Source organism: Pristiophorus japonicus, unplaced genomic scaffold (assembly GCF_044704955.1).
Source record: "Pristiophorus japonicus isolate sPriJap1 unplaced genomic scaffold, sPriJap1.hap1 HAP1_SCAFFOLD_30, whole genome shotgun sequence".
NCBI classification, from domain to species: domain Eukaryota; kingdom Metazoa; phylum Chordata; class Chondrichthyes; family Pristiophoridae; genus Pristiophorus; species Pristiophorus japonicus.
Window position 1 is genome coordinate 12,068,034 of NW_027252779.1, and position 72,089 is coordinate 12,140,122.

The window sequence follows — 72,089 nt, forward strand, 5'->3', positions numbered from 1 at the left end:
ACTATTTCCATGGCTACCTCTATTAGTACTCTGGGATGCAGATCATCAGGTCCTGGGGATTTATCTACCTTCAGTCCCATTAGTTTCTCCAGCACTATTTTCTTACTAATAATCATTTCCTTTAATTCCTCTTGCGCACTGGACCCTTGGTTCCCTCGCATTTCTGGGACATTATTTGTGTCCTCTTGTGTGAAGACAGAACCAAAGTATTGATTTAATTGTTCTGCCATTTCCTTGTTCCCCATTACAAATTCTCCCGTTTCTACTGTAAATGACTGGTTTCTCTCCCTCGCCTCCTCTGAAGGTGCAGTCTATGTCAGATCTGGTCCTGTGTAATGAGACAGAATTAATAAACAATCTGCTAATAAAGGATCCCCTTGGAATTAGTGATCATAGCATGGTTGAATTTCAAATTCAGATAGAGGGTGAGAAAATTGCATCTCAAACCAGCGTACTGAGCTTAAATAAAGGAGACTACAAAGGTATGACGGCAGAGTTGGTTAAAGTGGACTGGGAAAATAGATTGAAGTGTAAGACGTTTGATGAACTGTGGCGTATATTTTGGAGATAGTTCATAACTCTCAAGTCAAATATTTCCAGTGAGGAGGAAAGGGTGTAAAAAAAAGATAGCCATCTGTGTTGAACTAAAGAAATAAAGGATGGTATCCAATTAAAAACAAGGACATACAAAGTGGTCAAAACTACTGGAGGGACAGAAGATTGGGAAGCTTTTAAAAGCTAGCAAAGAATGTCGGTGGATAGTCAAGGGATTATGGAGCGGCGGAGGAACTTACCACAATCACAACGGAGGTGCGACTCAGTAAGATAATGGGACTAAAGGCGAATAAATCCTCTGGACCTCGTGGCTTGGATCCTAGGGTCTTAAGAGAAGTAGCGGCAGGGATAGTGGATGCATTGGTTGTAATTTACCAAAATTCCCTAGATTCTGGGAATGTTCCAGCAGATTGGAAAACTGCAAATGTAACGCCTCTATTTTAAAAAAGGAAGCAGCCAAAAAGCAGGAAACTATAGACCAGTTAGCCTAACATCTGTGGTTGGAAAAATGTTGGAGTCCATTATTAAAGAAACAGTAGGAGGGCATTTGGAAAAGCATAATTCAGTCAGGCAGAGTCAATATGGATTTGTGAAGGGGAAGCCATGTTTTACAAATTTTCTGGAGTTCTTTAAGAATGTGCTGAACAGGGTGGATAAAGGGGAACCAGTGGATGTGGTATATTTGGACTTTCAGAAGGCATTTGACAAGGTGCCACATAAAAGATTACCTCACAAGATACAAGTTCACGGGGTTGGGGGTAATATATTTGCATGAATAGAATATTGGCTAACTAACAGAAAACAGAGAGTTGGGATAAATGGTTCATTCTCTGGTTGGAAACCAGTAACTAGTGGGGTGCCGCAGGAATCAGTGCTGGGACCCCAACTATTTACAATCTATATTAACGACTTGGATGAAGGGACCAAGTGTAAGTAGCCAAGTTTGCTGATGATACAAAGATGGGAGGGAAAGCAACGTGTGAGATGGAAACAAAAAACCTGCAAAAGCTCAAACAGGCTAAGTGAGTAGGGAAAATTTAGGAGATGGAGTATAATGTTGGAAAGTGAGGTTATGCACTTCGATTGAAACAAAAAAATCGAGGAGCAAGTTATTATTTAAATGGAGAAAGAATGCAACGTGCTGCAGTACAGCGGGACCTCGGGGTTCCTGGTCCATTAAACACAAACGGTTAATATACAGGCACAGCAGGTGATCAGGAAGACCAATGAGATATTGGCCTTTATTGCAAAGGGGATGGAGTATAAAAGCAGGGAAGTCTAACTACAGTTATACAGGGTATTAGCGAGGCATCACCTGGAATACTGCGTGCAGTTTTGGTTTCCATATTTAAGAAAATATGTATTTGCTTTGGAGGCAGTTCAGAGAAGGTTCACTTCTTGACAAGGTGGATGCAGAGAGGATGTTTCCACTGATGGGGGAGACTAGAACTAGGGGGCATACTCTTAGAATAAAGAGCCGCCTATTTAAAACTGAGATGAGGAGGAATTTCTTCTCTGAGGGTTGTAAATCTGTGGAATTCGCTGCCTCAGAGAGCTGTGGAAGCTGGGACATTGAATAAATTTAAGACAGAAATAGACAGTTTTTTAACCAATAAGGCAGTAGGGGATTATAGTGAGCAGGCAGGGAAGTGGACCTGAGTCCATCAATCGATCAGCCATGATCTTATTGAATGGTGGAGCAGGCTCGAGGGGCCATACGGCCTACTCCTGCTCCAAGTTCTTCTGCTGACTCTGGCTGGGTTCAGTTCCACATTCACTGGTTCCCCTTCCCTGAAGGTACTGACTCTGTCTGGGTTCAGTTCTGCACTCACTGGTTCCACTATCCTGAAGGTGCTGACTCTGGCTGGGTTCAGTTCCACACACTGACATCATTCACTTTGTTCCTGCACCAAGATGGCCGCGCATGCGCTGTACGATTCACTGAATCAAAATGGCGGACCGTTGAACCTGCCTTCCTGCACGAAGATGGCCGCCGTTTACCTGTGCCTGAAAGAACATAAGAAAATAAGAATTAGGAAAAGGAGTAGGCCATGTAGCCCCTCGAGCCTGCTCCGCCATTCAATAAGATGATGGCTGATCTGGTCGTGGACTCAGCTCCACTTACCCATCCTCTCCCCGTAACCCTTAATTCCCTTATTGGTTAAAAATCTATCTATCTTTGACTTGAAAACATTCAATGAGCTAGCCTTAACTGCTTCCTTAGGCAGAGAATTCCACAGATTCACAACCCTCTGGGAGAATACATTTTTTCACAACTCGGTTTTAAATTGTCTCCTCCGTATTTTGAGGCTGTGCCCCCTAGTTCCAGTCTCCCGCACCAATGGAAACAACCACTCTGCCTTTATCTTGTCTATCCCTTTCATGATTTTAAATGTTTCTATAAGATCATCCCTCATGCTTCTGAACTCCAAGGAGTAAAGACCCAGTCTACTCAATCTATCATCATAAGGTAACCCCCTCATTTCTGGAATCAATCTAGTGAATCGTATCTGTACGCCTTCCAAAGCTAGTATATCCTTCCTTAAGTAAGGGGACCAAAACTGCACGCAGTACTCCAGGTGCGGCCTTACCAATACCCTATAGAGTTGCAGCAACACCTCCCTGCTTTTGTACTCCATCCCTTTCGCAATGAAGGCCAACATTCCATTCACCTTCCTGATTACCTGCTGCACCTGAAAACTAACCTTTTGGGATTCATTCACAAATGGTGGAGCAGTGGAGGCGTGTCCTGCTCAGTTGGCTGAGTGAAAAGTGAGAGAAGGAGCTATCAACTTTTGCTCCTGCCTTGGAAGGCCTTGAGAGCCCTGAGAAAAGCCCAGAAAGAGGAGGAAAGTGCTAGCTTGCTACCAATACAACATCCGGAGGGAGAGGTGGAGAGCTGAACAATTATCATTTATTACAACTACAGAGAGTTGGAGAGAGGGGGAAAGAACAACCTGAGGAAACACCATCCAGTGTGGAAGGAGGGAGAGTCATTTCTACATCTTCGACAGGTGGGTGTGTTTTGGTGCATTCCCCAATAGACTTTGTTGTATCGGTGGGGGGAGGAAAGAAGACCACTGAGGGCCGGAACATCGCTGGGAGTGTGTGTGTGTGGAAGTGTGTGTGGGGGTCTTGCCTACAGCTAGGCCCCACACACAATTGAAACACCCCTCCCCCATTGCCTAGACTGGGATAGCTGGAGCTACCTGGCTGAAGAAGCTTTAATCACCCTATTGAACATCGTTGGAGTGTGTGCCTGGGTGGCTCCAGCTACCCGAGGTGAAGACATATTCTCCCCTCACCCGAAGACCACCCCAAAGACTGTGCTTTGTTTTTTTGCCATCTGGGGAGTGCACCCACCCATTGCTGTGAGGGGAGACCTGCCCTCGCAGCCTCCCTCTTTCCCACTTCCCCTTCCTCTATCTCTCTCTCTCTGTCTCTCCCCTCTCTCTCTGAGAGCCCTTCCTCCTAATTTAAAAAAAACAAAACAATGAAGACACTGAGCAGAGGGAACAAGGCCCCTCCCCAATCGTTAACTAGAGGAGAGGTGTGCCTCTTTCAGAGCTCCCTCTGCTCAAAACACAAACGAGGCCAATAAAGACCATTAAGGCCTGTGACATTGGGGTGGGTGTGGCCCTTAAAGGGACCCCGTGATGGCGACCCCAACCACGCCGGTGGCAGGGCCAGCAACGTCATATGTGCAGGCGGTGTCCACATCCATGGCACCTACTGCGCCACCTGCTACCCTGCCACCATTCAGACTCATAACTAAGAAACACGGGGTCAAGAGCTACACTCACCCCACAATGAGCATTGAGGAGTGCGAGTGGGCGATGGCTGGTGTAGTCGGCCATTGTCGCGGCCTCCACGATGTCTGAGAAGGCCGTGTTCTTCCTGGGGTCCCTGGCCCTCGAAAAGCGGCTCACGGTGGGCGGGACGTTCCTGCCGGTGGACCCTCTCGAGGCCACCGCGCAGAGGGCCAACGTTTCGAACGTCCCGCCCTTTGTTCCCGCTGAGCTCCTCCTCCCTCACCTACACCAACTGGGGGAGGTAAGGTCGGGGATCAACCCCATACCGCTTGGCCTCAGGGAGAACAGCCTGCGCCACATGTTCTCCTTCTGCCACCAGCTCTTTGTCCAGCTGGCGCGGGAGGAGACGACGGAGGGGAATTTTAATGTGGTGCACGAGGGGACTGCCTACCACGTCTTCTGGACGTCGGACGGCGTGCGGTGCCATGCCTGTAGGGAGGTGCAGCACGTTCGGAAGAACTGCCCCACCTCCAAGGCCGCCAAACCACCGAAGGTGGCCAAGGCTGGCACCACCGCCATCCCTCCCCCTAGTAGCGTCCGCGTGCCGGGAGCCGTAGGTGCGCGGGCATCGTCGGGGGCCTTAGTTTTCACGGTTTATGGCGGGTGTGGGAGAGAGTCCGATCGGAAAGAAGGCGCGGGAGAGGGCGAAACATCTCGAGGCTGGTCCCCTCAGTGCGCCAGACAGCTTAAACATCGCACTCAACCCAACCCAGTCACCGGCGAGCGCGGGGTGCCCTGAGCCCGTGCCCGAGCCCTTGACCAATACTGCAGAGGACGGGGTCCGCGTACTGGCACTTTAACAACCGGCTGCTGGAGGACGTGCGGTTCCAGGACTCATTCCGTCGATTCTGGTCCGACTGGAGAAGGAAGCAGGGGGGCTTCCCATCCTTGAGGCTATAGTGGGACGTGGGCAAGGCTCACATCTACGTCTTATGTCAAGAGTACGCGAGGGGGTCGACCAAGAGGCGGGCGGCAAGGGTCGGGCGCCTAGAAAAAGAGGTGCTCGACCTGGAATCCCGTCTCGTCAAGTCGTCGAGGACCCGGCTCTGCAGACGGTGTACGAAGCGAAGAAGGCTGCGCTGAAGGACCTGCAGCTCGTCGGGTCCCGAGGCGCGTTCGTGAGGTTGCGGATCTGGTTCCTGCGGGATCTGGACCGCGGCTCCCCCTTCTTCTACTCGCTGGAAAAAAGGCAGAGTGTCCGTAAGCAGCTCTTGACGCTGCTGGCCGACGACGGCTCTCTCGTCTCGGATCCGGAGGGCGTCAACAACAGGGCCCGTGAATATTACGGGGCTCTGTTCTCTCTGGATCCGTCCAGCGAGGAAGCGCGTAGGCTTTTGTGGGAGGACCTGCCGAAGGTCAGCCCGGAGGGCGCCGAAAATCTGGAAGCTCCGCTAAGCCTGGCGGAGCTGACCGGTGCCATCGACTGGCTCTCGAGGGGAAAATCCCCGGGGCTGGACGGGCTGACCGTGGAGTTCCACAGGGCGTTCTGGGACGTCCTGGGGGCCCACTACACACGGGTCCTGGGGGAAAGTCTGGCGACCGGGGAGATGCCCCTCTCTTGGCGCAGGGCAGTCATCGTCCTGCTGCCTAAGAAGGGCGATCTCCGCCTCCTTAAGAACTGGCGCCCGGTCTCCCTCCTCAGCACGGACTACAAAATCTTCGCCAGGGCGATGTCTGCTCGCCTTGGTGCCGTGCTGGACCACATGATCCACCCCGACCAGTCCTACACGGTCCCGGGCCGGACAATCCACGACAACATCCATCTGGTCCGGGACCTCATCCATCATTCCCAGGAGGCTGGTCTGTCGGTCGCCTTCCTAACTCTCGACCAAGAGAAGGCGTTCGACAGGGTGGATCACGACTATCTGCTCGGAACTCTGTGCGCTTTCGGGTTCGGGACGCATTTCGTCGCCCGGATCCGACTTTTGTACGCCGCCGCGGAGTGTCTGATTAAGGTTAACGGGTCATTGACGGCGCCCCGTCGCTTTAGGAGAGGGGTGCGCCAGGGATGCCCCATGTCCGGCCAGTTATACGCCGTCTGCGTGGAGCCTTTCCTGCGCCTCCTGTGGATGAGGTTGACGGGACTGGCTCTGCAAGGGCCGGGCGTGGAGGTCGTCCTCTCGGCTTACGCCGATGACGTGCTCCTCGTGGTAAAGGATCCCGCTGACCTGCAGAGAATGCGTGAGTGCCAGGAGATTTACACGGCCACATCCTCCGACAGGATCAACTGGGAGAAATGTTCCGGACTCCTGGTGGGTCAGTGGCGGGTGGACTCCCTGCCGGAGGAGCTCAGGCCTTTTGTCTGGAGCACGACCCATCTCCTCTATCTGGAAGTCTACCTTAGCCCCGACGAGGAAACCTGGCCATAGAACTGGCAGGAGCTGGAGGCCAAGGTCGCCGCTCGCCTAGGGCGCTGGACAGGACTGCTCCGAGTGCTGTCCTACAGGCGTCGAGCGCTAGCCATAAATCAACTGGTGGCCGCAATGTTGTGGTACCGGCTGGTAACTTTGACCCCTCCCCCTGCGTTTGTCGCCAAGATACAGAAGAAGCTGGTGGACTTCTTCTGGAACAACAGGAAGCATTGGGCCTCTGCCGTGGTCTTGAGTCTCCCGCTTGAGGAGGGCGGTCAGTCGTTGGTGTGCATCAGCGCCAAGCTCGGGACTTTCCGTCTTCAGACCCTGCAGAGATACCTTTACATCGAGCTCCATCCTAGGTGGTGTGCTCTGGCGACGTATTTCTTCCGCCAGCAGTGCGACCTCAATTACGACACGCAGCTCCTGTTTGTGAACTTGGGGGGTGTCAGGACCGCCCTCCGGGAGCTGCCTGTCTTTTACAAGGAACTCGTCAGGGTCTGGAATAAAATCTCCACCAAGCGCAGCTCTCCCCCGGCTGGAGTGTCGGCTGTCCTGCAGGAGCCGCTGCTCGGGAATCCGTACCTCCACGACCGAGGTTTTTTTGGCGGTCGGAAGAGAGGGCTGTGTCTGGTGAGGTGACCAGGGTCAGGGACCTGCTCGATGGCGGAGGAGCGGGCTGGATGGCGCCAGGCACGCTGGCGCGGCGCCTAAATTCAGCCGACGTCCGCCGCGCGGCCGAAGCCATCGAGTCGCTAAACAGAGCCCTGGGCCCCGACTCCATTAGGTGCATCGAGGAGGCTCAAGCACGTGGGGAGATCCCGTCCGAACTGACCCCCGTCCGGAAGGAATTCCTCATTGGCGCCAAACCATGGAACCTCCCTCGTGGGCCGGCGCCTCACAACTTGAGCCGCCTCAAGGAAATCCCCTCCGTGCCTTTCAGTTCCGCGCGGATGGGTTTCGTGTACGGGCTGCTCCTGCACACTCTCAACATTGCCATCCTCGCCGGCCGTCCGGACACGCCATGGCGTACCATCTTGCCGTCCGGAGGAGGCGGGGGTCCCCGATGGAGGGCACTCCACGCAGGGGTCCTCCCACTATTTGTCGGGGACTTGGCCTGGAGGGTGGTGCATGGAGCATTGCCGTGCAACAAATTTTTAAGCTGGTTCACGGACTCCCAGGCCGCCTGCAATTTCTGCGGTCTGGAGGAGTCCGTGTTCCATGTTTTTATTGAGTGCACGAGGTTGCAGCCCCTGTTCCATTATTTGAAGGGGCTGCTCCTGAAATTCTGGCTGCACTTCAGTCCCACTCTCCTGATCTTTTGGCACCCTTTGCGGAGGAGAGCGGGTAGGTCCGAGGGCCTCCTCGTAGGACTGCTCCTGGGCACGGCCAACGGTGCCATAAGCCGGTCCAGGCAGCAGGCGGTCGAGGGGGTCATTCAACCTGACTGCCTGCCTCTCTTCCGCTCTTACAGCCGGTCCAGGGTGTCCTTGGAGATGGAGCACGCGGTGTCCACCGGTACGCTCGCGGCCTTCCGCGAGAGGTGGGCACCGGAGGGACTGGAGTGCATCATCACGCCCGGCAACCAAATTTCATTTGATTTTACGTTTTAAAGTTTAATTTGTTTTAATTGACGGTGCTTTTAGTGTCCCCCTCCCCTTTTATAGGGGACACTGGAAAAAAAAAGTGATTTAATGATAAAAAATAAACAAAAAAAAGAAAAAAAAAGAGGGCCTTGTAAATGTGTGGTGTGTCATCCAGGTCTGGCACGGTTTAATGTTTTTTGTTTTACAGATAAACTCCAAAAATAATTTCATGCGCAAGGACCCCCAGGTCCCTCTGCACCGCAGCATGTTGTAATGTCTCCCCATTCAAATAATATTCACTTTTACTGTTTTTTTTCCCAAGGTTGATGACCTCACACTTTCCGACATTGTATTCCATCTGCCAAACCTTAGCCCATTCGCTTAGCCTATCCAAATCTCCTTGCAGCCTCTCTGTGTCCTCTACACAACCCGCTTTCCCACTAATCTTAGTGTCATCTGCAAATTTTGTTGCACTACACTCTGTCCCCTCTTCTAGGTCATCTATGTATATTGTAAACAGTTGTGGTCCCAGCACTGATCCCTGTGGCACACCACTAACCACCGATTTCCAACCGCAAAAGGACCCATTTATCCCAACTCTCTGCTTTCTGTTCGCCAGCCAATTCTCTATTCATGCTAATATCTTTCCTATGACTCCGCGTACCTTTATCTTCTGCAGTAACTTTTTGTGTGGTACCTTATCGAAAGCCTTTTGGAAATCTAAATACACCACATCCATCGATACACCTCTCTCCACCATGCTCGTTATATCCTCAAAGAATTCCAGTAAGTTAGTTAAACATGATTTCCCCATCATGAATCCATGCTGCGTCTGCTTGATTGCACTATTCCTATCCAGATACCCCGAAATTTCATCCTTAATGATAGTTTCAAGCATTTTCCCCACTACAGATGTTAAACTAACCGGCCTATAGTTACCTGCCTTTTGCCTGCCCTCTTTTTTAAACAGAGGCGTTACTTTAGCTGCTCTCCAATCCGCTGATACCTCCCCAGAGTCCAGAGAATTTTGGTAGATTTAACGAATGTATCTGCTATAACTTCAGCCATCTCTTTTAATACCCTGGGATGCATTTCATCAGGACCAGGGGACTTGTCTACCTTGAGTCCCATTAGCCTGTCCAGCACGACCCCCTCAGTGATAGTGATTGTCTCAAGGTCCTCCCTTCCCGCATTCCTGTGGCCTGCAAATTTTGGCATTGTTTTTGTGTCTTCCACTGTGAAGACGGAAGCAAAATAATTGTTTAAGGTCTCAGCCATTTCCACATTTCCCATTATTAAATCCCCCTTTTCATCTTCTAAGTGACCAACATTTACTTTAGTCACTCATTTCCTATTTTATATATCTGTAAAAGCTTTTACTATCTGTTTTTATGTTTTGCACAAGTTTACCTTCGTAATCTATCTTTCCTTTCTTTATTGCTTTATTAGTCATTGTTTGCTGTTGTTTAAAATTTTCCCAATCCTCTATTTTCCCACTAACCTTGGCCACCTTATACGCATTGGTCTTTGATTTGATACTCTCCTTCATTTCCTTGGTTATCCATAGCTGGTTATGCCTTCTCTTGCCGCCCTTCTTTTTCACTGGAATATATTTTTGTTGTGCACGATGAAAGAGCTCCTTAAAAGTCCTCTGTGACCGGGAGAAGCTGCAACCGCTGATATTCCGGTTATTATTCCGGGCTTGCGGCAGCACCGGTTGTTTATGAATCCTCCCCGGCTCCCCGCTGGTCCATTACTTCGCTCCGTCCCGCTGAAAATGACACTTCTGTGGTGCCTCTCAAACCGCCATTACACACGCCGCGAATGCTCCAAACACAGCCAGGACCCGCGCCTGCGCACTGAGCTCCTACAGTCTGGGTGCGGCGCATTCTCCACCGCGGGGCATGCTGGCTACATAAGACCATGAGAAATAGGAGCAGCAGTGGGCCATATGATCCCGCAAGCCTTCTCCCCGTTCAATAAGATTTGATGGGACAGTCTAGGGGCAGGTTTACTCTTGCTAACCCGTGCTGTACTTGTTCTGCAGTGTTTGATGGGACAGTGTGCAGGGAGATTAAGTCTGTATCTAACCAATGCAGTACCTAACCTGGGAGTGTTTGGGACAGGCTGGAGGGAGATTTAATCTTTATGTAACCCATGCTGTACCTGCCCTGGTAATGTCTGGTGAGACAGCGAAGAGAGACTTTTACTCTGCATCTAATCTGTGTTGCACCTTCCCTCGGAATAGTTGATGGGACAGTGCATATGGAGCTTTACTCTGCATCTAACCTGTGTTGCACCTTCCCTGGGAATAGTTGATGGGACAGTGCAGAGGGAGCTTTACTCTGTATCTAACCTGTGCTGTACCTGCCCTGGGAGCGTTTGATGGAACAGTGTAGAGGGAGAAATGAATCTGCATTTATCCCGTGCTGTTCCTGCCCTGGAGTGTTTGGGGGAGATAGACTCCATGTCCAATCTGTACTGTACCGACCCTGGCAGTGATTGATGGGTCAATGTTGAGGGGGCTTTACTCTATATCTAACCTGTGCTGTGCATGCGCTTGGAATGTCTCGTGGGACAGTGCAGAGGGATCCTTGCTGTGTTTTTAATATATGCTGTCCTGCCCTTGGACTGTTTAATGGGACAGTGTAGAAAGACATTTACTCTGTGTTTAAACCGTGCTGTACTTCACGCGAGAGTGATGCAGCAGAGTGGATGGACCTTTACTCTGTATCTATCCTGTGCTGTATCTGCCCTGGAAGTGTTTGATGTGACAGTGCAGAGTGAGCTTTACTTATTATCTAACCCCGTGCAGTACTTGCCCTGGCAGTGTTTGATGGGACAGTGCAGAGGGTGCTTTATTCTGTATCTAACCAATGCAGTATCTACTCTGGAATGCTTGGGACAGTGTAGATGGCGATATTCTCTGTATCTAACCTGTGTTGTATCTGCCCTTGGACTGTCTATTGGGACAGTATTGAGGAAGCTTTACTTTGCATCTAAGTAAGGCAAGTATATCCTTCCTTAGATAAGGAGAACAAAACTGTGTACAATACTCCAGGTGTAGCCTCACCAAGGCACTGTACAATTGTAGAGCGAGGTTTGATAGGGTTACCCTTTATCTAAATTCTGCTGTACCTGCCTTAATATGTTTATTTGGAAAGTGTAGAGGGTGCTTTACTTAGTACCTAACCAATGCAGTACCTGCCCTGGAAGTGTTTTTTGGGACAGTGTAGAGTGAGCTTTACTCTGTATCTAATTCCTGCTGTACCTGCGCTGGGAATATTTGATGGGATAATGTAGAAAGAGCTTTATGCAGTACACAACCCGTGCTGTACTTGTCCTCGGAGTATTTGATGGGGCAGTGTAGAGGGAGCATTACTCTGTATCTAACCAGTGCTGTTCCTGCCCTGCGAGTGTTTGATGAGACAGTGTCGAGGGAGCTTTACTCTGTATCTAACCCCCTATACCTGCCCTGGGAGTGTTTGATGGGACAGTGTAGAGTGAGTTTTACTCTGTACCTGACCCGTGCTGTACCTTCCCTGGGAGAGTTTGATGGGACAGTGTAGAGGGAGCTTTACTCTGTATCTAACCCCCTGTACCTGCCCTGGGAGTGTTTGGGGTATTGTCGACAGATTTACTCTGCATCAACCCTGGTACTGTTTGGGACAGGATGGAATGAGTCTTGCTCTGTACCTAACCATGCAGTACTGGTAGTCCTGACATCAGTAGTAGGGAAAACGCTAGAATCTCTCATTAAGCACATGATAACAGTACACTTCGGAAGTAATAACAGGATTGGGCAGAATCAACACGGATTTATGAAAGGGAAATTGTACTTGACAAAACAGGTAGTGTTTTTTGAGGTTGTAACTAGCATGATAGATAAGGTGGAAGCACTGGATGTGGTGTGTTTAAACTTACAGAAGGCATTCGATGAGGTGCCATACAAGACTTTATTAAACAAAATTAGGGCTCATGGGATAGGATGTAACATACTAGCAAGGATTAAGGATTGGTTAACGGACAGAAAACAGAGAGTAGGAATAAACGGGTCATTCTGGGTTGGTAGGCTGTCACTGGTGGGGTGCTGCAAGCATGCTAAGCTAGTTGGGAATGTAATTTGTGAGGAGGATAAAAAGATGTTTCAAGGGGATATATTCAGGCTCAGTGAGTGGGTAAGAATATGGCAAATGGAATATCATGTGAAGAAATGTTAAGTTATACACTGATAGTAAAAATAGAAAGGCAAAATATTTTTTTTAAATGGTGAGAGATCGGGAAATGTTTGTGTTCAGAGGGACCTGGGACACAAATTGCTAAAAGTTAATATGCAGGTAAAGCAAGCAATTAAGAAAACAAATGGTATATTGGACTTTATTACAAGAGCATTTAAGTATGAGAGTAAAGATGTCTTGCTGCAATTATACAGGGCCCTGGTGAGATCACACCTGGAGTATTGTGCACAGTTTTGGTCTCCTTAACTAAGGAAAGATAAACTTGCTATAGAGGGAGTGCAACGAAGGTTCACCAGACTGATTGCTGGGATGGGGGGATTGTCCTATGAGAGATTGAGTAGACTAGGCCTATATTCTCTTGCATTTAATGAGAGGCAATGCCCACATCCCATGAACTAATTTTAAAAAGAGATGAGTGAAGTGTTTAAATTTGATCAAGGACACCAGCCAAATTATTAGAGACACTCCCTGTCCTCAGGACCTGTGTCCAAGGGAGAAGCTGATGGGTTTATATGATCATCTTTGGGCTAAATGTTGTGCTCATCGAGTTGAGCACCTTATGCCTAGCATCAAACACGCTTCAATCGGGCACAGTACGGGTTAGATATGGAGTGAACCCATCGGTCGCTCCCTGACACAGGTACTGAGGGACAGGGAGTGTCCGGGACAATGACATTTCTCACTCAATAAGATATAAATTGATCCTTTACCTCTTCCCATTAATCCTGGGATCCACACGGGTCGAATCCTGCTCCTGTTTCCCTTCCTGTAACAGCAATGAGCTCAACCCAGCCCATAATGAGCAGGGCTAAGGGAGGATGGTTGTTATGCACTGCAGTGATGTCATAAAGCAGGGCCATTCCATGCCCCTTTAAAGGTGGAGAGCTGGGAGATCCTGTCTCAACACACATCCCCCTGTTCTTACCGAGAATTCCTGGGGAAGGCCCAAGGCCCAGAGTGTGGAACACAACCCACGGGGGAAGGGGAGGTAAATCAAGGAGTCGGGACTGAGGGCCACGACGTTTCAGTTTTGGAGCCTGTAGATTGCAGGAGGGGAAGAGTGAGTTCTGTAGTTTCAGGATCCAGGGAGAGAACAAGGAGCAGATGGGGAGACTGGTGTGGATTCCAGCACAGTGAGGATGTAGGGGGAGGGAGATTATGTCGGACCGTGTATTAGGGGTGTAGGAGGGACAAGAGAGGAAAGGTCAGAGGAGAATTACTGCAGCAGTGTCCATCAATAGTGAGAGAGAGGTGAGGTCAGAGTGGGCCCTGGACAGGCCGGTAAACTGTTTGTTTGTTGTGACCAGCTTTCCTTCTGTCACAGATAGCCTCCTGTATCCCAGTGACACAAACAGCCCATTAAACGCGACCAATGTCCTTTGGTCTGGTGAGGTCTCCCTTTGTGAAACATCGGCTGCTGTTGAAGCTTCTCATTCTGACTCGCTCACAGTGAGACAGTATCCACTGTCCCTTTAATTCCATGGCTTCATCTTTGCTGGTATTGGTAACAAGCCCGGGATCACTGAACACAAAACCCAGTCTGTTAATTACTTCCAGCTACTGGACTTAGCGTGTACCCCACAGCCTCTCTCTCTCCTTCAATGTGTGAATAGAGCATCACACCTGCAAAGCTGGTTTAAGTTTATATCCAGGCAGCAAATCTATTTAAGAAAAGCCTGTAGGCCAATGAGGCACTGTTCAGGTGCCAGTGTGCAGCTGATTTGCCCGGTATTTTGCCTGTAATGGAACATAACTGAACATTACTCCCAGTGTAACATTTGCTGTAATGAAATGTGTCTTTTAATAAGCCTCACGTTCTTGCTCATGTCTGCTGCAATTGTGTAGAAAGGGGATGTGTGAAGTAATGGTTTTTGTATGGAGATGTGAAGCAAGGAAACGCTATCTGTGTATGACAGTGACACAGCCTTGTGGTCGCAGGCAGAACCATGCACCGATATCCTTGTGGTTCTGGTTTGAGCAAAGTCAGTTCATGAATGCTCAAGGCAAGAGGTGCCAGGGATGGGGAGCAGCGGCAGTAAATAAAAGCTAAATGTAAATTCTGATGTAGTTTATCTTCATTTATTCCTATATTAATAGATTTTGCTGAATGTGGTCCATGCCAAGTGCCAGGATATTGGATAAGGCCCACCATAGAAAATGAGTTTGACACCCTGAGGTAGACAATGTCAACTGGATTCCCCATCCACCAACCAACGACTTCTTTACAAACTGAAACTAGTTTGTAAGACATGACCATGTTTACCAGAATCCGTGTTCAGTACCTCTAATGGCCCCTTCCCTTTCCCCATGATCGAAAACGGCATCTCTCAGGCTCCCTTCAAGCACCTTCCCATAATCGAGGTCACGTTGATGGGCCTTTAGTTCACGAGTTCTGACTTGTGCCCAATTTGGAAAATGGGAACTACACGTGCTGCCTTCCAATCTCAGAACAATCCCTGACTCTACTGAGCTGTTGGAGATATGGGCAAGGGGCTGACAGAGCACCTTTCCCATCTCTTTAAACACCCTTGTGTGGCTATCATCCGCATCTTACACGCATCAAGATTAACCCGCACGGCGACTTTGCTGTCAGTGAAGAGAGATGAGAAAGACCAAAGTGCCATTTGCCCCTCTCAGTGTGACCCTGAAGGACTGCGTCCAGGCTCCCCCCATACGATCCTCCCCACAGATTGTCCTCTCTGAGCTTCAGCCAGCTAATGCTAAACACTCCGGTGGGAAAGACAAAAATCCACAGCAATGTGTTGAAAGTAACACTAATTTATTTGTATATATCCCAAATATGAAACTCCAGTCCAGTTACAGGAGTTATTAACATCAGCAGAAACAAACCCCAACTGTCAGAATGAACACGATTCAGTCGGGATGTGATTAACAGCAGCAATAAGAGCAGATTCCAAACCCTGCAATCACTCGTGAACTCGCTGGTGTGTCAGCAGGTTGGATGATCGAGTGAATCCCTTCCCACACTCCGAGCAGGTGAACGGCCTCTCTCCAGTGTGAATTTGCTGGTGTCTCAGCAGGTGGGATAAATGATTGAATCCCTTCCCACAATCAGAGCAGGTGAACGGCCTCACCTCAGTGTGAACTCGCTGGTGTGTCAGCAGGTTGGATGACTGAGTGAATCCTTCCCCACACTCGGAGCAGGTGAACGGCCTCTCCCTTGTGTGAATTTGCTGGTGTCTCAGCAGGTGGGAAGACTGATTGAATCCCTTCCCACAATCAGAGCAGGTGAATGGCTTCTCCCCAGTGTGAACTCGCTGGTGTGTCAGCAGGTTGGATGATCGAGTGAATCCCTTCCCACAGTCGGAGCAGGTGAACGGCCTCTCCCCAGTGTGAATTTGCTGGTGTCTCAGCAGGTGGGATGATTGATTGAATCCCTTCCCACAATCAGAGCAGGTGAACGGTCTCTCCTCAGTGTGAATTTGCTGGTGTCTCAGCAGGTGGGAAGACTGACTGAATCCCTTCCCACACTCAGAGCAGGTGAACGGCCTCTCCCCAGTGTGAATTTGCTGGTGTCTCAGCAGGTCGGCTGACCAAGTGAATCTCTTCCCACAATCGGAGCAGGTGAACGGCCTCTCCCCAGTGTGAACTCGCTGGTGTGTTTCCAGCTGGGACGGGTAGTTGAAACGTTTACACAGTTTTTTCCCAGTGTGACTGCACTTGTGTCTCTCCAGGTTGGATGATCGGCAGAAGCCTTGTCCACACACAGAGCACGTGTGCAGTTTCTCACCGCTGTGAACAGTGCTTTTTGCTTCCATGGTCAAAGACCGGTGATATTCAGGTCCCGATGAATTGAATGACTCAGTCAGATGTTTGGTTTGAGCCACTGGTCAACAAATCCTCTCCGTTTAATACCCTGTAAAGTGAATTTCAAATAGGAAAAAGGTTGGATGAGAGAGAACCCACAAAAACACAAAGGCAGGTTGTGAAATTGAGGTGAATGAACCTGGCTATTTGTGCAGCCGTCAGCAGAAAAAAAGTGAGCATGAAAGCTGACGGATTGTGGTAATAACCCAACTGGTCACTAATGTCCTTCAGGGATGGGAACCCACCACCTGGCCTGGGCCTACACAAGACTCTGGCCTCTATGGGAGGAGGGAGAGGTGGGCGGGGCGAAGGTGAGGGACTTTATACATCTGCAGGTCAACCAGAACTTTGACAGAATCTCCCAAACCCACAACCTCTCCCACCTAGATGGACCAGGGCACAGGTGCATGGGAAATCCATCACCTCCAAGTTCCCCTCCAAGTCTCACACCATCCTGACTTGGGCATATATCACCATTCCTACATCGTCACTGGGTGAAAATCCTGGAACTCCTCACCTAACAGCATTGTGGGAGGACCTTTACCACACGGACTTCAGCGGTTCGAGAAGGCTCACCATCACCTTGTCAAGGGGCAAATGGAAATTGGAAATATATTCTGGCCTTACCAGCGACACCCACATCCCAAGAATGGGTTAAAACAAATCTGTACATTGAACGCCTCTACAGAAATACTTGATCCTAACACAATACTCTTCTACATTGTGCAGGCAGTGTGTGTTTCACAACCTAATCTCCCCTAGAATCCACCGCCGTTGACAGTCTCTCATCGGAAATTGTTGGGCCCGACTGGGCTCAGAGGTACTGGGGGTTAAACCCAGCAGCTTCTCCCCCCCTCTCCACTCCAGCTCAAACTGATGCAACAAACAGACCCACACAGGAGGCCAGGCAGCAACTTCCGCATCCAATGCCCACACTGATACAGAGCGACTCTGGACTGGTCGCTCTGTTTCCAGTATCGATGCACTTCAGATCAGTATATGAGGGAGAAGGAAATAGAGGCTTATGCTGGTAGTTAGAACCACAGAATCAGAGAATGGTTACAGCGCGGAAGACCATTCGGCCCATCGAGCGCATGTCAGTTCTCTGCAAGAGCACCTCAGCTAGTCCCACTACCCCGCCCTTACCCCACAGCCCTGCAAATGTTTTTCTTTGAGGAACTTATCCAACTCCCTTTTGAAAGCTGTGATTGAGTCTGCCTCCACCACCCTTTCAGACCGTGCATTCTAGATATTAACCATTCACTACGCAAAAGGCTTTATACTTGTGTTGCCTTTGGTTCTTTTGCCAATCTCCTTAATCTGTGTCCTCTGGTTCTTGACCCTTCTGCCAATGGGAACAGTATCTCTCTATCTACTCTGGCAAGACCCCTCTTAATTTTGAACACCTCTATCAAATCTCCTCTCAATCTTCCCTGCTCTAAGGAGAACATACGAACATAAGAAATAAGAGCGGGAGTAGACAATTTAGCCCCTCGAGCCTGCTCCATCATTCAATAAGATTATGGCTGATCTGATCATGGACTCAGCTCCACTTCCCTCCCATTCCCCATAAATCTTTACTCCCATATTGCTCAAAAATCTGCCTATCTCCACCTTCCAGCAGGAAGAGCAGTGCAAGGAAGGGAGTGCAGGGGTCCCCTGCGGTCATCCCCCTGCAAAACAGATGCACCGTTTTGAGTACTGTTGAGGGGAATGACTCATCAGGGGAGGGCAGCAGCAGCCAAGTTCATGGAACCATGGCTGGCTCTGCTGCACAGGAGGGCAGGAAAAAGAGTGGGAGAGCGATAGTGATAGGGGATTCAATTGTAAGGGGAACAGATAGGCGTTTCTGCGGCAGCAACCGAGACTCCAGGATGGTATGTTGCCTCCCTGGTGCAAGGGTCAAGGATGTCTCGGAGCGGGTGCAGGACATTCTGAAAAGGGAGGGTGAACAGCCAGTTGTCGTGGTGCACATTGGTACCAAAGACATCGGTAAAAAACAGGGATGAGGTCCTACAAGACGAATTTAAGGAGCTAGGAGCTGAGTTAAAATATAGGACCTAAAAAGTAGTAATCTCGGGACTGCTACCAGTGCCACGTGCTAGTCAGAGTAGGAATCGCAGGATAGCTCAGATAAATACGTGGCTTGAGCAGTGGTGCAGCAGGAAGGGATTCAAATTCCTGGGGCACTAGAACCGGTTCTGGGGGACGTGGGACCAGTACAAACCGGACGGTCTGCACCTGGGCAGGACCGGAACCAATGTCCTAGGGGGAGTGTTTGCGAGTGCTGTTGGGGAGGAGTTAAACTAATATGGCAGGGGGATGGGAACCAATGCAGGGAGACAGAGGAAAACAAAAAGGAGACAAAAGCAAAAGACAGAAAGGAGATGAGTAAAAGTGGAGGGCAGAGAAACCCAATGCAAAAAACAAAAAGGGCCACTGTACAGCAAAATTCTAAAGGATCTAAGTGTAATAAAAAGGCAAGCATGAAAGCTCGGTGCCTCAATGCAAGGAGTATTTGGAACACAGGAGAGGGCTCTGAGCTAGTTCAAATGGGTGAGAGCGCAGATGAACAGGATCCCAAGAAAGAATGCAAAAGGCAGGAAGCAACAGAGCAGAGTAGCACTGGGATAAGTGTAAACCACAAGATGATAGGAAGGGACAATATGTATGAATATAAAGGGGCTGCAGGAGGGATCAAAACTAAAAATCATGGTTTAAAAACTAGTATTAAAACACTCTAGCTAAACGCACACAGCATTCGAAATAAAGTAAATGAGTTGATTGCACAAATCATGACAAATGGGTATGATCTGGTGGTCATTACAGAAACGTGGTTGCAGGGTGGCGAAGACTGGGAATTAAACATACAGGGGTATCTGACGATTCGGAAAGATAGACAAGAAGGGAAAGGAGCTGGGCTAGCTCTGTTAACAAAGGAAGATGTCAGGGCAGTTGTGAGAGATGATATTAGCTCTAATGAACAAAATGTTGAATCATTGTGGGTCGAGATTAGAGATAGTAAGGGGAAAAAGTCACTGGTGGGCGTAGGTTATAGGACCCCAAATAATAACTTCTCGGTGGGGCGGGCAATAATCAAGGGAATAATGGAGGCATGTGAAAAAGGAACGGTAGTAATCATGCGGGATTTTAACCTACATATCGATTGGTCAAATCAAATCGCACGGGGTAGCGTTGAGGAGGAATTCATAAAATGCATACGGGATTGTTTCTTAGAACAGTATGTTACAGAACCTACAAGGGAGCAAGCTATCTTAGATCTGGTCCTGTGTAGTGAGACAAAAATAATAAACGATCTCCTAGTAAAAGATCCTCTCGGAATGAGTGATCACAGTATGGTTGAATTTGTAATACAGATTGAGGGTGAGGAAGTAGTATCTCAAATGAAAGTACTATGCTTAAACAAAGGGGACTACAGTGGGATGAGGGCAGAGTTGGCTAAAGTAGATTGGGAACACAGACTAAACGGTGGCACAATTGAGGAACAGTGGAGGACTTTTAAGGAGCCCTTTCAAAGTGCTCAACGAAAATATATTCCAGTGAAAAAGGGCGGTAAGAGAAGGGATAACCAGCCGTGGATAACCAAGGAAATAAAGGAGAGTATCAAATTAAAAAACAATGCGTATAAGGTGGCCAAGGTTAGTGGGAAACTAGAAGATTGGGAAAATTTTAAACGACACCGTTTAGTCTGTGTTTCCAGTCTACTTCAGCCAACTCTGCCCTCAGCCCACTGTAGTCCCCTTTGTTTAAGCATAGTATGCTCGCTTGAGACACTACTTCCTCACCTCAATCAAGAATGACTAAGAAAGCAATAAAGAAAGGAAAGATAGATTACGAAAGTAAAACATAAAAATAGATAGTAAAAGCTTTGAGAGATACATAAAACGGAAAAGAATGACTAAAGTAAATGTTGGTCCCTTAGAAGATGAGAAGGGGGATTTAATAATGGGAAATGTAGAAATGGCTGAGGCCTTAAACAATTATTTTGCTTCGGTCTTCACAGTGGAAGACACAAAAACCATGCCAAAAATTGCTGGTCACAGGAATGTGGGAAGGGAGGACCTTGAGACAATCACTATCACTAGGGGGGTAATGCTGGACAGGCTAATGGGACTCAAGGTAGACAAGTCCCCTGGTCCTGATGAAATGCATCCCACGGTATTAAAAGAGATGGCGGAAGTTATAGCAGAGGCATTCGTTATAATCTACCAAAATTCTCTGGACTCTGGGCAGGTATCAGTGGATTGGAAAGCAGCGAATGTAATGCCTCTGTTTAAAAAGGGGGGCAGACAAAAGGCAGGTAACTATAGGCCGGTTAGTTTAACATCTGTAGTGGGGAATATTCTTGAAACTATTATAAAGTAAGAAATAGCGGGACATCTAGATAGGAATAGTGCAATCAAGCAGACGCAGCATGGATTCATGAAGGGGAAATCATGTTTAACTAATTTACTGGAATTCTTTGAGGATATAACGAGCATGGTGGATAGAGGTGTACCGATGGATGTGGAGTATTTAGATTTCCAAAAGGCATTCGATAAGGTTCCACACAAAAGGTTACTGCAGAAGATAAAGATACGCGGAGTGAGAGGAAATGTATTAGCATGGATAGAGAATTGGCTGGCAAACAGAAAGCAGAGTCGGGATAAATGGGTCCTTTTCGGGTTGGAAATCGGTGGTTAGTAGTGTGCCACAGGGATCGGTGCTGGGACCACAACTGTTTACAATATACATAGATGACCTGGAAGAGGGGGCAGTGTGTAGTGTAACAAAATTTGCATATGACACAAAGATTAGTGGGAAAGCGGATTATGTAGACGGGTTGTGTAGAGGACACAGAGAGGCTGCAAAGAGATTTAGATAGGTGAAGCGCTTCGGCTAAGGTTTGGCAGATGGAATACAATGTCGGAAAGTGTGAGGTCATCCGCCTTGGAAAAAAAACAGTAAAAGGAAATATTAGTTGAATGGGGAGAAATTGCAACATGCTGCGGTGCAGAGGGACCTGGGGGTTCTTGTGCATGAAACCCTTTTTGGAGTTTATCTGCAAAACTAAAACATTAATCGGTGCCACCCGCCCTGGATGACACACCAGACATTTACAAGGCCCTCTTTTTTTTTTTTCGGGTTTTTTTTTGGGCACTAAATCACTTTTTTTCCTCCAGTGCCCCCTATAAAAGGGGAGGGGGACACTAAAAGCACCGGCAATTAAAACGTAAAATCAAATTAAAGTTTGGTTGCCGGGGGTGACGATGCACTCCAGTCCCTCCGGTGCCCACCTCTCGCGGAAGGCCGCGAGCGTACCAGTGGACACCGCGTGCTCCATCTCCAAGGACACCCTGGACCGGATGTAAGAGCGGAAGAGAGGCAGGCAGTCAGGTTGAACGACCCCCTTGACCGCCCGCTGCCTGGACCGGCTGATGGCACCCTTGGCCGTGCCCAGGAGCAGTCCTACGAGGAGGCCCTCGGACCTACACGCTCCCCTCCACATAGGGTGCCCAAAGATCAGGAGAGTGGGACTGAAGTGCAGCCAGAATTTCAGGAGCAGCCCCTTTAGCTAATGAAACAGGGGCTGCAACCTTGTGCACTCAATAAAAACATGGAACACGGACTCCTCCAGACCGCAGAAATTGCAGGCTTCCTGGGAGTCCGTGAAACGGCTTAAAAATTTGTTGCACGGCACTGCTCCATGCATCACCCTCCAGGCCAAGTCCCCAATGAATAGTGGGAGGACTCCCGCATAGAGTGCCCTTCATCGGGGACCCCCACCAGATCCGGACAGCAAGATGTTACGCCATGGCGTGTCCGGACGGCCGGCGAGGATGGCAAAGTTGAGAGTGTGCAGGAGCAGCCCGTACAGGAAACCCCTCCACGCGGAACTGAAAGGCACGGAGGGGATTTCCTTGAGGCGGCTCAAGTTGTAAGGCGCCGGCCCACGAGGGAGGTTCCATGGTTTGGCGCCAATGAGGAATTCCGTCCGGACGGGGGTCAGTTCGGACGGGATCTCCCCACGTGCTTGAGCCTCCTCGATGCACCTAATGGAGTCGGGGCCCAGAGCTCTTTTTAGCGACTCGATGGCTTCGGCCGCGCGGCGGACGTCGGCTGAATTTAGGCGCCGCGCCAGCGTGCCTGGCGCCATCCAGCCCGCTCCTCCGCCATCGAGCAGGTCCCTGACCCTGGTCACCTCACCAGCCACAGCCCTCTCTTCCGACCGCCACCTGAAACCTCGGTCGTGGAGGTACAGATTCCTGAGCAGCAGCTCCTGCAGGACAGCCGCCACTCCAGCCGGCGGAGAGCTGCGCTTGGTGGAGACTTTGTTCCAGACCCTGATGAGTTCCTTGTAAAAGACAGGCAGCTCCCGGAGGGCGGTTCTGACAACCCCCAAGTTCACAGACAGGAGCTGCATGTCGTAATTGAGGTCGTGCTGCTGGCGGAAGAAATACGTCGCCAGAGCACACCACCTAGGAGGGGGCTCGACGTAAAGGTATCTCTGCAGGGTCTGAAGACGGAAAGTCGCGAGCTGGGCGCTGATGCACAAAAACGACTGACCGCCCTCCTCAAGCGGGAGATTCAAGACCGCGGCAGAGACCCAGTGCTTCCTGTTGTCCCAGAAGAAGTCCACCAGCTTCTTCTGTATCTTGGCGACAAACGCAGGGTGAGGGGTCAAAGTGACCAGCCGGTACCACAACATTGCGGCCACCAACTTGTTTATGACTAGCGCTCGACCCCTGTAGGACAGCACTCGGAGCAGTCCTGTCCAGCGCCCAAGGTGAGCGGCGACCTTGGCCTCCAGCTCCTGCCAGTTCGCCGGCCAGGCTTCCTCGTCGGGGCTAAGGTAGACTCCCAGATAGAGGAGATGGGTCGTGCTCCAGGCAAAAGGCCTGAGCTCCTCCGGCAGGGAGTCCACCCGCCACTGACCTACCAGGAGACCGGAACATTTGTCCCAGTTGATCCTGGTGGAGGACGCGGCCGAGTAAATTTCCTGGCACTCACACATCCTCCGCAGGTCAGCGGGATCCTCTACCGCGAGGAGCACGTCATCGGCGTAAGCCGAGAGGACGACCTCCACGCCCGGCCCTTGCAGAGCCAGTCCCGTCAACCTCGTCCGCAAGAGGCGCAGGAAAGGCTCCACGCAAACGGCATATAACTGGCCGGACATGGGGCATCCCTGGCGCACCCCTCTCCTAAAGCGAAGGGGCGCCGCCAAGGACCCGTTAATCTTAATCAGACACTCCGCGGCGGCGTACAAAAGTCGGATCCAGGCGACAAAATATGTCCCGAACCCGAAAGCGCGCAGAGTTCCGAGCAGATAGTCATGATCCACCCTGTTGAACACCTTCTCTTGGTCGACGGATAGGAAGGCGACCGACAGACCAGCCTCCTGGGAACAATGGATGAGGTCCCGGACCAGATGGATTATCGTGGATTGTTCGGCCCGGGACCGTGTAGGACTGGTCGGGGTGGATCATGTGGTCCAGCACGGTGCCAAGGCGAGCAGACATCGCCCTGGCGAAGATTTTGTAGTCCGTGCTGAGGAGGGAGACCGGGCACCAGTACTTGAGGCGGAGATCGCCCTTCTTAGGCAGCAGGACGATGACTGCCCTGCGCCAAGAGAGGGGCATCTCCCCGGTCGCCAGACTTTCCCCCAGGACCCGCGCGTAGTCGCACCCCAGGACGTCCCAGAAAGCCCTGTGGAACTCCACGGTCAGCCGTCCAGCCCCGGGGCTTTTCCCCTCGATAGCCGGTCGATGGCGCCGGTCAGCTCCGCCAGGCTTTGCGGAGCTTCCAGATTTTCGGCGCCCTCCGGGCTGACCTTCGGCAGGTCCTCCCACAAAACTCTACGCGCTTCCTCGCTGGACGACTCCAGAGAGAACAGAGCCCCGTAATATTCACGGGCCCTGTTGTTGACGCCCTCCGGATCCGAGACGAGAGAGCCGTCGTCGGCCAGCAGCGTCAAGAGCTGCTTACGGACACCCTGTCTTTTTTCCAGCGAGTAGAAGGGGGAGCCGTGGTCCAGATCTCGCAGGATCCGGATCCGCGACCTCACGAACGCGCCTCAGGACCCGACGAGCTGCAGGTCCTTCAGTGCGGCCTTCTTCGCTTTGAACACTGTCCGCAGGGCCGGGTCCCCGACGACTTGACCAAGACGGGACTCCAGGTCGAGCACCTCTTTTTCTAGGCGCCCGACCCTGGCCGCCCGCCTCTTGGTCGACCCCCTCGCGTACTCTTGACAGAAGACGCGGATGTGAGCCTTGCCCACGTCCCACTATAGCCTCAAGAAGGGGAAGCCCCACTGCTTCCTTCTCCAGTCGGACCAGAATCGACGGAATGAGTCCTGGAACCACACGTCCTCCAGCAGCCAGTTGGTAAAGTGCCAGTACGCGGACCACGTCCTCGCGCGGAGCGAAGCGAGCTCCGCCCACACCAGGTGGTGGTCCGAACACGGCACTGGCCGCATGGAGGCCGCCGGGATGCAGGAAACGTACGCCCGAGACAAGTCAAGGCGGTCGACTCTGGACCATCCTACTCCAGGCCTCACCCAAGTAAAGGTGCTGGAGTCGGGATGGAGATTTCGCCAGACGTCCACCAATTCGAAGGGCCCGACCAGGTCCCTCAACTTCTCCATCGCCGTCATGCTCTGTGGGACACCGGAGCGGTCCCTCGCCTCGAGGGTGCAGTTAAAATCCCCCCCCCGAGGCCAATACAGTCGCCGACGTCGACGGAGCCAAGAAGAGCGGACACCTCTTCGAAGAAGCGCGTTTGCTGTGGGCCGGTCTGAGGGGCGTACACGTTCACGAGATGGAGCGGCACGTCCCCCAGGCGAACCGTTACGTGCAGCAAGTGGCCTGGCACGTGCTCCTCGACCCCCAAGATCAAGGCTGAAAATGCGGGGCCAGCAAGATGGCCACCCCACTAGAAGTGGCGGTGAGTTGGCTCATGCGGACCTCTCCTTGCCATTCCAGGAGCCACGTGGCTTCGTCTCCCGGAACGGTGTGGGTTTCTCGCAGGAAGCACACAGCATATTTCCCCTCCCGCAGGAGCGAAAAACTGTTAAATCTACGGTGTGCCTCTCTGCTGCCGTTGATGTTGAGGCTGGCTATGGTTATCTTCATGACAAGAGCATAGTGCAACCTCTACCTAAGTTATTGTGGGGGGGAATGTGGAGTCGTTTGTTGCCCTCCACTCCTTCAGCAGCCCAGCGAGGAACTTTTTGAGCCGGCGCATCTCAAGGCCTTGAGCCTTTGATAAGGGCCCGCCCGCGGCCATGGTTTTAGTGGCGGCGCGGACGGACGCACGCGATGAGCAGCCCCGGCTCGGACCATCTTTCCAGGGCCAGACGGGCTCGGTCGCGGCGACCCCAGCACTGGACCAAAAAGTCCCAGATTTCCTCTATGGGAATGGGGAGGGTCTCAGCGGCGGACGCGAGCAGATCCACCGCCTCACTGGCGATGGACTCGAGATCTTCTCCCGCGTCCTCCACCAAGTCCCCGTCCCCCTCCGGGAGGTCGCCGCTAGCAGCCGGCCCGTTGACCGCACGAGGTACGGCAAACGGCCCGGCCGCTCCATCCGGCCCTGGCTCTGCCCCGATCCCATCCCCAGGATCGTCAGCAGAGGAGTCCCCACTGGGCTCTTTTAAAATCAGTGCTGGGTCAGGAAGCGACAGCGGAAGGGGTTCCTCCTCCGCCCCAGGAACCGGGGAACACGGAGAGACCCGGCCAAAGTAATGTTCCAGGTCCTCCAATTCCCCCAGCTCCACAGTAGGGGGCGAGGGTTGTTGTTCTTCTCCCTCCCCGCCGCCACCCCCCGGCCCAGCGTGTAGATGTTCTGTGGAATTAATCATGTTTTCAGTTTCTGCCGAGTCGAGCAAATCCCGGGGGAAGTTGGGTATTGTCTGGGCGGGCTCAGGTTCGGCCTTTTCGGCCCCGCCCGCTTCAGTCCCCGGGACGCTCGACCCGGCGGCTACGCATTCTTCCGCTGGCCCCACGCCCCCCACGACAGGCAGATCTTCCACGCCATCCCCGGGAGGCAGTGGCTGGGCAGCCTCGACTGTCTCACCCTCCCCGGGGACAGATTCCTCCCGTCTACGGCGCTGCTTGGGGGCGCTGGTGGGCGACGCGGGACACGCGACGGGCACCGACTCCTCTGCAGAGGGATGTTGTTCCCCCTTCGCTTCATTGGAGCGGTGTCTCCTTTTGTTCCTGGGGGTGCGCGGAGGCAGGGAGACCTCCATGTCTGCCGAGGCCTCCCGCTCCGCCACCCCCTTTTACTTGTCTTGCCCGCGCCCGAGCCCCTCTGTGATATTGGTCAAGGGCTCAGGCACGGGCTCAGGGCACCCCGCGCTCGCCGGTGGCAGGGTTGGGCTGAGCGCGGTGGTCAAACTTTCTGGCGCCCTGAGGGGACCAGCCTCGAGATGTTTCGCCTTCCTCCGCGCCTTCTTTCTGATCGGACGCTCTCCCTCCCCCCCCGTCGGAGGTCGTGAAAACAAAGGCCCCCGACGATGCCCGCACACCGACAGCTCCCGGTACGCGGACGCCACTCGGGGGAGGGGTGGCTGCGGCGCCAGCCTTGGCCGCCGTCGGTGGTTTGGCGGCTTTGGAGGCGGGGCAGTTCTTGCGAATGTGCCCCACCTCCCTACAGGCATGGCACCGCACGCCGTCCGACGTCCAGAAGACGCGGTAGGCAGTCCCCTCGTGCACCACATTAAAATGCCCTCCGTCGTCTCCTCCCGCGCCAGCCGGACAAAGAGCTGGCGGCGGAAGGAGAACACGTGGCGCAGGCTGCTCTCCCTGAGGCCGAGCGGTATGGGGTTGATCCCCGACCTTACCTCCCCCAGTTGTTGTAGGTGAGGGAGGAGGAGCTCAGCGGGAACAAAGGGCGGGACGTTCGACATGATGACCCTCTACGCGGTGGCCTCGAGAGGGTCCACCGGCAGGAACGTCCCGCCCACCGTGAGCCCCTTTTCGAGGGCCAGGGACACCGCCGGCTCCGACCCCAGGAAGAACACGGCCTTCCCAGACATCTTGGAGGCTGCGACAATGGCCGAGAGGCCGACTACCCCAGCCGTCGCCTGCACGCACTCCTCGATGCTCATTGTGGGCTGAGTGTAGCTCTTGACCCCGTTTTTCTTAGTAATTAGTCTGAATGGTGGCAGGGCAGCAGGAGGCACCGTGGATGTGGACGCCACCTGCGCATATGTCCGAGCTGGGCCTGCCACCGGCATGGATGGAGTCGCCATCACGTGGTCCCTTTAAGGGCCACACCCACCCCAAAGTCACAGGCCTTAATGGTCTTTAATTGGCCTCGTTTGAATTTATGAGCAGAGGAAGCTCTCAATAGGGCACACCTCTCCCCTAGTTAACGAATGGGGAGGGGCCTTGCTCCCTCTGCTCAGTTGTCTTAATTAACTTTAATTTAAGGAGGAAAGGGGCTTTCAGAGAGAGAGGGGAGAGACAGAGCGAATGACAGAGAGAAGGAGGGTGGGGTGGGAAAGAGGGAAGCTGCGAGGGCAGGTCTCCCCTCACAGTGATGTGTGGACGTTTTTCTGCGGTGCACTCCCCAGATAATGGAAAAAAAAACAAGACACAGTCCTTGGAGATGGTCTTCGGGTGGGGGGAGATGTCGTCTTCACTTGGGGCAGCTGGACCCACCTGGGCACACACTCCCAACGATGTTTAATGGGGTGATTAGTAATACTTCAGCCAGGTAGTTCCAGCTATCCCAGGCTACGCATGGGGGAGGGGTGCTTCAGTGGTGTGTGGGGGTCCAGCTGTAAGCAAGACCTCCACACACACTTCCACACACACACACACCCCCCGCGATGTTCCAGCCCTCGAGATGGTCTTATTTCCTCCCCCCACCGATACAACAAAGTCTTTCGGGGAATGCACCAAAACACACCCACCTGTCGAAGATTGTAGAAATGGCTCTCCCTCCTTCCACACTGGATGGTGTTTTCTCAGGTTATTCTTTTCCCCCTCTCTCCAACTCTTTGTAAAAGTAATAACGATGTTGAAATTTCTGCTCTCCTCCTCTCCCTCTGGATGAATTGGAATTGTAGTAAGCCCCTTCCTCCTCTCCCTGGGCTGTTTCACAGGGCTCATTCCAGGTCTTCCAGGCAGGAGCAACAGCAGGGAGATCCTTCTCTCACTGCGCCAGGCTCCAAATGATCAGGCCACGCCTCCAAAGCTCCACCATTAGTCCACAGATCCCTGAAAGTAGCAGGCCGGGTGCATAAGGTGGTTAAGAAGACAGACTGAATACTTGCCTTTATTGACCAAAGCACAGAATACAAGAGCAGGGAGGTTATGCTTCAATTGTATAATACTCTGGTTAGACCACAGCTGGAGTTCTGGTTGTGTATTATAGGAAGGATGTGATTGTACCAGAGAGGGTGCAGAGATTTACTAGGATGCTGCCTGGAATGCAGCATCTTAGCTGTGAGAACAGATTGGATAGGCTGGGTTTGCTCTCATTGGAACAGTGGAGGCTGAGAGGAGACCTTATTGAGGTGACAACATTTTGAGAGGCCTGGATATAGTGGATAGCAAGGGTCTATTTCCCTTGGTGGAGGGGTCAATTACGAGGGGGGCACAGTTTTAAGGTGGTTGGTGGATGGCTCAGAGGGGATGCTTCTTCACGCAGAGGGTTGTGTGGGTCTGGAACTCACTGCCTGGAAGGGTGGTGGATGCAGAAACGCTCACCACATTTAAAAGGTGCTTGGATGGGCACTTGAAGTGCCGTAATCTGCAGGGTTACGGCCCTCGAGCTGGTAATTGGGATTAGACTGGATAACCTCCTGTTGGCTGGCGCAGATACGATGGTAAGTACTGCAGCAAATCGAATATGGCCAGGGTGATCTCCTGGACTAGTTTGGATCGCCTGGATGGGTCAGAGAGGAATTTTCCCAGATTTTTTTTCCCCCAATTGGCCTGAGTTTTTATCTGGTTTTTGCCACTCCCAGGAGATCACATGGCTCCAGTTGGGGTGGAGTGTGGAATGTTCCAGTGTAAGGGGTGTCGCAGTTGTGTGAGGCGGACTGGTTGGCCCGGGTGCTCTTCACCTTTCCGCCATTGTTCATTGCTCATAGGTTTATATGTAACCTTCAGGGCTGCTGACCGAGGGCCGTGCGGCTCTTTATCGGTCGCCGTGGACACGATGGCCGAAATGGCCTCCTGCGCTATAAATTTCTACGTTTCTACCAATTACTTTATATCTATGCCCCATTTATTGACCCCTCTGCTAAGGGGAATAGGTCCCTCCTATCCACTCCATCTAGGCTCCACATCATTTTCTAAACCTCAATAAGGTCTCCCCTCAGCCTCCTCTGTTCCAAAGAAAACAACCCCAGCCTATCCAATCTTTCGTCATTCCTAAAATTCTCCAGTCCAGGCAACATCCTGGTAAATCTCTTCTATACCCTCTCTTTTCTGTAATGTGATGAGGAAAAGACAGTTGGAATTTCTCTAATCTGTGATTTACAAGGACACTTTCCCTGGTTCCCAGATGTTACTTTTCTTCAGTAATTTTCTCATTATCCATAAACTCCCATGCTTCCTGTTAATTCTTATAGTTTCACAATTGTAGGTATAAACATCTCACATTATAATCTAATCTATTCTATTACTCACACTGGTTTAAGCTTGGAAGAAGCACTGAGGGTAGCAAGGGCACAGAATGTACTCTGGGTGGGGAACTTCAATGTCCATCACCAAGAGTGACTCGGGAGTACCACTACTGACTGAGTCCTGAAGGACATATCTGCCAGACTGGGCCTGCAGCAGATGGTGAGGGAACCAACACGAGGAAAAAACCTACTTGACCTGGTCCTCACCAATCTACCTGTCACAGATACGAACAATGACGGACAGGCAAAGACCAGCGGGTACATCGAGCCTGTCCCACATGGAGCTGCCTCTGTCTATGACAGCATTGGTAGCAGTGACCACCGCACACAGTCATTGTGGAGACAAAGTCACACCGAACACACTCTCAAATGTGTTGTGTGGCACCATCACCGTGCTAAACGGGATAGATGCAGAACAGATCTAGCAGCTGAAAACGGGGCATCCTCAGGGTACTGTGGGCCATCAGCAGCAGCAGCATTGTATTCCACCACAATCTGTAACCTCATGATCCGGCATATCCCTCACTCTAACATTACCATCAAGCCTGGTTCAATTAGGAGTGCAGAAGAGCATGTCAGGAGCAGTACCAGGCGTACCGAGAAAGGAGGTACCAGCCTGAGGAAGCTGCAACACAGGACTACATGCATACTAAGCAGCGGGAGCAGCATGATATAAACAGGGCTAAGCAATCCCACAATCAATGAATCAGATCAAAGCTCTGCAGTCCTGCCACATCCAGTCGCGAATCAACACAAGAACATACATAAAAACTAGGAGCAGGAGTCGGTCATTCGGCAACTCGAGCCTGCTCCGCCATTCAATAAGATCACGGTTGATTTTCTACCACAACTCCACTTTCCTCCACTATCCTCATATCCCTTTATTCCCTTAATATTCTATGCTGGGTTCAGTTCTACATTCACTGGTTCCTCTCCCCTGAAGCTGCTGGGTTCAGTTCGACACTCACTGGTTCCCCTCCCCTGAAGGTACTGACTCTGGCTGGGTTCAGTTCTATACTCACTGGTTCCCCTCCCCTGAAGGTACTGACTCTGTCTGGGTTCAGTTCTACACTCACTGGTTCCCCTCACCTTAAGTTACTGACTCTGTCTGGGTTCAGTTCTACACTCACTGGTTCCCATCCCCTGAAGGTACTGACTCTGGCTGGATTCAGTTCTACACTCACTGGTTCCCCTCCCCTGAAGGTGTTCACTCTGTCTGGGTTCAGTTCTACACTCACTGGTTCCCCTCCTCTGAAGTTACTGATTCTGGCTGGGTTCAGTTCTACACTCACTGGTTCCTCTCCCCTGAAGGTGCTGACTCTGGCTGGGTTCAGTTCTACACTCACTGGTTCCCCTCCCCTGAAAGTACTGACTCTGGCTGGGTTCAGTTCTACACTCACTGGTTCCCGTCCCCTGAAGGTACTGACTCTGGCTGTGTTCAGTTCTACACTCACTGGTCCCCCTCCCCTGAAGGTACTGACTCAGGCTGGGTTCAGTTCTACACTCACTGGTTCCCGTCCCCTGAAGGTACTGACTCTGGCTGTGTTCAGTTGTACACTCACTGGTTCCCCTCCCCTGAAGGTACTGACTCTGGCTGGGTTCAGTTCTACACTCACTGGTTCCCCTCCCCTGAAGGTACTGACTCTGGCTGGGTTCAGTTCTGCACTCATTGGTTGCCCTCCCCTGAAGGTACTGACTCTGGCTGGGTTCAGTTCTACACTCACTGGTTCCCCTCCCCTGAAGGTACTGACTCTGGCTGGGTTCAGTTCGACACTCACTGGTTCCCCTCCCCTTAAGTAACTGACTCTGGCTGGGTTCAGTTCTACACTCACAGATTCCCTTCCCCTGAAGTTACTGACTCTGGCTGGGTTCAGTTCTACACTCACAGGTTCCCCTCCCCTGAAGGTACTGACTCTGGCTGGGTTCAGTTCTACACTCACTGGTTCCCCTCCCCTGAAGGTACTGACTCTGGCTGGGTTCAGTTCTACACTCACTGGTTCCCCTCCCCTGAAGGTACTGACTCTGGCTGGGTTCAGTTCTACACTCACTGGTTCCCCTCCCCTGAAGGTACTGACTCTGGCTGGGTTCAGTTCGACACTCACTGGTTCCCCTCCCCTGAAGGTACTGACTCTGGCTGGGTCCAGTTCTACATTCACTGGTTCCCCTCCCCTGAAGGTACTGACTCTGGCTGGGTTCAGTTCTACACTCACTGGTTCCCCTCCCCTGAAAGTACTGACTCTGGCTGGGTTCAGTTCTACACTCACTGGTTCCCCTCCCCTGAAAGTACTGACTCTGGCTGGGTTCAGTTCGACACTCACCAGTTTCTCTCCAATATGTGACCCATGTGCCCAAACTCCATGTGTGAACCTCGACAGTGAGTGTCGACTGGCTATTCCACTGTCCTCACCTGAGGCCTCACACGTGCATTTTCCAGCAGGGCCACCGGACCCTCCTCCCAATGGTTCAGTGGATAAAGGCATGTAGTATCTGTTCCCCACCCCGCTTCACCCCAACTGTAAAATGGACTGTCGAATGGAATATAAAAGCTACAGACAGTGGGAGGGGTGAATAAAAAACAAACCTCAGTACAAACACCCAGAGGGTGGGCTATACAGTAAGGGGTTCATTCAAACATTGCAGCAAAACGATGAATCATTGAGAGACCGGAAGGACATCCTCAGAGACAATGATACAGGATACCTGCCATCGATCTAATCAACACAGGCAATAGCACCAGACGCCGGCCATGCATACCTTCAATGGGCCCTGGTCCCTGTCAAGAAGGAAGAGGGACATTCACACATTCCTCAACTGTGGAGCCAGACCTGTTCCTAAGGAAGGTTTGCATTGTACTACACAGCAGGAGAGCTGATCGTGTCCCTGTCTGGGCCAGGGAGTGGAATACACTGATGATCAGGAGATTATTGACCATCGGAAGAGTCGACAGGGGAATAGCAGGAAATATGTTTGATGCTGTGATTATGAAGCCCCATAAAAAGAGGACCACTTCGGGGCGAGGGCAGTGCAGTGAAGGAGGATGCAGGGTGTCACCTGGTCCTGGCCTACAATCCACACCACAACCACCAGCTGTGTGTGTGATTATAAGTTTCAGTCAAACCGTCGGGGAATTTGTCCGAGTCGTTTTATAATCACAGTCGAATCGCGGAAGGATGTTAAACTGAGATATTTCCTGTTAGGTTTCAGGTAACCTTGTGCAGGTGGTTTGTATTGTGGGTTCGGTGTTATTCCGGTCGGAATCTCTGGGAGGTTGTGTACTGGGGAATAACACAAGTTCTATAAACATACAAGTTTAAGGTTGAGCCAAAACCCTGTGCCGAGTGTATTTTGTTCTTATAAATCCTGAAGTCAAGAACAGTTGGTGATAGTTTACCGAATCTCTCACAGGCACCACCCAGTGTGACTGAGTCATAGTTCCACCATTCAATTAGATCGTGACTGATCAGTATCTTATCTCCGTCTCCCTGCCTTGGTTCCATCACTCTTAATACCCTTGCCCAAGAAGAATCTATCAATCACAGTTTTGGAATTTTCAATTGGGCCCCAGCCTCAGTTTTATGGAGAACAGAGTTCCAGATTTCCACAACCTTTAAGAACATAAGAAACAGGAGCAGGAGTAGGCCATACGGCGCCTCGAGCCTGCTGCACCATTCAATAAGATCCAGGATGATCTTGTACTTCAGCTCCACTTTCCCGCACTATCCCCATATCCCTCGATTCCTTTAGTGTCCAAACAGCTTTCTATCTCAGCTCTGAATATACTCAATGACTCAGCATCCACAGTCCTCTGGGGGAGAGAATACTAAAGATTCACGACCCTCTGAGTGCAGAAATTTCTCATCAGCTCAGTCCTAAATGTCCGAGCCCGTATCCTGAGACAATAACCCTTAGTTCTAGACTCTCGAGCCAAGAGAAACAGATTCTCACCATTTGTGTGAGGAAGTGCTTCCTGACATCACCCCGGAACCTGTGGTGGGAAAATTATTGCAAACAAATCCTGAGGGACAGGATAAATCTTCATTTGGAAAGACATGGATTAATTAAGGACAGTCAGCATGGATTTGTGAAGGGAAGGTCGGGTCTGACTAACTTGATTGAATTTTGAGAGGAGGTAACCGTGAGGGTCGATGAGGGTAGTATGTATGATGGATTGTATATGGATTTCAGCAATGCTTTTGATAAAGTCCCACATGGCAGACTGGTCACAAAAGTAAAAGCCCATGGGATCCAGGGCTAAGTGACAAGTTGGATCCAAATTTGGCTCAGGCTGGAAGCAAAAGATAATGGTAGATGGGTGTTTTTGTGACTGGAAGGCTGTTTCCAGTGGGGTTCTGCAGGGCTCAGTGCTTGATCCCTTGTTTTTTGTGGTTTATAACAATGACTTGGACTTGAATGTTGGGAATATGATTAAGAAGTTTGAAGGGGACACTAAAATAGGCTGTGTGGTTGAGAATTAAGAAGAAAGCTGAGGACTGCAGGAAGATATCAATGTACTGGTCAGGGGGCCGTAAAGTGGCAAATGGAATTCAATCCAGATAAGTGTGAGGTAATGCATTTGGGGAGGTCTAACAAGGCAAGGGATTACACATTGAATGGTACAACAGTGAAAATTGTAGAGGATCAAAGGGACCTTGGAGTGTAGGTCCACAGATCCCAGAAAGTGGCAGGCCAGGTCGATAAGGTGGTTAAGAAGGCATATGCAATACTCGCCTTTATTAGTCGAGGCATGGAATACAAGAGCTGGGAGTTTATGCTTGAACTGGTTAGGCCGCAGTTGGAATACTGTGTGCAGTTCTGGTCACCACATTACAGGAAAGTTGTGATTGTACTGGAAAGGGTACAGAGGAGATTTACAAGAATGTTACCTGGACTGGAGAATTTTGGCTTTGAGGAAAGATTGGAGATGCTAGGTCTATTTTCTTTGGAACAGAGGACACTGAGGGGAGACCTGATGGAAGTGTATTAAATTATGAGGGGCCTGGATAGAGTGGTTAGGAAGGACCCGTTTCCCTTGGCAGAGGGGTCAACAATAAGGGGGCACAGATTTAAAGTAATTGGTTTGGAGGAGATACGAAGGGAAATTTCTTCACCCAGAGGTTTGTGGGGGTCTGGAACTCACTGCCTGAAAGGATGGTAGAGGCTGAAACCCTCACCACATTTAAAAAATACTTGGATGTGCACTTAAAGTGCCATCACCTACAGGGCTACAGACCAAGAGCTGGAGAGTGGGATTAGGCTGGATAGCTGTTTGTTGCCCGCTTCGGAAACGGTGGGCTGAAATGGCCTCCTGCCATGCTGTAAATTCCGATGATTTTATGATTTATGACCTAGATGAAGGGACCGAGTGTAATGTATCCAAATTTGCTGATGATACAAAACTAGGTGGGACAGTAAGCTGTGAGAACACAAGAGTCTGCAAGATATATATATAAATAGACGATGTGGGTGGGCAGTAAGGTGGAATCTGGAGTATAATGTAGGGAAATGTGAGGATATTCACTTTGGTCGGAATAATTTAAAAAAGCAGAATATCTTTTAAATGATGAGGAACTTTTAAACATCGGAGTTCTCAGAGATTTGGGGTGTTCTCGTGCAAGACACACAGAAAGTGAGCATGCAGGTACGCAAGCAATAAGGAAGGCAAATGGTTTGTCCTTTATTGCAAGAGGGTTGGAGTATAAGAGTAAGGAGGTCTTGCTACAATTGTACAGGGCCTTGGTGAGACCACACCTGGAGTATTGGGCACAGTTTTGTTCTCCTTATCTAAGGACGGAAACACTTGCCTTCGAGAAGGTGCAACAAAGGTTCACAAGATTGATTCCTGGGATGAGAGGACTGTCTTATGATGAGATAGTGTGTAGAATGGGTCTATATACTCTCGAGTTTAGAATAATGAGGTGTGATCTCATTGAAACATACAAGTTTCTGAAGGGGTCAGACAGATTAGATGCTGACAGGTTGATTCCCCTGGCTGGACTGTCTAAAACTAGGGGCACAGTCTCAGGATACGGGGTAGACCATTTAAGACAGAGATGAGGTTTAATTTCTTCACTCAGAGGGTTGTGAATCTTTGGCATTCTCTCCCGCAGCGGGCTGTGGACGCTCAGTCTATTCAAGGTTGAGATAGATAGATTTTTGGATTCTAGGTGAATCAAGGAATATGGAGATCAGGCAGGAAAGTGGAGTTGAGGGCGATGATCAGCCATGATCTCATTGAATGGCGGAGCAGGCTCGAGGGATTTTAAGGCCGACTCCTGCTCCTATTTCATAAGTTGACATCCAGGGGACTCTAGATTTATTAGTCCCACCCTTTTTCTTTAAGGTAACATACTTCCTCTGATTCCTCATTATCTCCTCCTTGAATACCTCCCACTGCTCTGAGACTGATTTAACTTCAACATAAGAACATAAGATTTCAGAGCAGGAGTATGCCATTCGGCCCCTTGAGCCTGCTCTGCCATTCAATGAGATCATGGCTGATCTTCTACCTCAACTCCACTTTCCTGCACTATTCCATATCCCTTGATTCCCTTAATGTACAAAAATCTGTCGATAACTGTCTTAAATATACTCAAAGACAGAGCCTCCACAGCCCTCTGGGGTAGAAAATTACAAAGATTAATGAGTGATTAAGTTTCTGCTCATCAGTCCCAAATGGCCAACCCCTTATTTTGAGACTGTGACCCCTGGTTCTAGACTCTTCACCAGAGGAAACATTCTCCCTGCACCTATCCTGTCAAGCCCTGTAAGCATTTTGTATGTTTCAATGAGATCATCTCTCATTCTTCTAAACTCTGGAGAATACATGTCTAGTCTACTCAATTTCTCCTCAGAGGACAATCCTTCCATCCCAGGAATTCAGTTTGGTGAACCTTCGTTGCCATCTTCAATGATAAGTACATCCTTCCTTAGGTAAGCAGCTAAAACTGTACACAATACTCCAGGTGTAGTCTCACCAGGGCCCTATATAATTACAGTAAGACGTCTTTACTCTTGTACTCAACTCCTCTTGTAATAAAGGCCAACATACAATTTGATTTCTTCATTCTTGCTCTACCTGCATATTAACTTTCAGTGATTCGTGTACAAGGACACCAAGGTCCCTCTGAACAACAACATTTCCCAATCTTTCACCATTTCAAGTAGCTGTTTCCAGTCCTCTTTGGCTAAACCACATCTCAGCTTAGTAAAATTGACTTTTCCTCAATTGAGAACTTTTATTCCGAGTCTATCTTTGTCCTTTTCCATAACTACCCGAAATCTAACTGAATTATAATCATTCGCACCATAATGCTGTCCCACTGATACCCCTTCCATCTGCCCAGCTTCAGCCCCTAATACTAAGTCCAGAACTACCCCCTCTCTTGTTCGGCTTGCTACGTACTGGCTAAAAAGTTCAGCTGGTTGCTGACCCCTCTGTGAAGGGAAATAGGTCCTTCCTCTCCACTCTATTTAGACCCCCTCATAATGTTATACACCTCATTAAGGTCTCCCCTCAGCCTCCTCTGTTCCAAAGAAAACAAACTATGAAGAGGGTTGGTGGGCTGGAGGAGGTTACAGAGAATGGGAAGGGTGAGATCCTGGAGAGATTTGAACAAGAGAATGCGTATTTTAAAGGCTGATACCACCAGCCATCTCACCCAGCACAGAATGTAACTCACTACCAACAGGAAGGATGTTACTTTAACTACCACAAATGCATAATGCGGGGAAATCAATCTCTGTCCCTTTAACTTACAGCGACATGGAAAAGGGGAAATGAATGACCTTTAAACACCTGGTGCACTTGGCACTGAAGTGTCTGAAACTCATAATAGGAACTCCAGGAAAACAAAATACTGACAAATGTTAAACTCGATTTAACTTTTAAAAGATAAATTGTTTAACAGGGGTTGACACATACTTACCTGATAGGCTGAATCAGGATCCATTCCTCAAGCACCGTGATTGGTTGCAGAACACACTGCTCCGTGGGCCCTCCGGCCTCTGACCTCTCTTCCTGTTGGTTCCCAGGGCAATCAATCACCACTCGCCAACATTACGCTGGCAGATTAAGTTGAGGAAGAAATAAAAATAGACCGTAACCTGAGTGAAGAAATAAAATTAGAAAAGCATGTTTAATGAACGAGGAGAGACAATATAAACTAAACGGTACAATCCTAAAGGGGGTACATGAATAGTGAGACCTGCGGGTATATGTGCACAAATCACTGAAGGTGGCAGGACAGGTTGAGAAAGCAGTTAAAAAAACTCACAGGATCCTGGGCATCACAGAGTACAAAAGCAAGGAGGTTATGATGAACCTTTATAAAACACTGGTTCGGTCTCAACTGGAGCATTGTGTCCAATTCTGGGCACCACACATTAGGATGTGATGGCCTGAGAGAGGGTGTAGAAAAGATTGACAACAATGATTCACGAGATGAGGGACTTCAGTTACGTGGATTGACTGGAGAAGCTGGGGTTGTTCTCTTTGGAGCAGAGAAGGTTGAGAGGAGAATTGATCGAAGTGTTCAAAATCATGAGGGGTCCGGACAGAGTAGATAGAGAGATACTGTTCCCATTGGTGGAGGGGTCGAGAACCAGAGGAGACGGATTTAAGGTGATTGGCAGAAGAACCAAAGGTGACATCAGAAAAATCTATTTTATGCAGCGAGTGGTTAGGATCCGGAAAGCACGGCCTGAAAGGGTGGTGGAGGCAGACTCACTCACAGCTTTCAAAAATAAGTTGGATAAATATTTGAAAGAAAACATTTGCAGGGCCGGGGGAAAGGGCGGGGCAGTGGGACTAGCTGGGAGCCGGCAAGGGCTCGATGGGCCGAACGGCCTTCCGTGCTGTAACCATTCTCTGATTGTGTGAGCAGAACCACTCTGTTCCTTGACTCAATCTAAAGCCTTCCTGATTGTGAGCACCTCTGTTAAACCTGTCCTGCACCTTCACTGCTCCAAGGAGAACCACCGCAGATGATGCAGCCATCATCTTATTGAATGGCGGCAGGCTCGAGGGGCCAAAGGGCCGACGCATCTCCTATTTCTGATGTTCTCATGTATTCTTGTCACCAGCCCACCAAAAGCGCTGCTCCGCGCCAATCAGTGGTCCCTGAAGGTACTGACTCTGGCTGGCTTACGTGCTACATTCACTGGCTCCCCTCCCCTGAAGTTACTGATTCTGGCTGGGTTCAGTTCTACACTCACTGGTTCCCCTCCCGTGAAGGTGCTGACTCTGGCTGGGTTCAGTTCCACACTCACTGGTTCCCCTCCCCTGAAGGTACTGACTCTGGCTGGGTTCAATTCTACACTCACTGGTTCCCCTCCCCTGAAGGTACTGACTCTGGCTGGGTTCAGTTCTACACTCACTGGTTCCCCTCCCCTGAAGGTGCTGACTCTGTCTGGGTTCAGTTCTACACTCACTGGTTCCCCTCCCCAGAAGATACTAACTCTGGCTGGGTTCAGTTCGACACTCACTGGTTCCCCTCCCCTGAAGGTGCTGACTCTGTCTGGGTTCAGTTCTACATTCACTGGTTCCTCTCCCCTGAAGTTACTGACTCTGGCTGGGTTCAGTTCTATACTCACTGGTTCCCCTCCCTGAAGGTGCTGACTCTGTCTGGGTTCAGTTCGACATTCACTGGTTCCCCTTCCCTGAAGTTACTGACTCTGGCTGGGTTCAGTTCTACACTCACTGGTTCCCCTTCCCTGGAGTTACTGACTCTGTCTGGGTTCAGTTCTGCACTCACAGGTTCCCCTCCCCTGAAGTTACTGACTCTGGCTGGGTTCAGTTCTACACTCACAGGTTCCCCTCCCCTGAAGTTACTGACTCTGGCTGGGTTCAGTTCTATACTCACTGGTTCCCCTCTCCTGAAGGTGCTGAATCTGTCTGGGTTCATTCTGCACTCACTGGTTCCCCTCCCGTGAAGTTACTGACTCACGCTGGGTTCAGTTCTACACTCATTGGTTCCCCTCCCCTGAAGGTACTGACTCTGTCTGGGTTCAGTTCTACACTCACTGGTTCCCCTCCCCTGAAGCTACTGACTCTGGCTGGGTTCAGTTCCACACTCACTGGTTCCCCTCCCCTGAAGGTGCTGACTCTGTCTGGGTTCAGTTCTACATTCACTGGTTCCCCTCCCCTGAAGTTACTGACTCTGTCTGGGTTCAATTCTGCACTCAATGGATCCCCTCCCCTGAAGGTACTGACTCTGTCTGGGTTCAGTTCTACACTCACTGGTTCCCCTCCCCTGAAGGTACTGACTCTGTCTGGGTTCAGTTCTACACTCACTGGTTCCCCTCCCCTGAAGGTACTGACTCTGGCTGGGTTCAATTCTACACTCACTGGTTCCCCTCCCCTGAAGGTACTGACTCTGGCTGGGTTCAGTTCTACACTCACTGGTTCCCCTCCCCTGATGGTACTGACTCTGGCTGGGTTCAGTTCTACACTCACTGGTTCCACTCCCCTGAATGTACCCTGGCTGGGTTCAGTTCTACACTCACTGGTTCCCCTCCCCTGAAGGTGCTGTCTCTGGCTGGGTTCAGTTCTACACTCACTGGTTCCCCTCCCCTGAAGGTACTGACTCTGGCTGGGTTCAGTTCTACACACACTGGTTCCGCTCCCCTGAGGGTACTGACTCTGGCTGGGTTCAGTTCTACACTCACTGGTTCCCCTCCCCTGGAGGTAATGACTCTGGCTGGGTTCAGTTCTACACTCACTGGTTCCCCTCCCCTGAAGGTACTGACTCTGGCTGGGTTCAGTTCTGCACTCATTGGTTCCCCTCCCCTGAAGGTACTGACTCTGGCTGGGTTCAGTTCTACACTCACTGGTTCCCCTCCCCTGAAGGTACTGACTCTGGCTGGGTTCAGTTCTACACTCACTGGTTCCCCTCCCCTGTCGGTACTGACTCTGGCTGTGTTCAGTTCTACACTCACTGGTTCCCCTTCCCTGGAGGTACTGACTCTGGCTGTGTTCAGTTCTACACTCACTGGTTCCCCTCCCCTGAAGGTACTGACTCTGGCTGGGTTCAGTTCTGCACTCACTGGTTCCCCTCCCCTGAAGGTACTGACTCTGGCTGGGGTCAGTTCTACACTCACTGGTTCCCCTCCCCTGAAGGTGCTGACTCTGGCTGGGTTCAGTTCCATATTCACTGGTTCCCCTCCCCTGAAGGTACTGACTCTGGCTGGGTTCAGTTCTACACTCACTGGTTCCCCTACCCTGAAGGTACTGACTCTGGCTGGGTTCAGTTCTACACTCACTGGTTCCCCTCCCCTGAAGGTGCTGACTCTGGCTGGGTTCAGTTCTACATTCACTGGTTCCCCGCCCCTGAAGGTACTGACTCTGGCTGGGTTCAGTTCTACACTCACTGGTTCCCTTCCCCTGAAAATGCTGACTCTGGCTGGGTTCAGTTCGACAGTCACTGGTTCCCCCCCGCTGAAGGTAGTGACTCTGGCTGGGTTCAGTTCTACACTCACTGGTTCCCCTCCCCTGAAGTTACTGACTCTGGCTGGGTTCAGTTCTACACTCACTGGTTCCCCTCCTCTGAAGGTGCTGACTCTGGCTGGGTTCAGTTCTACACTCACTGGTTCCCCTCCCCTGAAGGTGCTGACTCTGGCTGGGTTCAGTTCTACACTCACTGGTTCCCCTCCCCTGAAGATACTGACACTGGCTGTGTTCAGTTCTACACTCACTGGTTCCCCTCCCCTGAAGGTGCTGACTCTGGCTGGGTTCAGTTCTACATTCACTGGTTCCCCTCCCCTGAAGGTACTGACTCTGGCTGGGTTCAGTTCTACATTCACTGGTTCCCCTCCCCTGAAGGTACTGACTCTGGCTGGGTTCAGTTCTACACTCACTGGTTCCCCTCCCCTGAAGGTACTGACTCTGGCTGGGTTCAGTTCTACATTCACTGGTTCCCCTCCCCTGAAGGTACTGACTCTGGCTGGGTTCAGTTCTACACTCACTGGTTCCCCTCCCCTGAAGGTGCTGACTCTGGTTGGGTTCAGTTCTACACTCAATGGTTCCCTTCCCCTGAAGGTGCTGACTCTGGCTGGGTTCAGTTCGACAGTCACTGGTTCCCCTCCCCTAAATGTACTGACTCTGGCTGGGTTCAGTTCTACACTCACTGGTTCCCCTCCCCTGAAGGTACTGACTCTGGCTGGGTTCAGTTCTACACTCACTGGTTCCCCTCCCCCGAAGGTAATGACTCAGGCTGGATTCAGTTCTACACTCACTGGTACCCCTCCCCTGAAGTTACTGACTCTGGCTGGGTTCAGTTCTACACTCACTGGTTCCCCTCCCATGAAGGTACTGACTCTGGCTGGGTTCAGTTCCACCATCACTGGTTCCCCTCCCCTGAAGGTGCTGACTCTGTCTGGGTTCAGTTCTACATTCACTGTTTCCCCTCCCCTGGAGGTACTGACTCTGGCTGGGTTCAGTTCTACAGTCACTGGTTCCCCTCCCCTGAATGTACTGACTCTGGCTGGGTTCAGTTCGACATTCACTGGTTCCCCTCCCCTGAAGGTACTGACTCGGTCTGGGTTCAGTTCTACATTCACTGGTTCCCCTCCCCTGAAGGTCCTGACTCTGGCTGGGTTCAGTTCTACACTCACGAGTTCCCCTCCCCTGAAGGTGCTGACTCTGACTGGGTTCAGTTCTACATTCACAGGTTCCCCTCCCCTGAAGTTACTGACTCTGGCTGGGTTCAGTTCTACACTCACTGGTTCCCCTCCCCTGAAGGTACTGACTCTGGCTCGGTTCAGTTCTACACTCACTGGTTCCCCTCCCCTGAAGGTGCTGACTCTGTCTGGGTTCAGTTCTACATTCACTGGTTCCCCTCCCCTGTAGGTACTGACTCTGTCTGGGTTAAGTTCTGCACTCACTGGTTCCCCTCCCCTGAAGGTGCTGACTCTGGCATTGTTCAGTTCTACACTCACTGGTTCCCCTCCCCTGAAGGTACTGACTCTGTCTGGGTTCAGTTCTGCACTCACTGGTTCCCCTCCCCTGAAGGTGCTGACTCTGGCATTGTTCAGTTCTACACTCACTGGTTCCCCTCCCCTGAAGGTACTGACTCTGGCTGGGTTCAGTTCTACACTCACTGGTTCCCCTCACCTGAAGGTACTGACTCTGGCTGGGTTCAGTTCTACACTCACTGGTTCCCCTCCCCTGAAGGTACTGACTCTGTCTGGGTTCAGTTCTACACTCACTGGTTCCCCTCCCCTGAAGGTGCTGACTCTGTCTGGGTTCAGTTCTACACTCACTGGTTCCCCTCCCCTGAAGGTACTGACTCTGGCTGGGTTCAGTTCCAGACACTGACATTATTCACTTTGTTCCTGCACTAAGATGGCCGCGCATGCTCCGTGCTACTCACTGAATCAAGATGGCGGAGCGCTGATCATTCCTTCCTGTACCAAGGTGGCCGCCGTTAGCCTGGGCCTGTGACCGGAAGAAAGCTCCGAAGCTGCAACCGCCGATATTCCGCTAATTATTCCGGGCTTGCGGCGGGCACGGGTTGTTTAAGAAGCCTCCCCGGCTCCCCACTGGTCCCTTACTCCGCTCCGTCCCGCTTAAAACGACACTTCCGAGGATCCTGTCCAAAACATGTCTCCTCCGCCATTACACGCACCGCGCCTGCGCACTGAGCTCCAGTATTCTGGGTGCGACACTTTCTCCCCCGCGGGGCATGCTGGTTACAAAAGTCCATGGGAAATCGGAGCAGGAGTGGGCCACCCGGACCCCCGAGCCTGCTCCCCATTCAATAACATTTGATGGGACAGTCTCGGGGGAACTTTACTCTGTATCTAAGCCCTGCTGTACCTGCCCTGGGAGTGTTTCATGGGACAGTGTAGACCGAGCTTTACTCTGTATCTGAATCGGGATAAATGGGTCATTTTCCGTTTGGCAAACAGTGACTCGAGGGAAGCCGTAAGGATCGGTATTTGTCCTCAACTATTTGCAATCTAAATGACTTGGATGAAGGGACAGAGTGTAATGCAGCCAATTTGCTGATGACACAAAGATGGTCAGGAAAGCAAATTGTGGAGAGGACACAAAAAATCAGCAAAGGGACCTAGGCAGGCTAAGTGACTGGGCAAAAATTTGGCAGATGGTGTATAATGTGGGAAAATGTGAGGTTATCAACTTTGGCAGAAAAAAATAGAACAGCAAATTATAATTTAAATGGAGAAAAATTGCAAAGTGCTGGAGTACAGTGGGACCTGGGGGTCCTTGTGCATGAAACACACAAAGTTAGTATGCAGGTACAACAATAATCACGGAGGCAAATGGAATGTTGGCCTTTATTGCCAGGGAGATAGAGTATAAAAGCAGAGAATTTCTGCTACAACTGTACAGGTTATTGGTGAAGCCACACCTGGAGTACTGCATACAGTTTTGGTCCCTGTATTTAAGGAAGGATTTACTTGCATTGGACGCTGTTCAGAGAAGGTTCACTAGATTGATTCGGGAGCTGAGAGGGTTGACTTATGAAGATAGCATCAGTTTGTTGGGTCTATACACATTGGAGTTCAAAAGAATGAGAGGTGATCTTATTGAAACATATAAGGTAATGAGGGGGCTCGACAAGTTGAATGCAGAGAGGATATTTGCACTCAGAGGAAACTAAAACTAGGGGACATAGTCTCAGAATAAGAGGCTGCACATTTAAAACTGAGATGAGGAGGAATTTCTTCTCTCAAGGGTTGTAAATCTGTGGAATTTCTACCCGAGAGAGCTGTGGAGGCTGGGTCATTGAATATATTAAAGGCGGAGATAGACAGATTTTTGAGCGATAAGCGAATAAAGTGTATGGGGAGCGGGCAGGGAAGTGGAACTGAGCCCAAGATCAATCAGCCATGATCTTATTAAATGGCAAAGGAGTCTCGAGGGGCAAGTGGCCTACTCCTGCTCCTATTTCTTATATTATAATCTACCCTGTGCTGTACCTGCCCTGGGAGTGTTTGATGGCACAATGCAGAGAGAGCTTTATTCTGTATCTAACCCATGCTGTCGTTGTCCTGGGAGTGTGTAATGGTAGAGTGTAGAGGGAGCTTTACTCTGTATTGAATCCGTGCCGAACCTGCCGTGGGAGTGTTTCATAGGACAGTGCAAAGGTAACTTTACTCTGTATCTAACCAATGCAGTATCTACTTTGGAATGCTTGGGACAGGGTAGAGGGAGATATACTCCGTATCTAACCAGTGTTGTACAAGCCCTTGGAATGTCTGGTGGGACATTGATGAGGAAGCTTTACTCTGTATCTAAGAAAGGCAAGTATATCATTCCTTGGATTAGGCGACCAAAACTGTGCACAGTAATCCAGGTGTGGTCTCATCAAAGCCCTGTAGAGAGATTATAGAGAGAATGACACTGTATCTAAATTATGCTGTGCTTGCCCTTGGAGTTTATATTTGCACAGTGTTGGGGGAGTTTCATTTAGTATCTTACCAATGCAGAACCTGCCCTGGGAATGTCCAGTGGAATAGTATAGAGGGAGATTTAGCCTGTATTTAACCCATGCTGTACCTGCCCTGGAATGGTTGGGACAGGTTAGAAGGAGCTGTACCAGGTGTCTAACCTGTGCTGTACCTGCCCTGGGAGTGTTTGTTGGTACAGTGTAGAGGGAGCTTTACTCTGTATCTAATCCGTGCTGTACCTGTCCTAGGAGTGTTATTCGGGACAGTGTAGAGGGACATTTACTCTGTATCTAACCCGTGCTGTACCTGTCCTGGGAGAGTTTGTTGGGACAGTGTAGATGGAACTTTATTCTGTATCTACCCCTGCTGTACCTGCCCTGGGAGTGTTTGATGGGACAGTGTAGAGTGAGTTTTACTCTGTATCTGCCCCATGCTGTACCTGCCCTGTGATTTGATGCAACAGTGTATAGGAAGCTTTATTCTGTATCTAACCAATGCATTATCTACCCTGGAATATTGGGACAGGATAGAGGGAGATATACTCTGTATCGAACCTGTGTTGTACAGGCCCTTGGAATGTCTGGTGGGACAGTGTTGAGGGAGCTTTACTCTTTATCTAAGCAAGGCAGATATGTCCTTCCTTAGATAAGGCGACCAAAACTGTACACAATTGAGAGAGAGATTAGAGTGAGAATTAAACTGTGTCTAAATTGTGCTGTAGCTGTCCTATGTGTGTTTATTTGACAGTGCAGTGGGATCTTTCCTTAGTGTCTAACCAATGCAGTACCTGCCCTGGGAGTGTTTGACGAAACAGTGCAGAGGAGATTTACTCTGTATCTAACCCGTGCTGCACCTGCCCTGAGAGTGTTGATGGGATAATGGAGAGGTAACTTTACTCTGTATCTAACCCCGTGCTTCACCTGCCCTGAGAATGTGGATTGATGTGTGGAATGACCTGTGGAATGAGGTGTGGAATGATGTGTGGAATGATGTGTGGAATGATATGTAGAATGCGGTGTGGAATGATGTGTGGGATGATGTGTAGAATAATGTGTGGAATGATGTGTGCAATGATGTGTGGAATGACGGGTGGATTGTGTTGTGGAATGATGCGTGGAATGATGTGTGGAATGATGTGTGGAACGATGTCTGAAATGAGGTTTGGAATGATGTCTGGAATGAAGTTTGCAATGATTTGTGAAATGATGTTTGGAATGATGTGTGGAATGATGAATGATATGTTAAATGATACGTGGAATGACGTGTGGAATGATGTGTGGAATGATGCTTGGAATGACGTGTGAAATGATGTGTGGAATGATGTATGGAATGAGGTTTGGAATGATGTGTGGAATGAGGTGTGGAATGATGTGTGGAATGAGTTTTGGAATAATTTGTGGAATGAGTTGTGGAATGATGCGTGGACTGATGTGTGGAATGATGTGAATGATGTTTGGAATGATGTTTGGAATGAGCTGTGGAACGATGTGTGGAATGATGTGTGGAATGAGGTTTGGAATGATGTCTGGAATGTTGTGTGGAATGACGTTTGGACTGAGTTGCGGAATAATGTATGGAATGAGGTGTGGAATGATGTGTGAATGATGTGTGGAATTATGTGTGGAATGATGAGCGGAATGATGTGTGGAATGGTGTGTGGAATGATGTGTGGAATGATGTGTGGAATGATGTGTGGAATGATGCATGGAATGATGCGTGGAATGATGTCTGGTATGATGTGTGGAATGATGTGTGGAATGATGCATGGAATGATGCGTGGAATGATGTGTGGTATGATGTGTGGAATGAGTTTTGGAATGATGTGTGGAATAATGTGTGAAATGACGTGTGGAATGACGTGTGGAATGAGTTGTGGAATGATATGTGGAATGAGGTGTGGAATGAAGTGTGGAATGCTGTGTGGAATGGTGTGTGGATTGATATGTGGAATGACGTGTGGAATGATGTTTGGAATGATGTGTGGAATGATGTGTGGAATGATATGTAGAATGAGGTGTGGAATGATGTGTGGGATGATGTGTGGAATGATGTGTGGAATGATGTGTGGAATAAAGTGTGGAATGAGGTTTGGAATGATGTGTGGAATTGTGATTGGAATGAGGTGTGGAATGATGTGTGGAATGACGGGTGGATTGTGTTGTGGAATGATGCATGGAATGATGTGCGGAATGATGCATGGAATGATGCATGGAATGATGTGTGGTATGATGTGTGGAATGACGTGTGGAATGACGTGTGGAATGATGCATGGAATGATGCGTGGAATGATGTCTGGTATGATGTGTGGAATGATGTGTGGAATGATGCATGGAATGATGCGTGGAATGATGTGTGGTATGATGTGTGGAATGAGGTTTGGAATGATGTGTGGAATAATGTGTGTAATGATATGTAGAATGAGGTGTGGAATGATGTGTGGGATGATGTGTGGAATGATGTGTGCAATGATGTGTGCAATGATGTGTGGAATAAAGTGTGGAATGAGGTTTGGAATGATGTGTGGAATGATGATTGGAATGAGGTGTGGAATGATGTGTGGAATGACGGGTGGATTGTGATGTGGAATGATGCGTGGAATGATGTGTGGAATGATGTGTGGAATGATGTTTGGAATAAAGTTTAGAATGAGCTGTGGAATGATATCTGGAATGAAGTGTGGAATGAGGTGTGGAATGATATGTGGAATAATGTGAGGAATGAGATGTGGCATGAGGTGTGGAATGATGCGTGGAATGAGATGTGGAATGATATGTGGAATGATGTGTGGAATGAGGTGTGGAATGATTTGTGGCATGATGTGTGGAATGATGTGTGGAATGAGGTGTGGAATGATGTGTGGAATGGTGTTTGGAATGATGTGTGAAATGATGTGTGGAATAATGTGTGGAATGAAGTGTGGAGTGACGGGAGGAATGAGTTGTGGAATGATGCGTGGAATGATGTGTGGAATTATGTGAATGATGTTTGGAATGATGTGTGGAATGAGGTGTGGAATAATGTGTGGAATGATGTGTGGAATGATGTGTGGAATGATTTGTGGAATGATGTGTTGAATGATATGTGGAATGATATGTGGAATGATGTCTGGAATGATGTCTGGAATGACGTGTGGAATGATGTGTGGAATGATGTGTGGAATGAGGTTTGGAATGATGTCTGGAATGATGTGTGGAAAGAAGTTTGGAATGAGTTGTGGAATGATGTATGGAATGATGTGTGGAATGATGTGAGGAATAATGTGTGGAATGATTGTGGAATGAGGTGTGGAATGATGTGCGGAATGATGTGTGGAATGATGTGTGGAATGATGTGTGGAATGATGTGTGGAATGATGCGTGGAATGATGCGTGGAATGATGCGTGGAATGATGTGTTGAATGATGTGTGGAATCAGGTTTGCAATTATTTGTGGAATGATGCGTGGAATGATGTGTGGAATGATGTGTGGAATGAGGTTTGCAATGATTTGTGGAATGATGTTTGGAATGATGTGCGGAATGATGAATGATATGTTAAATGATACATGGAATGATGTGTGGAATGAGGTTTGGATTAATGTGTGGAATGATGTGTGGAATGATGTGTGGAATGATGTGTGAAATGATGTTTGGAATAATGTGTGAAATGCTGTTTGGAATGATGTGTGGAATAATGTGTGGAATGAGGCTTGGAATGATGTGTAGAAAGCTGAGTAGAATGAGGTGTGGACTGATGGGTGGAATGATGTGGAATGATGTTTGGAATGATGTGTGGAATGATGTGTGGAATGAGGTTTCGAATGATGTATGGAATGATTTTGGAATGATGTGTGGAATGATGTGTGCAATGCGGTGTGGAAAGTGGTGTGGAATGATGTGTGGAATGATCTATCGAATGGTGTGTGGAATGATTTGTGGAATGATGTGAGGGAGGATGTGTGAAATGACGTGTGGAATGATGTGTCGAATGATGTGTGGATTGATGTTTGGAATGAGGTGTGGAATGTTACGTAGAATGAAGTGTGGAATGTCGTGTGGGATGAAGTGTGGAATGATGTGTGGAATGATGTGTGGAATGATTAGTGGAATGATGTGTGGAATGGTGTGTGGAATCATGGGTGGAATGATGTGTGGAATGATGCGTGGAATGATGTGTCGAATGATGTGTGGAATGAGGTGTGGAAAGATGTGTGGAATGAGGTGTGGAATGATGTGTAGAATAATGTGTAGAATGATGCATGGAATGAGGTTTAGAATGATGTGTGGATTGATGTGTGGAATGATGGGTGGAATGATGTGTGAAATTTCGTGTGGGATGAGTTGAGGAAATAGGTGTGAATTGAGGTGTGGAATGAGGTGTGAATTGAGGTGTGGAATGAGGTGTGAAATGAGGTGTGGAATGATGTGTGGAACGATGTGTGGAATGATGTGTGGAATGATGTGTGGAATGAGCTGTGCAATGATGTGTGGAATGATATGTGAAATGATGTGTGGAATTATATGTGGAATGATGTGTGAAATGACGTGTGAATTGAGGCGGGGAATGAGGTGTGAAATGAGGTGTTGAATGATGTGTGGAATGGTTTGTGGAATGATGTGTGGAATGAGGTGTGGAATGATATGTGGAATGAAATGTGGTATGATGTGTGGAATGACGTGTGGAATGATGTTTGGAATGAGCTTTGGAATGATGTTTGTAATGATGTGTGGATTGATATGTGGAATGATGCGTGGAATGATGCGTGGAATGAGGTGTGGAATGAGGTGTGGAATGAGATGTGGAATGAGGTGTGGAATGATGTGTGGAATGATTGTGTAATGAAGTCTGGAATGATGTGTGGAATTAGGTGAGGAATGTTGTGTGGAATGATGTGTGAAATTTCGTGTGGGATGAGTTGAGGAATTAGGTGTGAATTGAGGTGTGGAATGAGGTGTGAATTGAGGTGTGGAATGAGGTGTGAAATGAGGTGTGGAATGATGTGTGGAACGATGTGTGGAATGATGTGTGGAATGCTGTGTGGAATGAGCTGTGCAATGATGTGTGGACTGATATGTGAAATGATGTGTGGAATTATATGTGGAATGATGTGTGAAATGACGTGTGAATTGAGGCGGGGAATGAGGTGTGAAATGAGGTGTTGAATGATGTGTGGAATGGTTTGTGGAATGATGTGTGGAATGAGGTGTGGAATGATATGTGGAATGAAATGTGGTATGATGTGTGGAATGACGTGTGGAATGATGTTTGGAATGAGCTTTGGAATGATGTTTGTAATGATGTGTGGATTGATATGTGGAATGATGCGTGGAATGATGCGTGGAATGAGGTGTGGAATGAGGTGTGGAATGAGATGTGGAATGAGGTGTGGAATGATGGGTGGAATGATTGTGTAATGAAGTCTGGAATGATGTGTGGAATTAGGTGAGGAATGTTGTGTGGAATGAGGTGTGAAATGAGGTGTGGAATGAGGTGTGGAATGATGTGTGGAATGAGGTGTGGAATGATGTGTGGAATGAGGGTTGGAATGATGTGTGGTATGATGTGTGGAATGATGTGTGGAGTGATGAGTGGAATGATGGGGCCCCAGCTGTTTACATTGTACATTAATGATTTAGACGAGGGGATTAAATGTAGTAGCTCCAAATTTGCGGATGACACTAAGTTGGGTGGCAGTGTGAGCTGCGAGGAGGATGCTATGAGGCTGCAGAGCGACTTGGATAGGTTAGGTGAGTGGGCAAATGCATGGCAGATGAAGTATAATTTGGATAAATCTGAGGTTATCCACTTTTGTGGTAAAAACAGAGAGACAGACTATTATCTGAATGGTGATAGTTTAGTAAAAGGGGAGGTGCAACGAGACCTGGGTGTCATGGTACATCATGCATTGCAGGTACAGCAGGCCGTTAAGAAAGCAAATGGCATGTTGGCCTTCATAGCGAGGAGATTTGAGTACAGGGGCTGGGAGGTATTGCTACAGTTGTACAGCGCATTGGTGAGGCCACACCTGGAGTATTGTGTACAATTTGGTCTCCAAACCTGAGGAAGGACCTTCTTGCTATTGAGGGAGTGCAGCGCAGGTTCACCAGACTGATTCCCGGGATGGCGGGACTGACCTATCAAGAAAGAGTGGATCAACTGGGCTTGTATTCACTGGAGTTCAGAAGAATGGGAGGGGACCTCATAGAAACTTTTAAAATTCTGACGGAGTTAGACAGGTTAGATGCAGGAATAATGTTCCCAATTTTGGGGAAGTCCAGAACCAGGGGACACAGTCTAAGGATAATGAGTAAGCCATTTAGGACCGAGATGAGGAGCAACTTCTTCACCCAGAGAGTGGCGAACCTGTGGAATTCTCTACCACAGAAAGATGTTGAGGCCAATTCACTAAAATATTCAAAAAGGAGTCAGATGAAGTCCTTAATACTAGGGGGATCAAGGGGTATGGCGAGAAAGCAGGAATCGGGTACTGAAGTTGCATGTTCAGCCATGAACTCATTGAATGGCGGTTCAGGCTAGAAGGGCCGAATGGCCTACTCCTGCACCTATTTTCTATGTTTCTATGTTACCCCCGAACCTCTCCCACCAACACAAGCTCTCCTACCTCCCCAAGCACTCATTCTCTGGCAAGCTCTCCTAACCCCCCAGAAGCTCTCCTACCCCCAAACTCTCCACCACCCATTATCTCCTACACCCCATTCTCTCCTTCCCCCCCATTCTCTCCTATATCCAAAGCTCTCCCACCACCCCAAGCTCTCCTATCCTACCTAGCTCCGCTAGCCCTCCACGCTCTTCTACACCCACAAACTCTCCTACACTCCAATCGATCCTCCCCCGCAAAGCTCTGCTACCGACCGACGCACTCCTCCCCTGCCCCACAAGCTCTCCTCCCCAGCCCGCCACAAGCTCTCCTACCCGACAAAAGCTCTCCCACCCATCCAAGCTCTCCTACCCCCCCAAGTTCTCTTCCCCCCAAACTTTCCTACTCCCCCCCCCCAGCGTTCCTACACCCCCAAGATTTCCAACCCATCCACCCAATCTCTTCTCCCCCCACAAGCTCTGCTATCTTCCATGTTCAGCTATCCCCAAGCTCTCCCCTCCCCAGTTCCCTTCTAACACCAGCAAGCTCCCTTCGACCACGCCCCATGTTCTCTTCAACCCACCCAAGCACTCTTCTCCACCTTCGCCTTAGCTCTATTCACCGCCCCCACCCACCGACCAGCTCTCATAATCCAACACCGCACAGTAATCCCCTACCCCCCGAGCTCTTCAAGCCTCCCGCCCAAGCTCTTCAACCCTCCCGCCCAAACTCTACTATCCCCCCCAAGTTCTCCTATCCCACCAACCTCTGCTATCCCGCCAAGCTCTCCTAACCCCACAAGCTCTCTTACTCCATCAAGCTATCCAACCCCCAAAGGCACTCCTCGCCCGCAAGCTCTCCGATTCCCCAAGTTTTCCGACCCCTCTCCCGCAAGCACTCCTTCGCACCAATCTTTCCTAATCCCTGAAGCTCTCTAACCCACCCCGAAGTTCTCTCCTACACCCCAGGCTCCTACCATCCCACCAAGATCATTTACCCCCCCTCCAATCACTCCAACACCCCATGCTCTCCTACCCCAATGCTCTCCTATAGCGACAAGCTCTCCTACCCAACAAAGCATTCCTAGCCTCCCCCCCCAAGCTTTGTTACACCGCCCAAACACTCCTAACCTCTCCAAGCTCTCCCACCACCAACCCCCGCCCCCAAACATTCCTGCACGCAAAAGCTCTGCTACATCTGAAAGTTCTCCAATCCTCCCAAGCTCTCCTACACCGCTAAGCACTCCTGCCCCCGCAAGCTCTCCTTCTCCCCCAATATCTGCTAACCTCGACAAGCTCTGCAACCCTGCCAAACTCTCCTACCCCACCAAGCTCTCCGACACCCCCCAAGCTTTTCTATTCCACCAAGCTCTGCTCCACCCCAAGCACTCACCCCCCTCAAGATCTCTTATAAGCCCTCCAGCGCTCTTCTACCGTCCCCAAGGCTCTTCTACCCCATCAAAGCACTCTTCTGTACCCCTAAAGCTCTCTTCTACAGAACCTAACATTCATCTACCCGCCTTAGCTCTTGTACCGTCCCCCTCCCGCCCGCCCCCACGCCCGCCCCCACGCTTTCCTTTCCACAGGTGGGAAATTGTTTTGGGGAAATTGATAGGATTGAAAACCGAAAAACGGGGGCTGATTGGCTGAATCGCACAGTACTTAAGGAGGTGTCGCTCGAAATAATGGCTCTGGATCAGTTCCAATGGACTGAAGGGTAGCTAATGTAACATCACTTTTTAAAAAAGGAGGGAGAGATAAAACGGGTAATTATAGACCTGTTAGCCTGACATCAGTAGTGGGGAAAGGGTTGGAATCAATTATTATGGATGAAATAGATGTGCATTTGGAAAGCAGTGACAGGGTCAGTCCAAGTCAGCATGGATTTGTGAAAGGGAAATCACGGTTGACAAATCTTCTGGAATTTTTTGTGGATGTAACTACTAGTTTGGACAAGGGACTACCACTTATTCTGAAACTGTGACCCCTGGTTCTGGACTTCCCCAACCTTGGGAATATTCTTCCTACATCTAACCTGTACAATCTGGAAATAATTGTATATGTTTGTATGAGGTCCCCTCTCATTCAGTCACCCGCGGATTAAAGCTGCATTCACCACTTTCTGCCGGCAGCTGATTGGAGTGTGTGTGGGCAACAATGTTGCTGCTTGTCCCGCCTCACTCACACTAGAGCTGGGGTAGGGCGATTAGTTCATGAGATGTTTCTGGCTTTCATCTGCTGATTTGAAGCGAGGTAACGCTGCAAATTCATAAATTAATCTTTCACAACTCAACTGAAAGCAGCCGGAACGTGAAGCTTTGAGAGGGGCTTTCTGCACTGTCAAGGCTGGAAATAAGAGTGGCAAGAGACACTGTTTCGAGTATGCGTGTGTACAGAAACGTACAGAGAAATCATCAAAAAGAGCAAGGTTGTGAGACATTTCAGCTTGTTAATATTGAACCACTAATGTGTATTAAATTTTTTCTAATATTTAAATGAACACATTTTCGAAATGTTTCCACCCCGTTTGGGACCTTGGACTTTTTATGAGTTAGGAGAACGTGATAACCACTACACTACAGTAACGCTGAGGTTAAAGTTCCGCTTGGAATATACCAGTGATTTAACCTGTACAGCTGGCCGACAATTCAGGAGCTTGTTTCACGAGAATAGAATATTTTGGAAGGCTGTGTTGAGTGACAGGAATGCCTCTATTGTTTCCCAGACTTTTCACATATGAACATATAAAAGGAAAAGGTCATTTAGCAGCGAGTGGTTAGGTTCTGAAAAGCACAGATTGAAATGGCGGTGGAGGGAGAATTAATCGTCTCTTTCATAAGTGAGTTCCATAAAAGTGAAGAAAAAAGAATTGCAGGGCAACTGGTAAAAGGCGGGGCATTGGGAAAATCAGCACCGGCTCGACGGGCCGAAAGTCCTATTTCCGTGCTGAAACCACTCCATGATTCTATGGTTCTAGGGCGGCAGTCGGGAGAGCAGCTCAATGTTGGGAGAGTGAGGCCCATAAAAGGGCGGCAGTCGAGAGAGCAGCTCAACAGGGGGAGAAAATGTTCAGGTTCAAAAGGCAAAAAAGATGTAGAAAAAAAACGAGTGTGACATCACAGCCAAGCAGTTATGTTATTTGATTGTCGATTGGTGATTATTTTTTTCTCTTTTCTTTATCTTTTTCTTTTATTAACAGTAAGAAACGTTTGGCGTGTTACCAATTAGGCTAATTTAAGGCTCAATTATGGCCGGAGAGACCAGACCCGTGTCATGCTCCTCCTGTGCTATGTGGGACATCAGGGACACTGGAGGTGTCCCTGCCAACTACATGTGCCGGAAGTGTATCCAACTGCAGCTCTAGACAATACGCATTGCGGCACTGGAGGCTCAGATGGATTCACAGTGGAGCATCCGCGATGCTGAGGATGTCGGGAATGTCACGTTTAGTGAGTTGGTCACACCGCAGATAATGTTGACACAGCTGGATAGGGAATGTGTTACCATCAGGCAGAGCAGTGGAAGAAAGGTAGTACATGGTTGCCCTGCGGGCATCTCCCTCCAAAACAGATACACCATCTTAGGTACTGTTGGGGGAGATGGCTCATCATGGAAGGCAGTAGAAACCAAGTCGATGGCACCAGGGGTGGCTTTGCTGCACAGGAGCAGCAAAACGAGTGGGATAACTATGCTGATAGGGGAATCGATTGTAAGGGAAATAGATAGGCTTTTCAGCGGCAGCAAACGAGACTCCAGGATGGTATGTTGCCTCCATGGTGCAAGGGTCAAGGATGATTCAGAGCGGCTGCAGCACTGTCTGGAGCGGGAGGGTGAACAGCCAGCTGTCGTGCTACACATAGGTCCCAACAATATAGGTAAACAACGGGATGAGGTGCTACAAGCTGATTTTAGGGAGCTAGGAGTTAAATTAAAAATTCGGACTCAAAGGTAGTAATCTCAGTATTTGACCAGTGCTACGTGCTAGTCAGAGTATGAATTGCTGGATAACTCAGATGAATACGTTATTGAGGAATGTTGCAAGCGGAGGGATTTAAATTCCTGGGACATTGGAACCGGATCAGGGGTTGGTGGGATCAGTACAAACCGCACAGTCTGCGCCTGGGGAGGACCGGAAACGATGTCCTCGGCAGAGACTTTGCTAGGGCAGTTGGGGAAGGTTAAAATATAATGGCAGGGGGATGAGAATCTATGCAGGGAGGCAGAGGGAAGTAAAAAGGTGACAGAAGCAAAAGGTAGGAAGGAGAAAATCAAGAGTGGAGGCCAGAGAAATCAAGGGCAGAAATCAAAAATGGCCACATTGCAACATGATTCTAAATGGACAAAGTTTTGAAAAAACAAGCCTGATGTTGGGTAAGTGCAGAACAAGGAATAGCAACTAAGGATAAGGGGGAAGCCATAAAAGACGAGATGAGGAGAAACATTTTCACCCAGAGAGTTGGAAACCAGTGTAATTCTCGCCCACAGAAAGATGTTCAGTCCAGTTCGTTGGACATTTGCAAAAGCGAGTTAGATGTTGCCCTTCCGGCTAAAGGAGTCAGGCGATATGGAGAGAAGGCAGGGTTGGGGTACAGAGGATGCATGATGAACCATTATAATATTGAATGGCGTTGCAGACTCAAAGGGTCAAATGGCCTGCTCCTGCACCTATTTTCTCTGCTTCTTTGTTTCGATGTCTTTGGCCAGGAATTCTCTGGTGTTGCTGGGGATGTTGCATTTTATCAAAGTGGCTCTGAGGGTGTCCTTGTAACGTTTCGTCTGCCCACCTGGAGCTCGCTTGCCGTGTAGGAGTTCCGAGTACAGCGCTTGATTTGGGACTCATGTGTCAGGCATGTCGACAATGTGGTATGCCAAACAGAACTGGTCGAGTGTGGTCAGTGCTTCGATGCTGGGGATGTTGGCATGATCGAGAACACTGACCGGGTGCGTGTATCCTCCCAGGGTATTTGCAGCATCTTCCGAATACATTGCCGTTTGCATTTCTCAAGCGATTTTAAATGTTTGCTGTATGTGGTCCACGACTCTTTGTCATACTGGAAGGCGGATATCACGACAGCCCCTCAGACAATATGCTTGGTGATCTTCCATCTTACGCTTTCCAAACTGCTATTCCGGCTCCATTGATCCTGAAATTTACCATAATTATAGGCAGAGATATTCAGAGGGGTTATTTGCCATCCTAATCAAAAATTCCTCATTCTAATAGATTTTAAAGCACATCGCACCTTCTTCACAGCTGAGCACCTGTCGATAGAGAATAAATCATCCCTTAACCTTGTCGTAATGTTACAGTTACTGCCAGGATCTGCTAGATTCAGAATATATTCTTGTATATTAATCGTTTTGGAGCACAGGGACAGATGGGATGTGCTGTTCCATCAGCAAGTTGACATCCACTTCGCAGAGGATTCCCGAAGAAAATTTCGTGAAATTTCATGGTTGGTTCCTTCCTATTGCGAGCCCTGCTTTCCGCCTGCTTGCCTCTCGAACTGTCACGCACATTTGGGAACGAATGAATCAAGGGATGTGGGGATAAGGCGGGAAAGAGGTGCAGATGATCAGCGATGGTAGTCTGTGGATGTGCAAGATTGATGGGCCTCATGATTTACTCAGGCTGCTATTTTTATTTACTGGTGATCATATGATGGATCAATGTAGAACAATATGGATACCATCTGCAGTAAAGTAGCGCAGGAAGTCACTGTAATGACGAATGTTCAGGTATCATGCCCCAATATCATCCAGATTATTTTCTATGCAGCAATAATTTCAAGGTTGTAATACTGTATGTGACATTTGACTATACTCATGGCAGAGACGAAATATTAATAACTTAAATGGAATATTTCCGGAATGGAAAAAATATATTCTACTGTTCTTGGTTTTGCGGCACACTGAGTAGAAATCGGTACAATCTTTAAATAAATGAGCAGGCGTGAACATGGTCAATACAATTACATGAAAAATGTAACTGAAGCTGCTCATTATTTTTGAATCTGTCAAGTATGAATACAGATTAAAGTCTCATTCCCGAGAGATGTCTGATTAAGGTAATATTGTGGATTTGAGATGTTTGTATTTCATCTGCCACGTTATTTACATCAGAGTCAAAGCTGCTGATGTAATGTGTTTGTTCGCGTAACTCGAACTAATTGCAATGATCCAGCGAGTATAACCGTGTCTGTGGAGGCATATCCTTGTATAAATAAGGGCCCATTGCAATGTATAAGCTTAGAATGCCTGCCGGAGCTGTGGGTCCCAATCTGAAAGAAGTCACTGCTTCTCGCATACATGGGATATCCTGTCATCCTTCAGATATAAAATATTTACTGTCTTGTTCTTGCAGCCGTTGTAGTTCCTGGTAAGTCGTTACCACAGCTTTAATAGTGTAAATCGATGTTAACTGCGACTTGAACCTGACACACATTTCTACTCCTACCAGATATGAAAAGCCGCCTGTTTTGTTCTATTGTTTGATGAAAGGATTGCTTTAAGTGTCTGCTCTTTACTTCTTGGATGACTAGTTATAACTGTAATAAGCTTCCTTTAACCAAATCAGATATTTTTGCTGGAATATTTTCTGTATGGATGCATTGGAATCAAGTGTATGGGTTAAGAGCAGATATATTTTCATCAGGTCCTGTTATCCTTACAGTTTGCAGAACTAAGATTCCTGGAATATTATTTCACAAATGTGTTCAATGATTAATATTAAGAGAGCTCACGTTCTCAGCGTTAAGAGGAGGAAGCGAAATGCACTCTCTCCGAAACAACGTTTAAGTACACTGAGATTTCAATGTAGTTATTACTTATCACTTTTTGGAAATATTATTTCACTGTGTGTGTATCTGGCGCCACTTCAGTGTTCTGGCGAATGAACTAAATTTGCTGGCGAATGAAATAAAATTACTGCTGAGTCTATCTCATCTCCTTTTCTGGTTCGGTGTGAGTGAATTATCTGACTGTCACTGGACTTCATTGTAAAATGTAATGTGTATGGTTATGGTGTATCAGTTTGCACTGTATCTGTTGGAAACAGGAATCATTGCATTAAATTGGAGATTATACATAGCAGCGTTGATGTTGGTGCTACGTTAATTGCAAAATCGCACCATCTCATGCTTTATTTATAATTAAGTGTAAGGAACTTCAAGCATCGTGAGGTTTTACTGGAAGAGACATTAGATGCTCTTTACTCCATGCATTGTAGATGAAGTGAACAGGGTAGTGGAACAGTTTGGGGATTTAGATGATGTCTGGAAAGAATACAACCTTCCACACAGGTTAACACTGAGAATAGGATAGCTTGAACACGGGTTGCTGAACTCTAGCAGCTCAGGATATTGAAATGAAATCGGATGTGAAAAGGGACATTTCGAGTAAAGAGAGTAAAAAAATGATATAGAGAAGAGTGCCAACGTCTGAGGGAAACAAAATATTTCAATGTTAATAAATTAGCATGAACAGCTTCTTAAACCAATACAGTATGAATGGAAAATACAACTTAAAGATGTTATTGGTGAGTTGCTAGATTGCTTGAACCTTTTATTGTTGAACAACCTCTCGTGTTTATTTATCTATCAGTTCCTAAGTCCTTTTTGTTCAATCTTAGATTTTATTACTCTCTATGTTACAACTAAGCACAATTAATTAAATTAAAATTAAGTCATGAGTATCTTCGGATCATAGGAACAGTAATAGGCAAATTAGCCCCTCGAGCCTGTTCCGTCATTCAAGACATATTGGTAAATCTGCTATTGGAAGGCGTATACCCGGCTTTGGCCCATAACCATTAATGCCTCTGGTTCACCGATATTTTTCTAAATTAGAATTAAAATTAGCAATTGACCGAGTACCAATTGCTGTTGGCAGAAGATAATTGCAAAGGTCGTCAATCCTTCCTGTGTCGAAGTGTTTCTTAATCTCACTCATTAAATTTTTGGCTCTAAGTTTTAGACGATGACCCTTGGCTAGACTCCCCAACAGGTGGAAATATTTTTTTCTCTCTCTACCCTATCTGTTTACGTTCATATCTGGAAAACGTTGATAAAATTATCCCTTTAACATCTAAATATCAAGGAATACAATTACAATTTGTGTAAGCTCTATTCGGAATGTAAAAACAAGGGTCCGATTATCAATCTGGTAACGCTATGCTGCACTCCCTCCAGGATTAATAGATCCTTCCTCGGGTGTGCTGACCAGAATACCACTGTGCATTAATAGCATGTATCATCCCTCCTTTGCCCATGTGAGCCTGACCGTGTGCTAGGCGAGACAGGGGCAAAAATAGAGATCTAGGGCAAACAGTTCGCCCATCAGGGTGATACCAAATGTCGTTTTTTAGAAAACAACCCTGGTTTTCGCAAGTTCTTCCTTCCTGCATGGTAACTTGTAGTTGGGCTGTTTTAAGTTGTTGGATATCAAGTATCTGTGGAGGGGAAACTGAGACTGCTTGAAGGCAGTCTGCCTGTGCCGAAGTGGCCCGTTTGGCTGCTTCGTCAGCCCTCCTATTTCCTACTGATACTCCATCCTCACCGGTTGTGTGAGCTGCACATTTGATAACGGCTACCTTACTTGGCAACTGTATGGCGTCTAATAGATTAAGCACCAGTTGAGAGTGCTTAATATGCTTTCCACCTGAGGTGATAAAGCCTCTGCTTTTCCACAGTTGTCCAAAATCATGGACCACACCGAATGCATATCTAGAATCAGTATAGATATTAGCAGTATGGTCTTTAGCAATTATACAAGCTCTAGTGAGGGCAAACAATTCAGCAGCCTGAGCCGAGGTTCCGGGAGGCAGGGCGAATGCTTCAACAGTTTCGTGGGGATTTACAAAAGCATAACCTGCCAAAAACAAATCATCCGACGGTGTATGTGATGATCCATCCGTATAGAGAATAAGATCAGGATTGTCCATGGGCTCTGTGAGCAAATCTGGTCTTGGTAAGGTGGCTACTTCCACCGTTAACAGACAATCATGCTCGTCTGGATCCTCTAATTCTTAAGTAGGAAGAAACGTGTCTGGGTTCACTACCGGTGCACGTCGAAAGGTATAGTTCGGTTGTGACAGCAGTAATACTTCATAACCTGTTCTTCGAGACGCTGTAAAGTGTTGTGTGGCAGCTGAATTCAAAAGTAATAACACAGCATGGGCTGTAATGACAGTACATGGATGATCCAAAACAATAGGTACCGACTTTTCCACCATGACTGCAGTAGCAGTTACAGCACGTAGACATGCTGGCATTCCCCTTACTACTGGAGGCAGCAAAACCGAATAATAAGCAACTGGTCTATTTCCCCCACCATGTTCTTGGGTTAGTACTGCTGTTGAAAATCCTTCTTTCTCATTCACATACATCTGAAAAGGTTTACCATAATTCGGAAGTCCCAACGCCGGAGCATTAGTAATGGCTTTCTTTACCTGTTTAAATGCCTCCTCTCTCTGGGGTCCACTCCACCTTGGGAGGGGCATTATTTAGGGCAGCTGTTCTTAGGACCGCATCCCATTCTCGATAATTGTCAGAATTCTTTCTGGTCCTAGCTGCCTCTGCCCTTGAGATATGTGAAAACCCAGGTACTGGACTTGAATCGGACAAAATTGTAACTTTTGTAACGACACTCGGTGCCCTCTTTCACATAGGTGCTGTAACAGTTTCAGGGAATTTTGCATGCACCTGTATCCGTGGCTAGAAGCCACAAGCAAATCGTCCGCATACTGCAGCAGTACAGACTGGTCTGATAATGAACAGTCTTCGAGGTCTCTTTTTACTGCTGCTGCATATACTGCGGGGTTTTCGGTGTATCCTTGGGGCAACCTGGCCCATGTGTACTGCTACTTACTGTGGATGAAAGCAAACAGATACTGACTTTTTGATTTAACGGGATAGAGAAAAAAGCTGAACACAGGTCTATTATAGTAAAGACAGTTGCTTTTAGTGGTATAGCAGATAGTATAATGTTGGTGTCCGGTACCACAGGGGTGATAGGGACTACTATCTTATTAATAGCTCTCAGATCTTGCATAAATCTGCATTCATTCGGCCTATTATGCTTTGGTATGGGCAGTATCGGAGTGTTACACGGGCTCTGTGTCTTTTCTAAAACTCCTTGTTCCAACAATGCAGAAATGACTGGCTCTATCCCATTTTCTGCCTCTGGAGGCAGTCTGTACTGCCTAATGCTTGGTAACACGGCGTTCTTTATCAATTGTACCCGATAGGGTACTGCAGAATGTACTTGCCCAACATGATTCTTGTGCTTTGCCCAAAGTTCAGAAGATACTTGATTTAATGCCATTGGCAGCTTAGGGCTTGGTTGTTCCGGGGGTTGCTGTTTTTCAAAAGTGGAGGCATGATTTTTACCTTTCCACTGGAGAATCCCCCTGTTGTGAGTGATAATGTCTATCTGAACATTTAGCAATTTTATTACTGCCCAAGGATGATAGCCTTGTTGCTGTTTTTCTCTTTCTATTCCTACAATCATCGGACCCATATCTTTAGGTTTCCCTGCCGGTTTTACAGCCAATGTCAGATGGGGTGTCGAGTTCGCTTCTCTAAACTGCTGTTGCTGTAAGTGTATAAAATCGATGGCTACCCCCAATCCTTCTGGTGCAAAATAAATGCGGGGCGTAGCTTCTATTATTTCTTCTCTATTTAAAAAGGATTGTACCAAATACTGGTAAGTTTCAGCTTTTTGGCGAGTGTACCAGGCTGTACAGTGAAGCTGAACTGCCTCAAAGCTTGTCAAAATTATACACATCAATTCTTCAGTATTAGATTCAAATTTAGCTTTTAAGTTTTGTATTACTTCATGTATGAATGGAGAATAAAAGTTGCCATTCAATTGCCAACAATAGAGGGCAGCCTTTTCTTTGTTATCCTCCCTTTTCTCTTCTTTAATCCCATTAAAGAACTGATGAATATTATTTGGAAGGAGCTCCATGTACATTCCTTCCTTTGTGCAATAAATTGTGGCTCCTAGTTTGCACAAAGTCTGTCTTCCCAATAAAGGGAGCGGTGTTGTTTTAGAGACTATCAAAGTCTCATCATTAACTGATTGTCCTTCAATTATCAATTTGGTAGGTTCAGATAAAAATTCTTTCATGGGGATACCGGCCACACCCATACTTAAGACGGTGGTGTTGCTTACAGGTAATCCCACAGAGGATGGTACAGAAGACAAAGTAGCACCGGTATCCACCAGGAATTTCACATAAGTGTCTCCTACTTTTACTACTGCCAGAGGGTTTTCTTCCATGTCTGCCGATAAGCGGAGCGCTGCCGCCTGTACCACAAAGCCTCCGGGGCATCCCTATGCTGATTATTCTGTGCCTGTCCTCGTCCCTTTTGCTGATTTACTGACCTGCTGTTTTAGCCATATTTTCCTTATAGGTAAATAGTCCCTCTCTATCCATGTTAGCCAGTACTGTAACTGTCTCTTTCCAACTTTTTCCTTGCCAGTCGAAAACCCTTATTTTGTATGTTCTTGCTTGTTGTGGCAACAGACAATTTAACAAATTTTGCACTGCCAAAGGTTCATTTTGATCCATTGGTATTCCTGCATGATCGTCCCAACTAATTTCCCATCTGCCTGCAAAATCTATTCTTCTTCTTTCTGACTTCCCCTATATCTCCATGCTTTTTAGCACCCTTTAATATGGCATCCTTGCCCCGGTGCTGCAACCAATGTTCCCGGGACTCATTTCCTTCTATTTTCCCGCCAATCTCCGTTTTCGCCGGCGGGTATAGGGAACATATCTTTTACCCCTTGCCAAGAGGACCCATATGCTGCCTGCAGTAATAATTTCACATCTCCGGCGAGGGGGTTATAATGGTACAGGTTTGCTCAAGCCAGTTGTGAAAGGCTACTGGCTTCTTAACAGGATTAGGGGCTGCTGATATCGTCCCGAGCTTCTTCCGGTGTCCAGGGCTTTAGGACAGCCGTTGTTCCCATCATTACACGGGGGGCTTGTGTCGTGGGGGTAGTGGAGGAATCGGCCTGTCTTATGGTATTCCTGGTATTCTTTCCTGGGGCATGGGTTGTGTTATCATCCACGACTCCTCCCCCCGCCCCCACCGTCCCCATTTTCATTTTCTAGTGGGTTTTGTCGATTTCCTGGTGGATTTTGTGGATTTTCTCATCGCCTAGAGGCCTGATCCAGCTGAGCGGCCGCTATTTCTATAATCTCCTGCCAATCATCCAGCTTGGTGGTTGGAAGACGGGGGTATAAGCCGACAGGGGAAGTGGTCAAAACCGGGGCACTCGGGCGGCTGTAAGAGGGAGGGGGCTTCTCCTTACCCTCCTCCTCCTCTTTCTTTTTATTTTTAGGGGACTCGTACCTCTTTGCCACCTCTGTCCATTTTTTAGAACAATTCTCCATAGAACCTTTATCCCAAGTTGTGTCCTCCGCCTCATTTTTGGTGGTCTGTCTCCATTCCTCAATTAAGGACAATTTAAAACTTCCTCCATATGGCCAATCCCCATCAGACCAACCGTACAAATCGCTACTAAATGTTACCGCGTATCTGTCGTCTCCTGTTTCTTTAATTACAGTGTCCGCCGGCGAGCCGAGCGGCACAATGGGATCTCCTACCTTCTCTCGTTGCTTTACTACCTTACTGATTCTTTTCTCAGTCTTAGGATGTACTTTCATTCTTTCAGTTGAGAGGTCGTCCTTCTTTCCTTTTCTAGGAGCTGGATGCGAGCGCCCTGCTCGACTAGAGCCGTTTCCCATTCTTCCGGTTGCAACGTCTCGCGATCTTTTCTGAAATGAGAGTTAGGACAATCCTACAAAATATACAATAATTTACAAAGCGCTCACCGGTGTTCTCTTTTCTGCTCAGCTCGGGGTCTCCTTTTGCCTTTTTGTTATTTTAGCTTCTTTGCGGTAGCTACCTTATGCCTCACCCCGTAGGGGATCTCGGCAGCCCGTCCCCCTTTCAGCTAGGATGGCCGAGGCATCTTCCTCCTTTCAGCTAGGAAGGTCTTTAAAATTCCTCTTTTCTTTTTAAAAGTTAAATTTAGTTCTTTTGGATCTCGTTTTATTTTAGAGATCCTGCCGGACTATGTCAGAATCTGTCGAGGAAATTTAGCCTAAATTACCTCAGGCGGAGACTTTCAGAAGTGCACTTCGAGAGAATTTACTTTTTAAAAAGCGAGATATATCTCGGAGAGCCTGCTTGGACCGTACCATGGCAAAACTCTGCTGTACAAGCAAATTGTCCCGATCTTTATACAGAAATTGAATACAGAAATAAGAAAAGGAATCTTATTCATTGGTCCTGCGAGTACAAAGGTCGTCTCTGGAGGTACACACTCTATCTGTCCTTGCATAGTTTCTCTCTGTTCAAAGTCTGATAAGCAGAATAAAAAGAGACTCCCTCTTAATACCAGATGGTCATTGCATCTCTAAGTTTCAAGGCTAAAAAAGCGTGGCCATTTTTCTAGTCGTGTTATTTCTTTAAGCACAGCAAAAACAGAATTTAACCCTTCCCTTTTCCATAAGCCATAGATTCATAGATTCTTTCTTCTACAGAAATAGAAGGATAGAGCAGATGAATGCGTGTCTGGACCGTTGGTGCTGGAGGGAGGGCTTTAGTTTCCTGAGGCATTGGGACTCTTTCTGCGGGGGCTGGACCTGCAAAAATCGGACGGATTGCCCCTCAACAGAGCTGGGACCAATATCCACGGGGGGAGCTTGCTAATGCTACTGGACAGGGTTTATAGTAGCTTGGCAGTGGGATGAGACACCGAGAATGGAGTCAGTGAAGAGGGAGGAAAAACTTGAATTTGAAAACAAAAACGTAGAAGGTAAATTAGAGGACAGAGAAAACAAAAGTGAGATTGCAGTCAACAAGGATGTCTGCCTATTTCAAATGGTATATACTTCAAAGGAAGGAGTATAGCTAATAATGCAGATGAGCTGAGAGCACAGGAAGACACGATGTACGATATTATAGCAAGTACAGAGACATGGCTAAAATAGTGGCCGGTATGACAGGTCAACATTCCTGGTTACCGGAATATGAGACGGGATAGAGAGGGAAGAAAAACAGAAGGCGGTTCGTGGTACAGATTAATTAAACTACTACGTCTATGAGGAGGGATGATATGTTGGAGGGAACATCCAAAGAGGGATGTGGGTCGAACTGAAAAACAAAACAGGGGCAATCACACTGCTGTGAGCATAATCTACACGCTGCAAACAGTGAGTGGGAGATAGAAGAGCAAATATGTAGGCAGATTTCTGAGAAGTGTAAAATCTATAGGGCTGTAATAGTAGCGGATTACAACTATCCTAATATTAACTGGCATACAATTTGTGTGAAGTGCATAGATCGTGCTGAATTCCTAAAATGCTTTCAGAAGATCATTTGTAGCCTGCACGTAGTGAAATCACCTCTGGAGGGGGATGTTCTCGATTGTGTTATAGAGAATGAAGCTCAGCACGAGGAATGGGTATCAATGTGAGGGCATTCAGGCGCCAGTGACCACAATTCTCTTAGATTTAATGTAGTTATCGAAAAGGACAATGATAGACCAGGAAGGAAAGTTCAAATTCGGGAACAGCCAAATTTGCTAAGCTGAGAGTTGATTTGGCCACAATGGACTGGAAACAGCGACTTGAAGGCAAATGCGTGTCTGAGCAGTGGGAGTACTTCATGGAGGAGATCTGGAGGGTTCAAACACCTTTGTGCCGTTAAAGATAATGGTTGGGACGAACACATCCGATGTCGCCTGGATACCCAGGGCATATAAGGTAGAATCAAGAAAAAAATGGAGAGTTATGACTGATTCCAGGGTCTAAATCCGCAGAATTTCTGGAGGAGTACAGAAACATAGAAACATAGAAAATAGGTGCAGGAGTAGGCCATTCGGCCCTTCGAGCCTGCACAATCATCCAATATAATCATGCCTGATCATTTTTGCCACTTTAGTACCCCATTCCTGCTTTTTCTCCATACCCCTTGATCCGTTTAGCCGTAAAGGCCACATCTAACACCATTTTGTATATATCTAGCGAATTGGCCTCAACAACTTTCAGTGGTACAGAATTCCACAGGTTCACAATTCTCTGAGTGAAGAAGTTTCTACTCGTCTCGGTTTTAAATGGCTTAACCCTTACCCTTAGACTGTGACCCGTGGTTCTGCATTTGCTCAAAATCGCGAACATTCTTCCTGCAACTAAACTGCCGAATCAGATCAGAATTTAATATATTACTATGAGATCCCACTCATTCTTCAAATTACAGTGATTATAAGTCTAGTCGATCCAGTCTTTCCTCTTATAGCAGTCCTGCCAGCCGGGGAAACAGTCTGGTGAACTTTCGCTGCACTCCCGCAATAGCAAGAATGTCCTTCTTCAGATTAGGAGATCTAAACTGTACACAACATTCAAGGTGCGGCCTCACCAAGGCCCTGTACAACGGCAGTGAGACCTCCCTGTTCCTATACTCAAATCCACGCGCTATGAAGATTAACATGCCATTCGCCTTCTTCACCGCCTACTGTACCCGCATGACAACTTTCAATAACTGATGTCCCATGACACCCAGGTCTCGTTACACTTCCCCTTTACCAACTCCTTTACCATTCAAATAAAATTCTCTCTTCCTGTTTTTGCCACCAAAGTGGGAAACGTCACATTTATTTTCGTTATACCGCAATTGCCATGTATTTGCCCACTCACCTAATTTGTCGAAGTCACTCTGCAGCCTCTTATCATCCGCCTCACAGCTCACACTGCCACCCAGCTTAGTGTCATCTGGAAACTTAAAGATATTACATGCAATTCCTTCGTCTAAATCATTAATGTATATTTTAAAATGCTGTGGTCCTAGCATTGAACCTTGCGGTACCCGACTAGCCACAGCCTGCCATTCTGAAAAGGAGCCGTTTATTCCTAATCCTTGCGCCCTGTTTGCCAACCAATTCTTTATCCACGTCAAGACATTACTCCCAATACCATGTGCTTTAATTTCGCACACTAATCTCTTGTGTAGGACCTTATTCACAATCCAAATACACAGCATCCACTGGTTCTCCTTTGGCCACTGTAACTTTTAAATCCTCAAAAAATTCTCGAAGATTTGTAATGCATCATTTCCCTTTCATAAATGCATGCTGACTTGGACCGATCCTGTCACTGCCTTTCAAACACGCTGCCATTACATCTTGAATAATTCATTCCAAATTTTTCCCACTATCAATGTCAGGCTTACTGGTCTATAAATCGCTGTTTTCTCTCTCCCTTCTTTTAAAAATGTGGGCTTACATTAGCTACCATCCAATGCATAGGAACTGATCCAGAGACTATAGAACCAAAGCATTTGTTCAATTGGTCTGCCATTTCGTTTGTCGCCATTATTTATTCACCTGATTCTGAAAAACAGTGACCTACATTTGTCTTCACTAATCATTTTATCTTCACAGAAGTTTTTGTATTCAGTTTTCTGTTCTCTCCTAATTTAATCGTTTTTCCTCCTCTGCTGAATTCTAAAGGTCTACCAGTCCTCAGGTTTGCTGTTTTCCTGGCCAATTTTATGCCTCTTCTTTGGATTTAATACTATCTGTCATGTCCCTTGTTTGCCACGGTTGAACAATCTTCCACATTTTATCTGTATGCCAGACAGGGCTGTACAATTTTTGAAGTTCATTCTTGTGTTGGTTAAATGTCTGCCATTGCTATTCCTACATCAACACTTTAAGTAACATTCGCCAGTCTATCCTACCAATTCACGTCTCATACCTTTCGAAGTTACCTTTCTTTAAGTTCAGCACTCTAGTCTCTGAATTAACTGTTTCACTCTCCATCTTAATGAAGAAATCTACCATATTATGGTCACTCTTACCCAAATGGCTGCGCACAACAAAATTGCTAATAATCATCTCTCATCACACAACACACAGTCTAGGATGGCCAGCTCTCTAGTTGTTTCCTCGATCTATTATTCTAGAAAACCATCTCTTATACACCCCAGCCTATCCTCCTCCAACGTATTGCTACCAGTTTGGTTACCCCAATCTATATGCAGATTAAAGTCACCCATGATAACTACTGTACCGTTATTGCACGCATCCCTAATTTCCTCTTGATTCCATCCCCAATCTAACTACTACTGGTTGGTTACGTTTTCCGTAGCTGTAACCATACAGATTCAACATTATCAAAGCTAATTTACTTCCTTACCATTGCATCAGTCACCTTTTTAACCAGCAACGCTACCCCACCTCCTTTTCCTTTCTGTCTATCCTTGCTGAATATTGAATACCCCTTGATTTTGAGTTCCCCGCCTTTGTCACGCTGGAGCCATATCTTCATAATCCAAAATACAATATGTCCATTAACAGCTATCTGTGCAGTTAGTTCATCCATCGTATTACGAATGCTCCTCGCATTGAGACACAGAGTCTTCAGGCTTGTATCTTTAACAATCTTTGTCCTTTTAAAATTGGGTTGTCATGTGGCACTTTTTGATTTTGCCAGTGATTTCTCTGCCCTGCACTTTTCCTTATCTCCTTTCTACTTTTACTTCTGCCATTATTTTACTTCCCTCTGTCTCACTGCATAGATTCCCACCCTCCTGCATATTAGTTTAAACCCGACCGACCAGCACTAACAAACACACCACCTTGGACACTGGTTCTGCTCCTGCCCAGATGCAGAACGTCCGGTTTGTACTGGTCCCACCTTCCCCCAAAACGGTTTCAATGGCCCAGGAATTTGAATCCTCCCTCTTGCACCATTCCTCAAGCCACGTATTCGTTGCAACTATCCTGCTATTTCGAGTCTGATTAAACCGTGGCACTGTCGTAATCCTGAGAACAATCTTTGAGGACTTACATTTTAATTTAAACCACTGGACTCCCTAAATTCAGCTTGTCGGACCTCATTCAGATTTGTACCTATATCGTTGGTACCTATATGTCCCACGACAACTGGCTGTTCACCTTACCCCTACAGAATGCTGTGCAGCTGCTCCGAGACATCCTTAACACTTGCACAAGGGAGGCAACATACCATCCTGCTGTCTCGATTTCCTTCGTAGAAGCGCCTATCGCTTCCTTCTACAATAGAATTCCCAACCGCTAAAGCTCTCCCACTCTTTTTCCTGCCCTCTTCTGCAGCACAGCCATCCATGGTGCCATGAATTTAGCTGCTTCTGCCTTCCGCCGATGGGTCATCTCCCCCAACATTACCCAAAACGGTATATCTATTTTGGAGGGGATGACCGCAGGAGACCCCTGGACTACCTACCTTCCTTCTCTGCCTGATAGTCATCAATTCCCTCTCTGCCTATGTAACCTTTACCTGCGGTGTGACCAACGCACTAAACGTGCTATTCACGACATCCTCAGCATTGCGGAAGTTCCAAAGTGAGTCAATGCGGAACTGCAGTGCCACAATGCAGTCTGGCTGCCGAATGGGCACACTTCCTGCACACATAGTAGTCAGGGACATTGGAAGCGTCCCTGCTTTCCTGCATTGCACATGAGAAGCACGACACGCGTCTGGGCTCTCTTGACATGATGTAATCCTTAAATTAACTTAATTTGGCAAAATTGCCAAAATGTTACCTCCAAATATGAAAAGAAAACGAAAATGTTTAAATACTCATCAATCCACCAGCCAATCACTTACCTTCTTGGTTGTGACGTCAACACTTCGATTTATTATTACTTCTTTGTTTACTTTTGTCCCTGCACCAGCCTCTGTTCCCGAACTGCCGCTCCCGAACTGCTGCTGGCCTTTTAAAATCCTCGATCCTCGAACTCCCGCTGCACCCGACTGCTGCTCCAACTGCCCAAACTTCAGGCCTTTTATAGGCCACGATCCTCGACCTCACTCTGCTCCCGATTGCTGCGTGTAGGTGTGAAATTAAAAAGGATATTAGCTCAGTAAAGGAATAGCATGGAAACTTCTTGGCAAGTAAAATCAAGGAAAACGCAAAGATTATTTATAAATATATTAAGAGCAGAATAACAACTAAGAAAAGTGGGGCCAATTAGAGAACATGAATGTGATCTGTGTTTGGAGACCGAAGATGTGGGCATGGTTTTTCTTGAATGCTTTGCGTCTCTTTTCACAAAGAAGCGGGGCGATGCAGACACTGCTATCGGCGGGGGCGGGGTGGGCGGGGGCAGACGTTTGAAAAAATAGATTAATAAAAATTGTGAGAGAAAAGATATTAACTTGTTGAGCACAATTGCATGTGGATAATTCCCTTGGCCCGGATGTAATGTATCCCAGGCAATTAAGTGAAGCAAGAGAGGAAAGAGCAGAGGCTTTGACCATGATTTTCCTGTTCTCTCGGCTTTGGTTTCAGAGGACTGGAGGACTGCTAATGTGGTACCAATATTTAAGAAGCGAACAAGGGAAACGCTGAATATTTGGAGGCCAGTCAGCCTAAACTCGGTGGTGAGAACCGTATTGGAAACAATTCTGAAGGACAGGTTGAATCATAATTGATAGAGGCTTGGATTAATCAAGGGCAATCAGCACGGATTTGTTAAGTGAAGGTCGTGTCTGACTAAACTGATTGAATTTTGTGAGGATTTAACAAGCAGCGTCGATGATGGCAGTGACTTTGATATATTGTATATGGATTTCACCAAGGCTTTTGATAAGGCTCCACATAGCAGAGTGGTCTCGAAGGTATAAACCTATGGGAACCAGTGCGAAGTGGAAAGTTGGATCCAAAATGACTCAAAGGCAGGAATCAGTAATGGTTGATGTGTGTTTTTGCGACTGGAAAGCTGATTCCAGTGGGATTCCACAGGGCTCAGTACTAGGTCCCTTGATCTTTGTGCAATACATCAATGATCTCGACCTGAATATAGGGGGTATAATTCAGAAGTGTGCAGATGGCACGAACTTCGGCTGTGTATTCGACAATGAACAAGAAAGCTATAGAATCCAGGAAGATCTCAGTCAACTAGTGAGGGGGAAAAATTGGCGGATGGAGTATAATGTTGGAACATATGAGGTCATGCACTAATGCAAAAAAAAATCAGAGTGCAAGTAATTTTTTTAATGGAGAAAGAATGGAAATTGGTGCAGTACAG

General features: G+C 48.2%; 1 protein-coding gene across 2 annotated transcripts; it reads right to left on the reverse strand.

Annotated features, from left to right (window-relative positions):
* Window positions 1–15,322: 15,322 nt before the first annotated feature.
* Window positions 15,323–43,632, reverse strand: LOC139248912 (zinc finger protein 623-like). 2 transcript variants are annotated; one of them, XM_070872253.1, is made up of 4 exons: window positions 43,380–43,632; window positions 37,938–38,115; window positions 28,291–28,597; window positions 15,323–16,419 (listed from the first exon to the last, which is right to left on the reverse strand). In XM_070872253.1, the coding sequence occupies exon 4, from the start codon at window positions 16,319–16,321 to the stop codon at window positions 15,470–15,472; it is 852 nt and encodes a 283-aa protein (XP_070728354.1). In that variant the 5' UTR covers window positions 16,322–16,419; window positions 28,291–28,597; window positions 37,938–38,115; window positions 43,380–43,632; the 3' UTR covers window positions 15,323–15,469. The 2 variants fall into 2 exon arrangements, with proteins under 2 accessions (XP_070728354.1, XP_070728355.1); XM_070872254.1 differs by lacking the exon at window positions 28,291–28,597.
* Between the last annotated feature and the right edge of the window lie 28,457 nt (window positions 43,633–72,089).

Excerpts from the sequence above, each read along its gene's own strand:
- LOC139248912 (XM_070872254.1), bottom strand. The coding sequence starts at position 16,321 with ATGGAAGCAAAAAGCACTGTTCACAGCGGTGAGAAACTGCACACGTGC.